This window comes from Lygodium microphyllum, chromosome 9, assembly GCF_053477565.2.
Source record: "Lygodium microphyllum isolate KBCC chromosome 9, Lygodium_microphyllum_v1.1.10, whole genome shotgun sequence".
In the NCBI taxonomy this organism is placed as follows: Eukaryota; Viridiplantae; Streptophyta; class Polypodiopsida; order Schizaeales; family Lygodiaceae; genus Lygodium; species Lygodium microphyllum.
In genome coordinates, this window is record NC_141143.1 from 115,006,920 (window position 1) to 115,079,008 (window position 72,089).

Sequence of the window (72,089 nt, forward strand, 5' to 3'; positions counted from 1 at the left end):
ATTCACAGCAGCAGTCACAAAATATTAGTGGACCTAGAGCGTCCTCTAACAGTGGTTCACATTCTTCGCCATGGACAGGCAGATTGAGATCAGGAGAATCGTCTCAAAGCAATGCAGATAGTGGTATGCAAGTATCACGAAAAGGAAAAGAGAAGGTTGATCAACCCATGTTTGATGTGAATGCAGGTCACTCTTATGTGGATGGTAAATCCAGTGGCTCAGAACAGAGCATTGATGATGAGTTGGGTATTCCTTCTATTGTTACACCTGGAGTAAGGAAGACCAGGGATGTTTTGAGAGCACCTGGGAGTGAACCTACTTTGCGCAGGTCTACGAGAGCTAGGTATCCTGTGGATAGGCTAAAATATGATGGATTTACAGCCATTCACTATGCATATATGGTCAAAGTGATACAGGAACCAGAACCCACATCTTTTGAGCAAGCCATGGGAAAAGAAAAACGGGAGAAATCCATGGATGAAGAAATGGATGCCTTGGAAGAAAATGCTACATGGGAGTTAGTACCTTTGCCTAAAGGTAAGAATGCAATTGGCTGTAAGTGGGTTTATAAGGTGAAGCACAATGCAGATGGTTCAGTGAACAGATACAAGGCAAGATTAGTAGTCAAGGGGTATGCACAAACATATGGCATTGACTATGAAGAAACATTCAGTCCAGTTGCAAGGATGACAACTGTAAGAGCAGTCATTGCTATGGCTACATCAAAGGGATGGTCTTTACATCAGATGGATGTAAAGAATGTCTTCTTGCATGGTGATTTGCAAGAAGAGGTCTATATGGAGCAGCCACCAGGTTATGTGCATGCTGTTCATCCTGAGTTTGTTTGCAGGTTGAAGAAAGCCTTGTATGGCTTGAAGCAAGCACCTAGAGCATGGTCTGACAAGATAGGACAGTACCTTGTCACTATTGGCTTTCAGATTTCCAAGGCAGATTTCTCACTTTATGTGAGAAAAACAAAGAAATATATTATGCTACTTGTCATTTATGTTGATGATTTGATTATGACAGGTGACAGTGATGAAGATATCCTTCATGTGAAAATGCTATTGAAGCAGAAGTTTGAGATGAAGGATTTGGGAGAGCTGCGTTATTTCTTGGGCATTGAGGTGATTAGATCACCAAGTGGGATACAGCTCTTGCAGAGGCAGTATGGATTGGACATGCTGTCCAAATATGGGATGACAGGCTGTAAGCCTATTTCAGTTCCTTTGGAGCAGAATGTGAAGCTGAGCACAGATGTAGGTGAGCTTCTAGAAGACCCTACTATGTACAGACGCATAGTAGGAAGTTTGATTTATATGACCATTACCAGGCCAGATTTGAGCTATGCTGTTGGATTGGTAAGTCAATTTATGCAGGCTCCAAGGAAACCACATTTGGATGTGGCTAGACGCATACTCAGGTATGTGAAGTCCACATTGCAGTATGGACTATTTTATGAGACTGGGGTTCAAATACAGTTGCATGGATACACTGATGCTGATTGGGCTGGTAGTATTTCTGATAGGCGATCTACCAGTGGATATGTGTTCTCTTTTGGGAGTGCTGCAGTCACTTGGAGCAGCAAGAAACAGCCTACAGCTGCCTTGTTGAGCATAGAGGCTGAGTACAGGGGTGCAGCAATGGCTGCATGTGAGGTAGCTTGGTTGCAGAAGCTACTTTATGATATGCATCAGTCTACAGATGGGCCAGTTGTCATTTATTGTGACAACATGAGTAGTATACACTTGGCAAATAACCCAGTCTATCATGCTAGAACAAAGCACATTGAGGTGCATTATCACTATGTGCGAGAGAGGGTTTTACTAGGTCTTATTGATCTAGTTTATGTCAGCACAGAGGATCAGGTAGCTGACATATTCACGAAGGCATTGGGCGCAGAGAAGCTGCGCAAGCTCAGAGACCTTCTTGGTGTGCAGGAATTGGGATTGAGCTCGAGGGGGAGTGTTGAGATATCGAGCTCCACTCGTGATACGCCAGGGTGACCGTTGTGTATTTATGTCACCGACTTGTCAGTTGTAGATGCGGTTGGTACACCGCCCCTGAATAATAGCTACATGATAGCTATCCTTATCTACTCTAGTTCGTGGCTCAGTTAGTATGCCACCTTAGTTAGTTGAGTTTGGTTTGAGACCCATATCTAGGGTTCTTCTATTTCTTTGTACTTGAGTTCTTTTGGCTTCCACAACTAAGAAGAGGAAAACTGTTTTCAGCCTCCACCGTTGTGTGTATTCCCCCATTGTGCAATCAAGAAAGCTACAAGTGAGACTCCTTCCTTCTCTCCCACAATCTTGACACGATATATCGTGGCTAGAACACATAGGAGTCGTGGATTACTAGCAAGCCAGAGTAGCACGACCAAGGGTAATCCCAGTGCTCAAGATGGATGCACCTACTACTGAACTACAACCCCCTGGGGAAACTCCTTCCTTGAGCGAGGGATGCGCGTTTAACTCAGAGTTGGAAGTCAGTACTAAGAGCGATCCCAAGATACCCCAACCCTCTAAGGTCAAACGTACAAAAGGGAACTTGCCAGTCCACCTAAGGCACAGGAGATTAAAGGAGGAGGCCAAGACGCGAGCGAAAGACGCAGAAGCAGAGAGGCAAAAGAAACCGCAGGATCTACCCAAATGGTTTACAAAATTTAAAAAGGGTGACAGAGTAGTGATTTTGATAGGTACGAAGAGGCAGGGCCAAACTAGTGAACCGATTAAAGGACTTGCCAAAGTCAAGGAAGTCAACTTGGCTGGGGAGGGCAAAAAGCCAAGACCTGTATTCATTGCAGAGGATTTGACCAAGGATGAGGAGGCCAAACTTGTTACAGTCTTGCAAGAGTATATTGATGTATTTGCCTGGACATTGGAAGAACTTAAAGGGTTCGACCCTAGGGTTGTGACTCATAATATCCCAATGGTCCCTGATGTAGTGCCAACAAAGCAACGACCTTATCCCATGAATCCCAAACACGCCCATGCAGTGAAAGAGGAGATTGATAAGCTCATGAAGGTGGGATTCATATATGAGATTGAGCACATGGACTGGGTATCACCGATTGTGATCGCGATGAAGAAGAACGGAAAAATCCGAGTGTGCGTTAATTACAAGAAAGTTAATGCCGCTACGAAGAGGGATAACTACCCTTTACCATACACCGAGCACATGCTTGAGAGGGTAGCAGGTAAAGAGGCCTACAGTTTTTTGGACGGCTTCTCGGGCTACAATCAAGTGCAAGTGCACCCCGATGATAGGCACAAGACTGCCTTCGCCACGGAATGGGGTGTATTTGCCTACATTGTCATGCCCTTTGGGCTGATGAATGCGCCTGCGACTTTCCAACGCTTAATGTGCACTATCTTCAAAGATATGCTTAGGTGCGAACTAGAGGTGTTTGTAGACGACTTATGCGTACACTGTAGTTGGGCCGAACACTTAGATAAATCGAGAGCTGTCTTTGAATGGTGTCGGTTATACAACCTCTCGTTGAACCCCTTGAAGTGCCAGTTCTGGGTGAAACACGTATGTATCCTAGGGCACGTGGTGTCAAAGAATGGCATCGCCATGGACTTTTCAAAAGTCAGAGTCATTGTCGACCTTCTGTCACCCAATAACTACAAGGGAGTTTAGTGTTTCTTAGGACATACTGGATACTATCGCCGCTTTGTACTAAATTATGCACTGATTTCTAGACCATTGTACAAGTTGTTGATCGTGTTTGAGTGGACTGAGAAATGCCAGCACGCATATGAAGAGTTGAAGAAGGCTCTTACCACTTCACCGATCTTACAAGCCCCAGACTAGAACATAACGTTTCATGTGCACATAGACGCCTCTAAGTTTGCTATTGGGGCTGTGCTATGCCAGCCTGGTGAACATAACTTAGACTGTCCGATGAGTTTTGCCAATAGGCAGCTCACAGAGACTGAGATGAATTATTCCACCACAGAAAGGGAGGGGTTGGCCATGGTATTTGCAATAAAGAAATTTAGACATTATCTGTTGGCCACTCCCTTTGTCTTCTTTGTTGATCATCAAGCCTTTCTCTATCTTGTGAACAAGCCTTGCGCTACAAGACACATAGCTAGATGGTTACTTCTCCTATTGGAATTTGACTTCTCTGTGGTTGTACGCAAAGGAAAGCAGCATTACATGGCTGACCATATGTCCCGCATACCCACAGGAGAAGCCGCTGGACAAGGCATACCCGACGATTTACCATATGCTCATCTCTTTAACCTGTCTAGTGAGAGAGAATTGTTTAAAGATGATCTGACGCCATATTGGGCCGATGATGTAGTTCAGGTGGTGCTAGAGAATGGATTACCTGAGAGACCAATTGAGAAGGCCAGGCTAAGGAGACTTATTTTGAAAATCCAACCATACCAATTGATAGCCGGCCAACTCTATAGGTTAGGACAAGACGGTTTGTTGCGCAGATGCGTGTGTGAGCACGAGATGCATGACACATTGAAAGAAGCACATGGCGGAATCGCTGGAGGACACTTTAGTGGGGATACAACAGCCCGAAAGGTGCTACAATCCCAACTATGGTGGCCTACCCTATTCCGTGATGCTGCTAAATTTGTGAAGCACTGCGACGAATGCCAAAGGACCAAGGTGCCCGTGTGCAAAGATAAAATGGAGTTGACCCTTGTCATAGTCCGATAACCCTTTGAAAAATGGGGCATCGACTTCATTGGACCTATCAGTCCCATGGCACAGTACTCTCAGGCTTGCTACATCATAGTGGCAACAACTGATTACCTAACGAAGTGGGCAGAGGCAAGAGCTACAAGGAAGAATGATGCTAGAACCACTGCAAAGTTCTTGTGGGAGCAGGTCATTTCACGGTTTGGGTGTCCAATAGAATTAGTCAGTGATCAAGGCACACACTTCATTAATGAGGCGATATCGCATCTGCTCTCTACTTTTCTAATCATTCACAGAAAGTCCTCGCCCTATTACCCTCAGGCTAATGGACAAGAAGAATCCACCAATAAAATCCTAGTCAATGTATGCACAAAAGTGGTATCTACATCTCGGAGTGACTGGGACAACAAGTTAATGGTGGCCTTGTGGGCCTATCGTACGGCTTATAAAACGGCTATAGGGCAGACGCCCTTTAGGCTGACTTATGGAACGGAGGCCATTCTGCCCTTAGAGTTTTTTGTCCCTAGCTTAAGGATAGCAATGCAGGAGCGCTGGGAGGAAAGAGACGCTTGGACAAATCGCTTGGTAGAGCTAGAACGTCTCACAAAAACCCGGCTCTTGGCCACCCATGCGCTGATTTGTGAGAAAGCACGGATGAAAATGTGGTCTGACAAGCATGTCAAACAATGCGACTTTGATCAGGGGGATCTCGTTCTGCTATACTCTGTGAAGGGTCACAAATAGAAAATGAAATTCCATGGACTGGGACCTTTCCGAGTACGTGCAATTAGTTGAACGTGCAACGTTGAACTAGAGACGCTCGAAGGTGAAGGAATCGGCTTTTTCAATGGCAGCCGCATAAAAAAATACTATCCTCCTTCCCACCCATTGCATGAGCCACCTATGTTGGAAGCCCATGTCAATGTCTGCGTGGCTACTATTACAGAAATAATAGATCAAGATGAAGAAGTAGTGGCACCTGCCTACTTACGAATCACCGTCACTGTGGAAAAGACCTATTCTTATGATGCTTTGATTGACGAAGGTGCCGATTACAATATCTTGACGCATGACCATTGGACACACATTGATCAACCTAAACTGCAGCCAATCAACGCCAAACTCACCCCATTTGGGGGCAATGCTTACACGCTCTTAGGGAAGTGCAAAGTGGTCATTTCTATCGAGTCGAACGTATACCAGCTTTCTTTCACGTGTTGCCTAACACGAAAGGGGCCGATAGTATGTCACTATTAGGTCGTACTTTTAAGAAGCAGACGAATTGTAATGTGGATTATAATCTAGATCACATCCATCTTGCTATAGGCAATTTGCGCATAGTGACGACTTTTAGCAAGGGCTGTTCTGACCCTTTCAACATTGTGAAGCCACCGGTAGAAATCACTACGACTGCACTTACGCTCAAGTCTACATAGAAGGACACTAAGGTCTCACGCCAAGCTCTAGACCCTAGACCCAAACCCACCAAGAGTGCTCACAAGGCCAAAGAGTCTAAGATTATATGGGTGCCAAAGCAGCAAAGACCACCTCTGGGTAGCCCACCCAAACGTGCTCCTAAATGCCAAAACAATCAGTCATCACGGCCTAAGAGGCAATTTGGATGCTATCAATGTAGGCACACAACCACGCCGCAATGGATCCCCAAAGATCTCTTGCGAGCACGAGGCTACTATGAAGGCAACCCCTGGATTTGGGTGCCTAAGAATGGCGAGTCTAAAGGCTCATCTCCAAGCAACCTCACTCCAATGAGAGAGGCTTGCAAACATAGCGCCCGGGCCGTAGTTAGCAAACCACTGCCGGCTGTGACTAATAAGTCCCAGCTAATTTATCGACCAAAGAAATCGCTAAAAGCCTCAAGCTTACCTCACTCACAAGAGTTGAATACTTCCGTGACTATGCACTCAAAACCCAACACAACTTCCATGCCACCAGAGCTTCCTCCAGCACTTCAAAGTGCTTCGGAGTGCAAAGCCACACCCGTGACACCTGCAATGGAGTCACTGTTGTCCAGCTCAATTGTACCATCACCACCAGCAGGTCTTAGGTCTTCCTATGCGGTACGATCTTTCCTTTCCTTGGCTAAAGACCTTGCTGAAACTTCAGGAGATGACCTTGTGACCTGCATTAAGGTGTTAGACCACACTTTCACCACATTTGCTAGGAGTTATGAGCGGTTGGACCTAGTTCTTCTTTATGAACCACTTGCTTCCGATGTTCATGCATTACCATGCACTTGGGAGGAATACAAGTTTATGGCAGTCAAATTCCCCAAGATTACTGCTAAACTAATAGCAAATGAAGAAATCTCAAAGGAGCAAGCTGTTCTTAGGTGACTAATCACCTCATACTGTAAGCCTCCTCATTCTCCTCCCGAATAAGAATTACATGAGCTCACGCAACTTGCAAGCTCAACTTCCTCGTTCTTACAGCTATGGTTCACTTTGCGGACCCAATGGGAAAAGAAAGGTTGTCGTATCATGACAAATGCTGAACAAAGGAGGGCAATCAAGACCATTGAGTACGATCCTACTTATGTGGCACCTCTTTCATTTAGAGTTTTGGCCATTACCCGGAACCAACACTTAGATGACCAGGTCCTAGCCCATCCTTACATTGACCAATTCCTTACGAAAGAAGAACTGCACGTTGCAAGCCGCCTTAATACCAGAGATATTTTTCATGATGTCTTGACCTATATCTCCCAAGTTTCTGTACAACCCTGTGAACTCGATCGTCATGCTCAACTTGAGTACAACCCTGCATTTTATGAGTGGCTGTTGGCCAGAACACCCCATCACAATCACCTTTGATATCCTCACCACTTCGTTCAATCCTAGGAAGGATTTTCATCTTTCCGAGGGGGAGGAATAAGGCTAAGAAGGCATAAATAATTGTTGAAAGGTTGAACTCAGTGATAAAAAATAAATAAATAATATATATATATATATAGTTAGTTAGCAAAAGTTTTCAAGTTCTTTACATTCCTGTTTTGCGTATTTTTCATGCTTAGCTTCATTTAGCCATGTTTTTCTTTTCCACTTGTGATTAATGAAAAATATTTTTGCTGGGCAGGAACCCAAGATGGCTCATCAAGATTGCGCTCATAAGCTTCCCTTCATGGAAGAAGAAAAGCAAAAATATATGCTGAATCTGGAAATTCAAGCTTACGGACGACTAAATTTTCGAACTGTCCACAACCTATCCAGGGTTGTGGAAACGAAAAAAGCAGCTAAGCAGGTCATAGAAAAGTGCAATATGACCAAGTATGAGGAGAAGGCAGAGCAAAATGTGGATCATGCAAGGTGTGTTGAGTTCTTACAAACTTTTGACTCTGCCTCCAAGAGTGCCACAGTGACTGTGGGAAGGGGGGATGCTGCCATGCTAGCGAGGTGTTTACTTTACCTTATCACCCATCCAATGTAGCATTGCATGACCACAATCACTACCTGTCAACGCCCCCTCTCAATGCTATATTGGACTGTTTGCATGACTAGACACATCTAGTCTACTATATTCATGTTTTATGTGCGTGTACAATGTTCATTTGAGCGCCACTTGCTCGAGTGAAACTACCCCATCCTTTTTGAACAATCCTAGATGTTTGGGAAAGGTATGACAAACCTCATTGTGCAACAATTCATGTGCACACATGACACACTCGCAAATTCTTTTGGAGAACTTAGTCTCAGCACGCAGAGAACCCAACACAAGTCAATTCTTATGCAACCTTGTCTCAGACACACTTTGTTGAGACACACATGCATATAAATATATTCATTTTGAGCCTCTAGGTGGGCTCAAGCAGAGTACCTTCATACCATGGGTGAGTGCAAACTTCTATTGAGCACTAAGGCTCAGATACAAGTACATAGTTGTGATATTTTTTTTAAAAAAATGATCGGTCACTGTGAAGCCACGTGGGCATTATCTTCTCTTCCATCCACTTCTGCCTGTGCTCATCACAGATTGTAGCGATGGTAGATTCCCTCTACTCCTGAGCGTGTGCGAAAGGAGCTTCCTCATAGCTCTCAATTGAACCCTTATGCTTGTCAAGGGCCTGCTCCCTCTCCTTGACTCGAACTTGGAACTCCTTCTTCTAGAGGAAAGTCGCATGCTTCTTCTTCGTTCTTCTACCATGGAAGCCTTAGCACTTGTAGAAATTTTCCCATCATCTTCCTTTGTCTTAGCTTTGTTCTATGCCATCAACTTGCTTTTGCTACCATGCTTTCTTGGACTCTCTCCCTCAGTTACCTTTTGGCTTAGTGGCTTATCATTCTCTTTCCCTTTGGCTCTTTCCTATTGACTCCTGGCAATAGGCTCCCTTTTCTTGCCAAGAGTGATGATTGATCACAGAGATGTCTCCGTGCTCCGAGAGCGGAGGACATGGCAGGCCCCCACAAGCGATAGGCATGGGGCATCTTCCATGTACACTCTCGGATGGACATGGAAGCTCCCTCCCATCAATGTCCACAGAAGCGCATCTTCAGAGAGGCTGGCTCCCTCCTCTGGTGGAGCGATCCAGAAATGCCTCCTCCAGCATGGAGGCTCTTATCTTTGGTTTTCCATCCTCAAGATGGTGGCGGCATGTCTACCATAGAAGCTTAGCTACAAGATCTCTGCAATGAAGGGCAGGTTGTCAAGGCTTCCGATTACTGGGTTTCACACTGTAACTAGTGACTGTCAGACTATGCTTATCTTGCCCTTCTAAAGATATGTCACAAGAAAAATGTCCTTTTGCTGGTCAAGAAATTGCATGCCCATCTCCTTGCTCACAGGAAGTTCTTCCATGGCGCCCTTGGTTACTACTTGGCTGTTACATTGGCTAAATGCAATGCCCTTGAAGGAGCTTCCCATGTGTTTTTTTTTTTGCACTACCAAGTCGTACTGTTTTTCTCTTGGAAAGCCTTGATTTCTTCTTATACCAAGTGCAGAAAAGGTTCAAAAGCATTGAGAATGCATCAATTGATGTTGGTAGATGGTGTGGAACCTGACAAGTATACCTTTGTCAGCCCTCTTAAAGCTTGTAGCAACATACCGAATCTCAACGAGGCTGGAATTCTTCACTTATTGTTGTTGAAGCCAACCCAACTTCCATTTCTCATGCTCATGTGAGCATCCACAATCCTTTCATGACTTTCATGAGCTTACATGTAGAACCTCCAAACCTACATGGTCTTTTTAGCATGCACCTTCAAGGGTGCTTATCACATGCTTCTAGTTTTGAGAAGTCTATAAGGTGCCAAGTATGTGAAAGCCTTTCTTACTTCCACTCCACATGCTCATACTTGAGCATACACATGAGACATGCCTCAATTGACATGCTCCATCTTGGACTGCAACCAGGCCCAACAATACTTGTTGTTCCAATGACAGTAAGCATATACACCTTCACATGCTCCTTGCTCAAGGTCAAGAGCCAATAGCACAACAATGTCCACAAACAACAACCTTTCTCTTATTTGAGCATTCTTCCATGCTTGAAAATATTAATTAGAGAGGTAAAATGATTAAATACCTTCGACTTTTATCAGCATCTTCTTTGATAATGATGGCACAACTCACTTGTGAAAAACTCCATTTTCAGCCTCCATAATACAAAGCTCCTTCATTTGATGTTGATGGCCTCTTTATAATCCTAAAAAAATTCAACTCCCTCATTTGCAATCATAATAATAATGAGTGTGCAAGATTTTTAAGAAAGGAATGGCTAAGACATACTAAGGGCATATAGTGATATAGGCTACATACATTTAAAAAAAGCACCATGATCAAGAGCCCTAACCACGGCTCTGATACCATGTCAAGAATCAAAATGTGGGGTTGATCATGGTGTGTACAAAATGATTGATACATTATCACGGAGGGTTGTAATAGACAAGGAACTCCATGGCTACAAAGAGAAGGCAAACAATATGCACACTCAACAAATGTTCTCTTCTATATCATTGCATACACAGGTTACAATATAAAGGAGGAGATACTCCATCAATGATCCCTCACACTTTCCATGTGTGTCCCCATGTGACACCATACAACCCACACTTTACATGTGTGCCCTATGTGGCACACTTTACTCCACATCTCTCATCCATATTCATGCACCATACAATCTTAAGCGCCCGCAAATACGAAGCTTACATTTAGGTGCAATGGTCCACTTGGATCAAAAATGAAAATAATTTGACTCTCATCATGATGACCAACAACGAAGATTTTTCAAGTACCTGGATAAAATACAAAAATAATTCCCGTCTCATGAAACTTCCTTATAAATCAAACTTCTTGAACTCTTGGATTAAACACAAAGTAACATCCTCTTCATCCCATGCAAGATACTTCTATAGACCTGAAGATAACATAGAAGAACCATATAGTTCATATGTATATGAAATCTCAAATTTGCTATTCCAATTAATAAGCTCCATAGAAAACATATTTTCATAAACTGCTCCATCAACTCGCTGACTCTGATAACTTTCACCAAGCTCCCCTATTTCCTCTTATATCTTGCCAGCCACCCATGAAAGAACCTATTTACATCCAAATAAGAAAATGAAGAAGTTCTGCACAAACTATTGCATCCCTATAGGCATGTATATGTTGAGATATTTGCAATCACACCTACTTCAATCCCTTTGGGAGGAGCAGTGAGGGCTCAGGACTAGAATCCCATATGCACGGTAGGAGAAAGTACCACCACTCAAATCCTATAAAGCATTGTACTTGCACTCTTTTTCTAATGCAATGATAGTACTCTTCTCTTTTCAGTAAAGTGTCATGTCACTGTCAATACACAAGATTGTGTTTATGAGTCCAAGTCTCAATCTTGGAACCTAATTCACTTGTGTAACAATTTTTCCTAGTCAGGGTCAATGTCTTCATGAGTTTTTTTTTCCTCTTTCAACCTCCATAGCTTCCGTATCTGCCATGCTCTAGATCCTATGTATTTCACATGGTATCAGAGCCCAATTGAGTATGGCCCAACTCTCCTTTCACTCCTTTCAACTCCTTTCCATCTCAGCTCAGCTCAGTTTGAGTACTGGACCCTATCTCCAACTTCATTTGCATTGCTACCTTCAATGAAGCTTGCATGGCAGCCATAGACAGCAGTACCCTGTTAGATTGAAGCTTTCATATCTCTCTCCACAGGCCAAATCTCTCCAAGAAGAAGAAGAAGACCACCAAGAGAAGGACAAACCTCATCAGTCCTTCTATTTAGACAGACTTTTTTAGCTGTGTATTTCCTAGCCCTAATGCCTCAGACATAAACTTATAAACTCCTCAGTTATCCTTGTACTACAGCCTCTGTACACTTTGTGAGGCCCCTGCTACAGCCTTTGGATGTCCATCATGTTTGTGGTACCCACACTTAGCCTTTTCTACGACAGCCTCTGGTGTTTTGCCATGTTTATGGTGTGCCCACACTTTGCAGGTGTTGTTTTCACTAAAGCCTCTACACACTTTGTACTTTTGGTTGTGATTGAGGAGGGGTGTTGAGATATTTGCAATCACACCTACTTCAGTCCCTTTGGGAGGAGCAGTGAGGGCTTAGGACCAGAATCTCATATGCACAGTAGGAGAGAGTACCACCACTCAAATCCTATAAAGCATTGTACTTGCACTCTTTTTCTAATGCAATGATAGTACTCTTTTCTTTTCAGTAAAGTATCATGTCACTGTCAATACACAAGATTGTGTTTATGAGTCCAAGTCTCAATCTTGAAACCTAATTCACTTGTGTAACATTTTTTCCTAGTCAGGGTCAATGTCTTCATGATTTTCTTTTTCCTCTTTCAACCTCCATAGTTTCCGCATCTGCCATGCTCTAGATCCTACATATTTCACAGTATATACCAATAAGCACAATTGCTTCCCTTGACCTAAAGTCCACAAAGCAATAGATTTGACCACACCTCAAAACCTATACTTCTTTCACATCAAGTAGTAATCCAATTAACATTATCATGTCATCATCTTTGTTGCCTTGGACATCACATATTGTTACATACAACCAACAAGTACTTTGCCAAATAATAGGAATAGTCCCCCTCTATTAGCATACCTTGGTTCTCTTTGATAGACACATCCTTCGCTACCTTTTCCAACAAGATTATAGAACTAGCATCTTTCTAAACATACTCATGAGCATACTCCAATAGATGAGAGCCTCCACAAGAAACATCTATGTCAAGTTCTTTACCTGAACTAGTATCTGTATAGTCATCTAAAACCATACCTTGCAAATACAAATCAAAAAACATATCTTCATTAAAAGTAGAGGAAAATATAACAAGTGGAAATTTTGCTCCATGCACATCACTTTGCATTAGCTCTTGGCACACAACAAGCTCATCATCATCATCACTTCCCAAATTATCCAAAAACATCTTCTCAATACTAGAAGCATCATCCAACTTGAAAGAGTACTCATCAAGAATTCCCTCATCCTCTAGCATACAAGATAGGTGTTCTAGTCTACTTCCTTCTGTTCAAATTCAAAGAGGCAGATAGATGTCAGACAGAGTGAAGCAGCTTGCTTCCTCTCTCACACTCTTCATTATTCATTCCACACTCTATATTGAAAGTACAACCTAAGGTCATAAGACCATTCACACCAGAGGCACCGACTTATTTAATGTACCTAACTACTATGGCTAGACTGGCTGTGTCCAGCTCATGTCGGTCAACACACACAAAATGAGCTTGATATTCTAACACTCCCCCTCAAGCTCAAGACAGCATATGCACTCCAAGAAGCTGTCTAAAACCACAGAACTTATCTTTACCCAAGGACTTGGTAAAGATATCTGCTACCTGTTCATCAGTCTTCACATGCATAAGATCAACTCTTCCTGCAAGAACTATCTCTCTGATGAAATGGTAGTGTACCTCAATGTGTTTTGTCCTGGCATGATAGACTGGATTCATAGCTAGGAGTACACTACTCAGATTGTCACATAGTAACTTCACTGGATCATCTACCTGTATGTCCAAATCAGCCATAAGCTTGAGCAGCAATGAAATCTCACATGTTGCCAGTGCAGCACCCCTGTATTCTGCCTCAGTACTCGATAAAGCAACCGTAGGTTGCTTCTTGCTACTCCAGCTAATCATGCCGCTACCAAATCCAAATGCATATCCACTCGTAGATCTACTATCATATGAGCAACATGCCCAATCTGCATCCGTGTATCCAGTCAATATCAAGGGCTTATCTCTGACATAGAACAGCCCATACTCTACAGTGGACTTAACATATCTCATAATGCGTCTAACTGCATCCAAGTGCGGCTTTCTAGGCTTCTGTATAAACTGGCTTATCAGCCCTACTGCATAGCTCAAGTCAGGCCTAGTGATGGTCAAGTAAATCAGACTGTCGACCATCTGCCTGTACATAGTCACATCTTCTACTTCAGTCCCAGTGTTCATGTCTAGCTTTACATTCTGGTCCAGAGGTGTATCCAGTGGTTTGCATTCAGCCATGCCATACTTCTTAAGCATTTCCATGGCATAGTGCTTCTGCATCAGCCATAAGCCATTTTCAGCTGGTACAACCTCAATACCCAAGAAATAATTCAGATCTCCCAGATCTTTCATGTCAAATTCAGATTTTAGCATCTTCATAGCATGCTGAATTCCCATGTCATCATCTCCAGTGATTATCAGGTTATCAACACATATGACCAGCACTACCAAGCCATTGTCAGTCTTCTTTGTAAGGAGGCTGTGATCAGCCCTGCCAACAACAAATCCAAGACTCTGCAAGTAACTGCTGATCCTAGCATGCCAGGCTCTCGGAGCCTGCTTCAGCCCATACAGTGCCTTTTTCAGCCTGCACACATAATGCTGAAAATTAGGGTGCTCATACCCTTCCGGCTGAACCATGTATACATCCTCTGCTAAATCACCATTGAGGAATGCATTCTTAACATCCATCTGCTGCAATTTCCAGCCTTTTGCAGCAGCCAAGGCAATAACAGTTTGTATGGTTGCCATTTTTGCAACCGGGCTGAATGTTTCATCATAATCCAAGCCATACTGCTGAGCATATCCTTTAGCGACCAGCCTTGCTTTGTACCTTTCCACACTGCCATCAGACTTATATTTGATTTTATAAACCCATTTGCAGCCAATAGGCTTTTTCCCTTCAGGCAGTGGTACCAAATCCCAAGTCTGATTTTCAGCCAAGGCTTTCATCTCTTCGTCCATAACCGTGCACCAATTTTCATCCTTTGCTGCTTCAGCATAAGTACCTGGTTCTTTGATCTCCATCACTTTTGTCATGTAGGCATAATGCTTTGCAGAATAACCAGAGTACGTCAACCTGTCAACAGGGTATCTGACCCTCTGCGATCGTCTAGGCTGTGTTGCACTGCTCGATTCACCTCTCTCATGAGGCGGAATGTACCTGTTCTGCCTTGTACCAGGCGTATAGACAGTCGGAATACCAAGTTCGTTGTCTAAAGTATCACTAGACTCATAGCCCGAAGTCATTCTGCCAGGTGTCATCATACCAGAAGCATCCTCAATAACTTTCTCTTTTCCTTTGCTGTCCAAGACATCATGTCTCCCCCTCACTGACATACCCGTATCAGTGGACGGTGAGCTCCTCAATCTCCCTATCCATGGGGATACTGTCTGACTGATAGGTCCTGTCATAGCAGTGCTCTGCTGCAAATCAACTGTAGAGACATGAGTGGAAGGCATATCAGATGGCACTGCAACTGGTGATACATACCAAGAACCCATCTCATCAAAGATAACATCCCTGCTTACCAAAGTCTCCCTGGTAGAGGGATCATAGCATTTGTATGCCTTCTTCTCCTGCGAATATCCAATGAAAACACACTTACGTGCTTTGGGATCCAACTTCTTCCTTTTCTCATCTGGAATATGCACATAAGCAAGACAGCCAAAGACTTTCATGTGACTTACATCTGGCTTATAGCCATACAACCTCTCAAACGGTGTCATATCATGAATGCCTGCAGTGGGAGTCCTGTTCAGAATATATGCAGCTGTCACAACAGTCTCTGCCCAATAGTAAAGCGGCATATGCTTCTCATTCATCATGGCCCTAGTAGCTTCCATCAGAACCCTGTTCTTCCTTTCAGCTACTCCGTTTTGCTATGGAGTGTAGCTGCAGGTTAGCTGCCTACGAATGCCATTTTCAACCAAAAAATCAGCAAATTCATTGGAGACATACTCCCCACCGCTATCAGATCTCAAGCAGGAGATGTAATATTCAAATTCCTTCTCAACCTGTGCTTTAAATTTCTGAAAAACAGCAAAGACCTCATCTTTTGTTTTCATTATGTAAAGCCAGGTATATCGACTGTAGTCATCAATGAAAGATACATAGTATCTGGAACCCCCCATAGATGCATTATGAGCTGGTTCCCAAACATCAGAGTGCACTAACTGCAGTGGTCGTGTACTCTGTCTTACATGCCTGACAAACAGCAATCGTGACTGCTTACCAAACTGGCAAGCCTCGCATACATGACCAATATCTGAATATTGGAATCTAGGTAACCCTGTTACCAGCTGCTTCTTCTGGATGGTCTGCAGCCTCTGCAAATTGACATGCCCCACTCTCTTGTGCCAAATCTCTAAGTCGCTGATAGTGCCAGAACCCTGGGCAAACATGGCGGAGTTCAGCTCTGGCAGTGTAGCATCAAGAGTGAACATTCTTCCATTTCTGTGGCCTTTCGCGATCAACTTGCATCCATTGCCAAACTCTTCAATAAAGTAGCCATGCTTATTAAAGAGAACCTGCAAGTTATGCTCTGCCATCTGGCCCACAGACAATAGGTTCTTCGTAATCGAAGGGACATGCAAAACATCATGAAGATTCTTCTTCCTGGCATCATGTACAACCAAAGGCACTTTGCCTTTATGCTCAATGCTATGCTGCGTGTCATCACCTGTGCATACATAGCCATGCTTTTCAGCCACCATATCGGTGAACCAATCACCATGAGGGGTCATGTGATTCGACGTTCCCGAGTCAATGTACCACACTGCATCATCAGATGATTTTTCAGTAGCCTTATCTTTGACATATTGCATGGCAAACAGTCTATCACCAGAGTCATCTGCCTGACTGGACGTAGCATAATGTCCATGCTGCTTGCCCTTCTGATTTCCCTGCTTCTTCCAGCAATCCTTTGCAATATGTCCATACTTTCCGTAGTAGTGACAATCTTTATCTTTATTTGGATTGTCTGACTGACGCTGCTACTACCATGATCCTCTACCACGGGAGTTAGATCTCCCCCTACCTCGAAAGTTTCCACCACTTCTTGCATTTGATGACTGCTAATTGCTATTACTATAGGATACATTCTGTTGGCCTCCTCTACCAGATCCATAGCCTCTATCATGGCTACCACGACCACGCTGATTCGAATAAAAAACTGCATTCTTATTCTTTGAGCTGCTTGACCCTGTAGCTAAGCCAAGCTTCACCTCTTCATAAATCAATAATGCAACCAGCTCATTAAAATCAGGCATCTCAGCCCGCACAGATATTGAAGTGCCAAAAGACTTGTACTCCGGACCCAAGCCATTTAAGGTCACTGCAACCATATCCTCATCTTCTACCTGTGAGCCAACAGATGCCAGCTGATCTGCTATGGTCTTAACCTCTGTGACATAATCTTGTATGGATCTATTCTTCCTCTCCATGTTATTGAATTTCTGTTTCAGTTGTATCTTCCTTGCACTTGTAGTTGTGCCATAGTATTTGACCAATATATTCCATGCATCTGCTGGGGATTTACAGTTCATGATCTGCATCACCATAGCATCCGAGATACATAATGACAGCCAATGTAAAACTCTGCGAGCTCTTTCCGTCCAAGCTCGATGCGCTCGTCTTTGATCAGCTGTAGGATTCCTATCTGGAACTTCAGGTTCAGCCTCAACACCTGTCACTAAGTCCCAATATCCTTTGCCTATCAGAAAGTTCTCCATGCGGAACTTCCATATTGCATAATTGTTGCTATCCAGCTTTTCTCCCACAATCTGGGTTACATTATCAGTTCTATCAGCATTTGCCATGTTGTAGACCTTGCCTGACTACCTACAAACCAAGATCTTCTTAACAATTCAACTTCAGTCCGGAACTGTTTATGACAGTTTTCTGCAATTAATTGCAGTAAAAAACCAGAGTATTTCAGCCCACTAACAGTCCAAAACAGCTCACACCAAGTGGCTTAACTCGTGAGTAAAGCAGTCAATGCAAAAACTATGTATTCACTTCGGTTTGAACTCCTGCAACCTCACTGCCAGGGTACATATATGCAGTTTGAAAACTGTAAACTGTAAATAATCAACAGCACTTGGTAGTCATGACATGAGCATAGAGTCACAGAGCAGTACATTGCCAGCACATACAAGTGTCAACAAATTCAGTTGCAGGTTACAATCAACCAAAGTTCAGCATATCAAGTTCCAATTAGCCCCAAATTGTCTCCCAATCATGTCATACATTTACTTCGTAATGACAAGGTCAATACATGAGTATCTGGGTATACATAGGCAACCTGTTTTCCCTGACCAAAGCATATAACCTCATGAACCATTTGTACTTGACCAAGACAATATGTCTGCATTTACTTCAGCTCTAGACTTTAGTTTTCAATGATGCTCATTGAATGCTTCAAGCGTCCATACATCCAGCATGTATATGATAGCTCTCATAGGTGGTAGAGCTCTAAAAATGACCTGTATTGCATCAGTAGTATCCAATGCTTGTCACTGACAGTACATGACAGTTTTCAGCAGTGAAACAGTTCTCAGATCTGAATATTTTACTGAGAAAATTCAGCTCAAGTACATATGACTTCTTGACTTGTGTTGTCTACAATGCAATCTTCCCAGCCTATTAGGGAGCTTCAAGTGCTCTTCAGGATCAAAGCAGTGATGTAAATCACTGTATTCAGCAGTGTACATTCAGTTTCAGACCTGTATACCTACATAACAATCCATGCCTCATCACCCAAGCTTCCATTGACATATCAGACCTTCAAGGTCACACCCCAAGGTCAGCATACACTTCATAGACCATGTACAAGATGCTTAATGCCTCATTTAGTAGCTAGAGGACATGAATATGAACCAGGTGCAATAGCGCAGACTGGTAGAAGGGGCAGCACAGCTCACGATTTTATTACCCATGGCAATGAAGCACTCCAGGGTTCTCAACACATCCCTCTCAAGGCTACAAACAAGCCTTTGACACTGCCATTGATCATTAAGCATACCACTATATACTGCATACCTTCCATTGTCCAATGGCTTCAGCCTGTTTAAAGAAGAATGACCTTTTCTCTGACTTCAGCTCTTGCAAGTCCAATGCCACACTCCCAGGCACCTAGTCTTTGCTGATTCATGGCTCTGATACCATGTTCAAATTCAAAGAGGCAGATAGATGTCAGACAGAGTGAAGCAGCTTGCTTCCTCTCTCACACTCTTCATTATTCATTCCACACTCTATATTGAAAGTACAACCTAAGGTCATAAGACCATTCACACCAGAGGCACCGACTTATTTAATGTACCTAACTACTATGGCTAGACTGGCTGTGTCCAGGTCATGTCAGTCAACACACACAAAATGAGCTTGATATTCTAACACCTTCAACAACCAACTCATCTCCATGAAAAATATTAGAAACACCTCCACAATCATCATGGATACCTTTGTCATGATGACCAACAATTTCACTCAACACATCACCAAATCCAGAAGAAACATCAAGATCCTCCTTAGAAACCAAGGAGTTTAAACCAAATTTGGTAGACATAACATCTCATGTATCACCATAAGGTGTGAGGAACTCATGGAAGCCCTCACCCTCTTCTCGATTACTACCAAAGACTGTCACACTTGTAAAAAAAAGATCTTTCTCCAAAGCAAAAGAATAATCCACTAATGTAGATATTTTTCTCTCATCTTCATACATGCATCCTTCCCTGTGTAACATACTGAACACTGCTTTGCTGATATATCCCATATGCCAAATCATGTACTTTTTGCCAAATTAGATCCAATATATCTATTTAATCCTCATAATAACATCCCATCTCTCTAATATCATTGATTAATCCCTAAAACTTTCTATATGTCTAATCACTCATGCAAGAACCTAGAGGGTGAACAAAGAAAAAACTCTATATAAACAATGAGAGACTTCCCCAACTGTTGATAATATCATCTGGTACACACAAGTGATAACTTCCAAAGCATAATCTTCAAATCCCCATTAATTAAAATCCTGGATATATTCATCATTCACAATATGAAACATGTGCATACATTGCTTGTCAAGAATCGTGTTGTGGGGGGATTTGCTCCGAACACACACAGAATGCACAAGGAGAAGCTCACTCAAGAGACAAGAAGAGAGATGGAGGCCAAAACGTTTCTTTGTTGTTGGTTGGGATTTATGCTACCTTGGTTGACATGTTATTTTACCTCTAGTTTGGTTATGCCTATGATCTACGTGTACTCACGACTACTCGGGATGATATGCTGATGTATTTTGATGATGCCACTTTGATGTTTATGCTCCCATATTCTTCTTGAGCAAAGAGTAGAGCTCAATTCTTGGTTCACTGTCATTTTCGTTGTAGTTGGCATTTCATCTGGCAAGATTTATACCCCGTGCTACCCATTATGGGATTGATATCTGATGTGGATGCTTTTGGGTTCGGCTACAGTATGGTAGTTGTAGTATGGTATATGTTTGGGCTTGAATCGAATTGCATTTGATAATTTTGTGGAGCAGTTTGCATTTGGTTGGCTTATTACTTATGCACCTTGGATGCTATTTGGCCCTTAATGCCCTGATTATGGATCTTGGATTTACTTGGATGCAGATACATGTTTTGAGCAGTGCTTACTCCATTGTCTTGGTGCTTGGTTATTGATATTTCATTGCTCATTGATGCTTGGTTCTTTGCGGGTTGCTCCTTGATCACTAGACTTCTTGACAGTGTTTGGGTTTAGTAGTTATGGCTTTGTTGCTTCTGTGTTGCCTAGCTTCTATGCTAGTTGAGTTGCTTTTGCCCATACATGTCAGACAACAGTTGCTCTTGATGCTTACCTGTCTATGCACTTTTTCTATTGTCATGTACTTTACATAGTCACTTATTTGGATGTCGTTGTATAGATACTTAGGCTTCTCCTTGAGCTTGACCATTGCAAGATCTTATGCCACTTACCGATCTTGCATTGACTTGGATGCTACTATGTGGTTTAATGTACTGCAGAGTCATGTTTGCCATTATGGTTATGGGCCGATTCAATGGCTGAATACCATATGCTCTTATGTGACAGATGTCTTATGCTTTACCATACTATGGTTAGTTATGTCATGCAGTTGGCTACGACTCTTCTTCATGTGAGCTTTTGCATCCTTGGTTGATACCTTTATGTCCTCTCATCTGTTGAGGTTTCATGAGCCTTTGCAGCATGCTTCTACCACTGATGTACTTGAAGATGATTGTCTTTATGAGCAAGTTCCCTCCATTGGGATAGCCCTCCACTGCTTGAGCTCCGTGGATGCCATGGATAGCCCTATTCATGATCACTTGGATTCCTTGTTGTCTTCTACAGGTTCTTCTACGTCAGATGTCATTTGCTTCCATTATGGAAAGCTTGGGCATGCTCAAAGAAAATGCTTTAGATGAATTAGAGGGTAGCAAAGACAGAGACGGACTCAACATGAGTAGAGAGTCAAAGATACAACAGATGCAGCAGAGGTGTTACCACTCTTACTAGTGGTGAGGTACATGCGGTTACCATGGTGATGTAGTTGAGCATGTATGCATGTCATCTCGTTTCCCTACAGCTTACTTGCTCAGTGATCAAGCCTATGCATTTGATTGGCTTTGGACTCTATGGAATCTTGTCATGTTACCCCTCATAGAGCATGGTTCTCTTCTTACACGGAGGTTGACGGATGTATTGATTTGGGCCTTGAGCAATCTTATGCTATTGTTGGTACAGGGGATATACATCTGTCTTTGCCTAATGGGACTTCTCTTATACTCATGGATGTTTTATATGTTCCCATGCTTAGTAAGAGCTTGATTTTTGTTAGTCAGTTGCATAATGCAGGATATAATATTTCTCTTCAAGATAGGTCATGGAAGATCTGTCGTGGTTGCTTGGTTTTGGCCAGAGGTTCTAGAGTTGGTTCTCATTACCCAGTGCATGTCTCTCATGTGGGAGATTCTATGGTTGCAGTTATCCGGATACCACATGCATTGTTATGGCATTATCTTGTAGGCCATATGCACCATAGAGAGACGGAGATCTTGTCTCGTTTAAACTCACTGTTGCCTCCTATGTCACTTATAGATCTTGATGCTTGCCCTGATTGTACTCTTGGTCCTTGCAGAGCCCCCTTGGATTATGGCAATCATACAAGGCATGCTCCTCTAGATCTTGTCCATTGTGCAATATATGGACCTATGCCTTCCCAATCACTTGGTGGAGCGTCGTACTTTGTGACCTTTGTTCATTAAGCTACCCATCGTGTTTGGGCTTTTCCCTTGGTGCAGATTGAGGATGATGTAGTTATGCTTGATAAGTTTATGGATTCTTCTTGTTGCAGGCCTAGGTGCTTGTAGATGGATTATGAGAGTCATGCTATCTCTCCCAGCTTTCGGACCTCTTGTTAGTAGTATAGCATTGATTTCTTGTGCCCACGGTATTATGGGATTGCTCATGGCATGTGGCTAACCTTACAGGCAAAGGTTGCTTCTATGCTTACCATAGCTGGGTTGTCTTATGGATTTTGGGCTAAGGCCCTTGACGGCACTCTGTTTGGTTAATAGGACTCCATGCTAGACCTTGGATGGTATTCCACCCCATGAGGCATGGAGTGGCATGAAACCCTCTTATGATTACTTGAGGATGTTTGGTTGCCAGGCATCTATACGTATGCCACATGAGCCTATGTCATGTAGATGTATTCTCCTTGGTTATGGAGATGGTGACTTTAAGGCCTATAGATTATGGGATTTGGATGCCCATCAGGTCATACACAGTCGTCATGCTGTCTTCTATGAGAAGCAAAAACCTCTCATGTCTCTTGATGAGAGTTCAATACACTTTATGGCTGATTTTACAGCAGCTATAGTGCCATTACAACAAGCTATTTATGCTGAAAATGAGGCACTTATTGGCCTAGATGACATAGCTATGCATAGCAGTCAAGGTCAGGATGTTGGTGAACAATTGCTAGACCCCTTTACAGGCTCATGAGAGCTGTTTTCTTGTAGATTTGCAGCCTGGAGAACCAGCCATATGTCAGTCTTCTGCTTCGTTGAGGCCACATGTAGTCTTGAGACCCCGTTGGTCGAGTGTCTGGGATGTTGGATCTCTTTCAGTGATTGACTCTGGAGAGTTTGACTACTCTCCACTGTCTTGTATGCGCCATGGTGATGCTATGCGCGACTCTAATGCTTTACAGCCGTGCACTGATGAGTTGTGCTTGCTTCATGAGAAGAATTCTTGGATTGTTCCATTGTATAGAGATGCGGGATCACTTATCTCCTAGATATCATGGACTCGAGGATGCTTGACTCTTCTTCTGCAGAGGTTCCTGACACTTCTTGCACAGCTCGCTTTCCAAAGGCCTCTAGGATTTTCCATGTACACTGTGACCGCCCATTCTTTATTCATATATAATATGATAGTGCAATAAGGTTGTCAGTTCAATTGGATAGCACCTACACATTGTGTGCTCTTCTCTCCCACATCTTCCTCTTCTCCTTCTCCATTACCAGTTCAATATGATAGTGCAATAAGGCTGTCAGTTCAATTGGACAGCACCTACATTGTGTGTGCTCTTCTCTCCCACATCTTCCTCTTCTCCTTCTCCACTGCCATTGCATCCCCTTCACTAGGAAAGTGCAAGTTAATGGTTCACCCACATCTTCCTACTATAGTCGTTGACAATCAACATAAAATAAGAAGATCCCCCCAAGACTTGTGTAGGCATCTTACCGCACAAGTCAACATGCACCAACTCTAGAGGAGACTGTGCTTTATTCTTGCTTTCCTGTGAAAATGCCTTTCTCTGTTGCTTGCCCATCATACAAGCTTCACATGGTTCCTTCAATTCAATTCACTGTAGGTAGGTGAGCAACCATACATTACTCATGCATCTCCTTCAACACTGCAAATCTAATGTGTCCAAACCTTTCATGCCAAAGCTTACTTGTGCCCACTCTAGTGGTGGCTTTAAAAGCACTCAGCTCATATAGGTTGTTTCTTCTTTCTCCTTTGCCAACAACTTTTCCAAAACTGTCAAGATTTTTTGCACGTCTTCTTGAACCTCACTTCATGACCAAGATCAGTTATGGCAACTGATAACAAAGTTCTCCTAATTTCAAGAACATACAACACATTTGAAAGCTTTTTGAATTCACCATTTGCAGCAACAAAAGAAATAGTACATGTGCTTGCAATAGGGCATTTTGCATCATTTGCAACCGTCATAGTGCTGGATTCTTGTAGAGGTTGCATAGAACTGTATAGACCTTTCTAAAAGAATAAAGAATAAAGTGATGGTGACGGGCGCCCGCCACCTGCAGTGTACAGTGGCAGTGACTGTTAGTGAAGTAATACACGGGTAGCTAGGCAAAGGCGCCTTTACCCCCAACAACCTCCCACTTAAAGGCGAATCTGGTCAGTCGATATCTTGACAAGATCCCACGCCCATCAACCTCCTGAGGAAGGCAAAGCACTCTGTAGAGAGGATTTTCTGAGCAGATCTGTAGGATTCTGGTCAGTCGATATCTTGACAAGATCAACAGACTTGTCCTCAACGACCCCACGTATGAAGTGATACCTCACCTCAATGTGTTTCATCTTCGCATGGAAGACCGGATTCTTGGCTAACTGAATAGCACTCATAGAATCTGAATGTAGTGTAGGGATACCAAGGTCAACAACTAAACGACCCAACCAAATGGCCTCCTTGCAAGCCTCAGTGGCTGCAATATACTCGGCCTCTCTAGTAGAAAGGGCTGTGCATTTTTGTACCCTGGACATCCAAGAAACAGCACCTCCAACATATGTGAATACAAGGTCAACAACTAAACAACCTAGCCAAATGGCCTCCTTGCAAGCCTCAGTGGTTGCAACATACTCGGCCTCTGTAGTAGAAAGGGCCGTGCATTTCTGCACCCTGGACATCCAAGAAACAGCACCTCCAACATATGTGAATACATAGCCAGAAGTGGATTTTCTACTATCTGCATGTCCTGCTTAATCAGAGTCAGTGTACCCCATGACTCTTGTATCCTGGCTACCACAGCATATGTACATATCTGCAATGCTCTTCAGGTACTTCATGATACCCTTCACGGCATCCCAATGCTTCTTGCCAGGTGTAGCCATATAGGGTGCCACAACACCAACTGCAAAAGAAATATCTGGACGAGTGGCTATCATGGCATACATAAGACTACCCACTGCAGATGCATAGGGAATCTTGGCCATCTCGGCCCTCTGCTCATCTTTCTGCAAACAATCAACCTGTGATACCTTCGCATAAGAAGGCAATGGACAGCCAATAGGCTTTATGTCTTGCATACAAAAGCGCTCAAGGACTTTATGAATGTACTCCCTATGTGACAAGTAGAGGAGTCCCTAATGCCTGTCGCATCTAATGTGCATACCAAGTATGTGAGCGGCCTGTCCCAGATCTTTCATCTCAAAGCTCTTCTGAGCCTTAAGAGCATCTAGCTCATCATGAGATTTCCCTGCTATCAGCATATCATCCACATAGAGTACCAAAATCAATAAAGAACCATCACGGGCTTTCTTCGTGTAAAGACACAAATCCATAGCACTTCGGTTGTAGCCCTGTGACTGCATAAAGACATCAAACTTATGATACCACTCCCAAGGTGCCTGTTTCAAGCCATAATGACTTTTCTTCAATTTGCACACTAGGTGCTCCCTACCAAGTTCTGCAAAGCCCTTAGGCTGCTCCATATAAATCTCATCATGCAAGTCCCCATGTAAGAAAGCCGCCTTGACATCCATCTAGTATAAATCCAAGTCAAGCTAAGAAAAAAAAGCCAAGACTAAGCGTAGGGTGGTCATCTTAACCACAGAAGAAAAGACCTCGTCAAAGTCCACACCATGCTCCTACTTAAAACCCTTTGCTACCAATCTAGCCTTGTATGCTAGCTTGGGGTGTCCAGGGGTACTTTTTAGCTTGTACACCCACTTGCATGGCAAAGCCTTCTTGCCCGTAGGCAAGGAAACCAAATCCCAAGTGTCATTCTTATGCAGGGAGTCTATCTCAGACTGCGTAGCCCTCTCCCAGGAGTGACTGTCACCCCTGCGCATAGCCTCATCATAGGTGAAAGGCTCTCCTGCATCTGTAACCAAGACATAATGTATCAAGGGCTAAAATCTATCAAGTGGACGTTTGTCTCTAGTAGACCGTCTCACGGCAGGCTCTACTACCTACCCAACTGCCTGTCCAACACCCTAACCATGAGCATCTGTTGCAGCTGTAGGTTGTCCAACTGGCTGTGCGGGAGCTCTCAACTCCTCCTGAAATATGACCCTACGAATCTCAACAACTCTCTCATGCTACCTATGCATCTTGTCTTCATGAAAGACTACATCATGACTGCGGATGACTTTCCGCGCCTGCGGATCCTAGAGATGGTAACCCATCTCGCCTACATCCCCATAACCAAGCAAAATGCATTTGGCACTCTTGGGATCCAGCTTACTTCTCTTATCCCTGGGCACATGGAAAAATGCCTCACATCCAAAGACGCAGAGATGCGCATAAGAGGGGGGTTTTCCAGTCCATACCTCCTCTGTAACCTAGAAATCCAAACCACTAGAAAGTGATCTATTTATGACATGCACAGCTGTACTAACTGCCTCACCCCAAAAGCTCTGTGGTAGGCCTACATGACTAAGCATACTGCGTACACGCTCCTGAATGGTTCTATTCATTGCTCAGCCAAACCATTCTTGGGGGGGCGTAGGGGGCGGTCAACTGACGCTTAATATCCCTCTCATCACATAATTGCTCAAAAGCATGTGAGACATACTCACCCCCATTATCTGTCCTTAGGCATTTTAGCCTATACCCAGACTGGTTCTCAACCAATGCAAGCCATCTCTGAAACATAGCCAAGACATCAGATTTCAGCTTAATGGGATAAGCCCAAACATTCTATGAAAAATCATCTATGAACGTAAAAAAAATACTTTGCACCACCCATAGACTAACAAGGCATGGACCCACAAACATCCAAATGTACCAATGCCAAGGGCTCACTCATGCATGGCCTACCAGACTTCTTATGCGCAGACCTAGTGTCAAGATTGTGGGAGAGAAGGAAGGAGTCTCGCTTGAAGCTTTCTTGCTTGCACAATGGGGAAAGACACACAAGGGTGGAGGCTGAAAACAGTTTTCCTCTTCTTAGTTGTGTAAGCCAAAAGAACTCAAGTACAAAGAAATAGAAGAACCCTATATATGGGCCTCAAACCAAACTCAACTAACTAAGGTGGCATACTAACTGAGCCACGAACTAGAGTAGATAAGGATAGCTATCATGTAGCTATTATTCATGGGCGGTGTACCAACCGCCTCTGCAACTGACAAGTCGTTGACATAAATACACAACGGTCACCCTGGCGTATCACGAGTGGAGCTCGATATCTCAATACTCCCCCTCGAGATCAATCCCAATTCCTGCACACCAAGCAGGTCTCTGAACTTGCGCAGCTTCTCTGCACCCAATGCCTTCGTGAATATGTCAGCTACCTGATCCTCTATGCTGACATAAACTAGATCAATAAGACCTAGTAAAACCCTCTCTCACACATAGTGATAATGCACCTCAATATGCTTTGTTCTAGCATGATAGACTCGGTTATTTGCCAAGTGTATACTACTCATGTTGTCACAATAAATGACAACTGGTCCATCTGTAGACTGATGCATATCATAAAGTAGCTTATGCAACCAAGCTACCTCACATGCAGCCATTGCTGCACCCCTGTACTCAACCTCTGTGCTCGACAAGGCAACTGTAGGCTGTTTCTTGCTGCTCCAAGTGACTGCAGCACTCCCAAAAGAGAACACATATCCACTAGTAGATCGTCTATCAGAAATACTACCAGCCCAATCAGCATCAGTGTATCCATGCAACTGTATCTGAACCCCAGTCTCATAAAATAGTCCATACTGCAATGTGGACTTCACATACCTGAGTATGCGTCTAGCCGCATCCAAATGTGGTTTCCTTGGAGCCTGCATAAACTGACTTACCAATCCAACAGTATAGCTTAAATCTGGCCTAGTAATAGTCATATAAATCAAACTTCCTACTACGCGTCTGTACATAGTAGGGTCTTCTAGAAGCTCACCTACATCTGTGCTCAGCTTCACATTCTGCTCCAAAGGAACTGAAATAGGCTTACAGCCTGTCATCCCATATTTGGACAGCATGTCCAATCCATACTGCCTCTGCAAGAGCTGTATCCCACTTGGTGATCTAATCACCTCAATGCCCAAGAAATAACGCAGCTCTCCCAAATCCTTCATCTCAAACTTCTGCTTCAATAGCATTTTCACATGAAGGATATCTTCATCACTATCACCTGTCATAATCAAATCATCAACATAAATGACAAGTAGCATAATACCTTTCTCTGTTTTCCTCACATAAAGTGAGAAATCTGCCTTGGAAATCTGAAAGCCAATAGTGACAAGATACTGTCCTATCTTGTCAGACCATGCTCTAGGTGCTTGCTTCAAGCCATACAAGGCTTTCTTCAACCTGCAAACAAACTCAGGATGAACAGCATGCACATAACCTGGTGGCTGCTCCATATATACCTCTTCTTGCAAATCACCATGCAAGAAGGCATTCTTTACATCCATCTGATGTAAAGACCATCCCTTTGATGCAGCCATAGCAATGACTGCTCTTACGGTTTCCATCCTTGCAACCGGACTGAATGTTTCTTCATAGTCAATGCCATATGTTTGTGCATACCCCTTGACTACTAATCTTGCCTTGTATCTGTTCACAGAACCATCTACATTGTGCTTCACCTTATAAACCCACTTACAGCCAATTGCATTTTTACATTTAGGCAAAGGTACCAATTCCCATGTAGCATTTGCTTCCAAGGCATCCATTTCTTCATCCATGGCTTTCTCCCATTTTTCTTTTCCCATGGCTTGCTCAAAAGATGTGGGTTCTGGTTCCTGTATCACTTTGACCATATATGCATAGTGAATGGCTGTAAATCCATCATATTTCAGCCTATCCACAGGATACCTAGCTCTCGTAGACCTGCGCAAAGTAGGTTCACTCCCAGGTGCTCTCAAAACATCCCTGGTCTTCCTTACTCCAGGTGTAACAATAGAAGGAATACCCAACTCATCATCAATGCTCTGTTCTGAGCCACTGGATTCACCATCCACATAAGAGTGACCTGCATTCATATCAAACATGGGCTGATCAACCTTCTCTTTTCCTTTTCGTGATACCTGCATACCACTATCTGCATTGCTTTGAGAAGATTCTCCTGATCTCAATCTGCCTGTCCATGGCGAAGAATGTGAACCACTGCTAGAGAATGCTCCAGGTCCACTAATATTTTGTGACTGCTGCTGTGAATTCTGTGCAGCATTACCATTTTGTGCATCTACATCATCAATCACATTTCCTGGTTTATACCAGCTACTCATCTCATCAAAAACAACATCTCTGCTCACTATAAACTTAGAGTAGAAGGGTTATAGCATCTATACTCTTTTTGCTGCAGAGAGTAACCAATAAAGATGCACTTCTCAGCTTTTGGATCCAACTTGGATCTCAGCTCATTTGGCACATGTACATAGGCAATGTAACCAAAAATTTTCAAATGAGAAATATCTGGTTTCCTACCAGTATACCTCTCCTCTAGAGTCATTCCATGTATTGCTGCAGTGGGAGTCCTGTTCATTATGTAGACTGCTGTAGCAACTGCTTCAGCCCAATAAAAATCTGGCAAGTCTTTTTCATTGAGCATGGCACGAGATACCTCTCCAATATGTCTGTTTTTTCTTTCTGCAATTCCATTTTGCTGTGGGGTATGACTACATGAATATTGATGCTTTATGCCATGCTCCTGCAAGAACCTTGCAAACTCATTTGAGAGGTACTCTCCCCCTCCATCTCACCTTAGGCATTTTATTTGCAGACATGTTTCTTTTTCAGCCATAGCTTTAAGGGTTTTGAAATGCCCAAAAACTTCACTTTTCTTTTTCATAAAATACATCCAAACTTTTCTGATATAGTCATCAATAAAAGTGATAAAATAATGACAGCCTCCAAGAGATGCAGCTTTAGTAGTCCACACATCAGAGTGGATTAATTCCAATGGCTTCTCACTCTCTTGAACATGTCTAGGAAATGGTTTCCTTGCCTGTTTTCCAAACTGACAGGCTTCACATACCTTATGCATTTCTGCAACCTTGAATTTTGGCAATCCTACAACAATATTTTGGGCCTGCATTGATTTAAGTCGTTGTACATTAACATGACCAATGCGTTTATGCCATATATCAATATCTGCAACTACACCGGTCCCATGTGCAAACATTGCTGCACTCAATTCAGACATGTCTGCATCCAACGTAAACATTCTGCCCTTCTTCTTTCCTTTTGCTATCAAGCGACCTTTATTTTTCATATCCTCAACAAAGCATCCATAAGGATTAAATCTGACCTGCAAGCCCTGCTCAACCGACAGAAACCAGATTCTTGGTGATATTCAGGACATGAAATACATCGGACAGGTATTTCTTTTTCCCATCCTACATAGACAAGGGAATTTTTCCAATATGCACAATAGGATGTGCAGTATCATCACCAGTCTCCACAAATCCTGGTTTTTCCATTTTCCTTGCATCCTCCATCCATTCTGCATGACCTGTCATGTGGTTTGATGCACCTGAGTCAACATACCATACATCATTGCTTTCTTCTACACTTGTCACAGAATTGTTCATGTGCTGCACCATGAATAAATGCTCATTTCTGTCATCACCCTGTCTGCTAGAAGATGCATAATTCCCTTGTTGCAGTTTTCCATTCATGATGTCATTCTGCTTTTTATAGCAGTCTTTAGCCATATGACCCATTTTACCACAGTAGTAGCATTCAACATTACTGTTTGCATTTTGGCCTCTTTGCCATCCACCACGACCTCTTTGGCTCCCCCTGCCTCTAGAGTTACCACGTCCTCCTCCATAGGACTGGTTTTCTTGAGTTTGCTGCATATTCTGATTTCTACCACGGCCTCCAAATCGGCCTCCTCTACCTCTGCCTCTACCTCTTCCAGCATTTGAGTAGAAGACAACTTCTTTTGAAGTTCCTCCTGAAGAAGATGCACCACCATTTCTCTACTCCTCAGAAATTAGAAGAGCAATCAACTCCTCAAAGTCAGGAAATCTTTTACGAACTGAAATGGATGTTCGGAACTGTGCATAAACCTTTCCTAGACCATTCAAGGTCACAGAAACTAAATCATCATCTTCCACTGGCGACCCAATGGAAGCAAGTGCATCTGCAATCTTCTTAACCTTCATGTGGTAGTCATTGATGCTCATATTTTCTCTTTGCACATTATGCAACTCTTGCTTGAGCTACATTTTCCTGGCTTGCGTATTTGTGCTATACATTTTTGATAACGTATCCCATGCCTCCTTTGGCGTACTTGCATCCTGAATATGCACAATCATAGAGTCTGAAATACTGATAGACAGCCAGTACATAACTTTCCTGGCTCTCTCATGCCATGCTTTGAATGCCTGCATTTGCTGTTGATTGGGAACATCAGGAAGAACTGGTTCTTCTTGATTTCCTGCAACAAATTCCCAATATCCTTTTTCCATAAGGAAATTCGTCATTCTAAACTTCCATGCTTGGAAGTTGTTCTTGTCAAGCTTTTCAGTGACAATCTGTGAAAGAGAATCAGATGCCATTACAGAACATTGCAAAAATTCTGTCACTACAAAAAACACAGCTTCACCCTCACAAGGGAAAATCTGCAAAACTGGCGAAAGTGGTATTTGACCACATAGTCACTTCCTAGTGACGATTTTGCATCAACAGGCAACAGGGATGATTCTGTAACTCCCAATGTCTCTGCGCACAAGCATACAATGCAATTTTTAAAGTAACTATTCACCGACCTGTAGAACAGTGGCTGTGCAGCATAAAACTGGGCCTTTTCCTGAGTGCGTGCAGAAAACTTTCGCCTCCAAAACAGGCCCTGAAATGGCCTCAAATCAAAAAAACAAGGTTGCCAAGGGCTAAAGGCCTCTCCTGCAGCATATACTGCCTTCTTGCTTCACCGCGAAGGGTGTCTCAACCTGAGACAATGCACTCCTGCACTTTTCGGCTGTGCTACCTGCAGAGATCTGCTCCCAAAACAGAAAATGAAAGCAACACTGCTCCTCTTACCAGAACACCGCGAGCTTGGCTTGCTTTCTTGAGCTCCTTACCACGAACAAGGCTCTGATACCATGTCAAGATTGTGGGAGAGAAGGAAGGAGTCTCGCTTGAAGCTTTCTTGCTTGCACAATGGGGAAAGACACACAAGGGTGGAGGCTGAAAACAGTTTTCATCTTCTTAGTTGTGTAAGCCAAAAGAACTCAAGTACAAAGAAATAGAAGAACCCTATATATGGGTCTCAAACCAAACTCAACTAACTAAGGTGGCATACTAACTGAGCCACGAACTAGAGTAGATAAGGATAGCTATCATGTAGCTATTATTCATGGGCAGTGTACCAACCGCGTCTGCAACTGACAAGTCGGTGACATAAATACACAACGGTCACCCTGGTGTATCACGAGTGGAGCTCGATATCTCAACACCTAGTCTGCCTGCCATAAAGACAATGCTCACATGAACCAAAACATATATAATCAAGGGGCGGTAAGTACTGCAAACTAGAAAGCATTTTCATTCTCTTCAAAGACATATGGCCCAAATGGGCATGCCAAAGAGATACATGTGGGATAGAATCCACAAACAAAACATGATCAAGGGAAGAAGCTGATACAATCAAGGGGTTGAGACTGCCAGCTTTGGCACCTCTCGCAATCACAAGTCTGCCACGAGTGATCTTCCATGCAGAGTCTCCAAAACATACATGATATCTTGCGTCATCAAGCTGTCCAGCTAATATGAGACTGTGTGTCAAAGCAAGTACATGACGTACATCCTATATAACAAAACTGCTGCCAGAAGGAAACTGCAGCCTAACATCACCAATGCCCACAATATCAAGAGAGCTGTCATCACCCAAGCACACAGAACCTGAAACAGTACGGTATGAATGAAACCACTCTCGGTAAGGTGTCACATGAAAGAATGCACCTAAGTCCAAGAGCCAACACTGTGCATACATAGAGTGTATCTCTGTCATCTGCGAAGCACTAGAAGAAGCTGCTAGGATATAATCATCATCATCAACATTCTCAGGCTACATAACATTGATCTCTTCAATTTTAACACTGAACTTTGCAGGTACTATTTTGCGATCAGAAGACTTATCTTGCACTTTGTCTTTCCCATTATCTTTGCCCCTTTCATTGCGCAATTCATGGCATTATGGCCTAATATGGCCCTTTTTCTCACAATGGTAACAAGTAACATCTGCATTCCTGCCACGAGATTTGCTATGTAACTTCCCATGAGACTTGGACCGAGATTTTTGAGAATCCCGTCCACGGCCACTACCACTACCATACTTTCCATATCCATCATTCCTACCTCTAACTATCATAGCATGAGACACACGAGAGGCATCCAAATTCTTACGGTTAACCTCTTCCTGCAGAAGATCACTCTCAACATCAGATAATTTCAAGGTAGTAGTAGAGGCACATATAATGCAGTGCGGAATACATCCCATGACTCATTAAGAGTACCAAGAAAGAAAATAGAAGTGACATCCTCTGCAAAAGTGATATCCTATGAAGTCAAGTTCTTGAGTATAACATGGAACTAGCTCAAGTGAGTAGACATAGTTACATTCTCCTTCATGTGCAGATCCATAAGCTGCTTCAGCCAATACATCTGACTCCCTGGACTTTTCTTGTCATAGAGATTTTTTATCTTTTTTCACAACTGCCATGCACTCTGTTCTTCCTCAAAGACATTGTAGTGAACCTGTTCTGTGAGAGACAATACAATAGTGGACTTGCATAGCTCATCAAGCTCAAGCTATTCCTCATCTGGCATAGTTGCAAGCGGATGCCCGCTTAACCCCAAAGGTTTGATCTGCGATTTTTGCACCAACACCTGCCAAATTTGGCTCTTTCAATAAGAGTATTTCATACAATCAAGCTTAGTGATGTTAAAAATAGCATGATTAGTTGACGAACTCGCCATAATGCAGGCTGGAAGACTGTAGACAGTTCAAAACTACTTGCTGTTTACTGCAGAAAATGACCAAAAAATCACCAAAATCGAGGAAAAATGGCAAAGAAAGTGGAACCAAAGCTACTTCCCACCAAGTACTAGTGAAAGTAGATCATTTCAGAGTGTTTCAACATGAAAAATCCATGTCAATCCATACATATATGCTTGTTGTAATAAATTTCAGATTTCAGTAAAAGAGAGCTAACAGTGCCAAAATCGGATCCCAAGGCAATCAGATACTGCCAAGACCAAAGCCGACATCATGCGGACATAGCATAAGAATATGATAGTCGATAAGCATGAATCCAATACCCAAGTATGTCATGCAAATATCTGCCAGTGAGTAGGCACATCCCCCAAGCAACGAGGCAAAGTGTTCCTGCCACTACCAAAACTTGACACGATTAGGTATCAGTTCATAAAGATACGGATCCAAAACTGGGACTTAGCTCATAAAGAGCTCAAGCCAAGGCAAGACATAGTGCCAATGACATAAGTCCAAGACAATACATCAATAGTACATCTCGAACATGTAGGCGGTAGAGCATCCGTAAGCATGTAAGACATTAAATACATCCCAATCCAAACTCTGACAAGCCAAGTAACATCCAAGAATACTCCAAATAATCCAAAATGCATCCAAGGTGGAGCTTCCATGAGCACTCAATCTCAATGTATGCATAGGGTAATCAACCGTGACATGAGTATCAAGCCGTAGGCAACGGATATGCATAAACCCAAGAAGCATCACTGCCAAGGCATATACCAATGTCAATAAGTGTAGGCTGAAATAAGCTCAAGCTTCCAAAAGCATTCGGATTCAATGACAAGCTCAATTTCATCCCTCGATGATCAATACATCATAGCATAACCCAAGACATACATCCAAAACCAATAGGCATATGTCAAAACATGAAAGATAGCTTCAGTCCAAGAGTATTCAGCATGCATTTACTGTTATAAACTATGTATTTCCAGTCCCAAAATCAGGCCAAAATCATAGCATTACATATAGCTTCAATCCCCCAATCAATCAGGATGTAATAGGCATCAAACCGGTTATGTAGTCATGCCCAAACAAGCATAGACATACAAATACATACTGTCTCAGACATGAAATCTATTGCAGAAGATTTTGTCATCAAAATTTGGCAAATCCAACATCACCATCACATCCAGAGCATGTCAAAACCCCAACTTAGAGTGATTTTTGGGCCAGATTTTGAAACATGCGCAAAAAAAAACGTGAGCTGGCTGGGGGGTCTGCTATCCCACGTGTCAACAATGGGCCCCAAAGAGGGCACAAATGAGGGTCAAAGAAGGCCTACACCAAGCCTCAACAAGCCTTGATAGGCTGGAAGCAAGATCTAGGTGAAGGAAGCTCTAAGAGGTATGAGCTATGACTGTCCACAACTCATTTACAGCCTGTGAGACCTGAGAACTAAAGTAAACCCTGAAGAAAATGATCAAATACCTCTGATCTAATGCCTTGAAGGTGCCCAACAATGCCGGGAAGGTGCTCGAGAAGCCAGGGAGTGACGGGAGCTCGAAGGAGTCGGATATGGCTGTCGGAAAGGAGACCCAATGCAAGTAGAGAGTCGATGGGATGCTGAGAATGCCAGGAACCAAGCTCAAGAGTCGAAAAGCAAAGCTCTGATACCAGTTAAAAGGGAGCGACGGATCGAAGGTTGGACTCGAGAGCTATGGCGGGAGAGAAAGAGCAAGAAAGGGAGAGACTAGAAATGGGAACTCCAACAGTCACAATGTGTGACCGGGCCTTCCTTTATTCAAACTGTCACTAAAAGAATAAATAATAAAGTGACGATGACGGGCGCTCGCCACCTGCAGTGTGTAGTGGCGGTGACTGTCAGTGTAGTAATACACAGGCGGCTAGGCAGAGGCGCCTTACCCCTAACACACTTTATGTGAGGCATATAGAAGATGGTATGGTTGTTGTGGTCATCTATGTTGATGATCTCATTATTACAGGTACACTTGAGAAGGAGATTACTGAAGTCAAGCATGGGTTACATAAAGAGTTTGATATAAAGGACCTCGGTTTGTTGAGATACTTATTGGGTATTGAGGTTATTGACACACCTCATGATATATGGTTGATACAAAGGCAATATGCATTGGAAATGTTGGAAAAATATGGCATGACAGGATGCAAACCGGTTGATACACCATTGGATCAAAATGTTAAGTTAATGGATGATGGATCTTATGTTGAGGATGTCACTATGTTCACAAACATGGTTGGTAGTCTTATCTACTTGACCACTACAAGACCAGACTTGAGTTATGTTGTTGGATTGATAAGTCAGTTTATGCAGAAACCATGCAAATCACATTTGGATGTAGTGAGAAGAGCTCTTAGATATGTGAAGAAGACAGCTGCATTTGGCTTGTTTTATGAAAAAGGAATCAAGCCTACATTGTTTGGATACTCAGATGCAGACTGGCCACGTAGCTCTATGGATAGAAGATCTACTAGTGGCTATGCATTCTCATTTGGATCAGCCATGGTAAGTTGGAGCAGTAAGAAGCAACCTACAGTTGCTCTATCAAGCATTGAAGCAGAGTATAGAGGCATTGCATTGGCAGCTTGTGAGCAGACATGGCTGAGATTGATCTTATATGACATGGGCATAGAGATTGATGGTGGAGTCATTATGCATTGTGACAATGTTAGTAGCATTATGTTGGCAAAGAACCTAGTCTACCATGCAAGGACAAAACACATAGAAGTGCACTATCATTTCATTAGAGAAAAAGTCATTGATGGAGAGATTGACTTGGTCCATGTGAAAACAAATAACCAAGTTGTTAATATCTTTACCAAAGAATTAAGTAAAGATAAGTTTGAGTACTTCACGAGTGCACTTGGAGTATTATGTGTACAAGCTCATTCTGAGCTTAAGGGGGAGTGTTGATAAATATGACATATCCTAAGTTATATCCTATGATTGTATGTATCTAAAGTACAACCGTATGTAAAGTGTCCTTAAGTTTGGGGCATCTATCTTTTGAGGATACCGTTTTTGTGGGTGTGGACCGTTGGAGAAATAGAGAAGAATAATGGAGGAGAAGAAGACATTGAGCTCCTGACTTCTCATCTGATTGACCTCACGGACTCCCTCCACTTCGGTTTTATTAGCAAAGTGATTAAGGTTGCATAATGTGGTCAAGCTATCATCTTGCCAAAAAAAAATTTGAGACATTGCCTTGGATGCAAAGTTTGTAAGTTTTATGTGCTATTATAGTATATAGAGTTTTCTTCAAGAGTTTATTTTGTGTCTTTTGGTTTCGTCTTGATTCTTTCACCTCTCATATCTTGTCCCTTGAATCTTTGTGGTTTTTTTCCACCCCCTCCTTGACAACATAGGGTCTCATGTACAAAGTTTATTCACACTTGGCCTTTGCATTTTAGCTACTTGATCCTTGGACCCTCTCTTCTTAGTATCAACCATAAGACCATTTTAACATCTATAGTGTGAAATGTCTTTGGACTTTGTTGGATTATAGAAATAGATAATGGTAACATTGTGGATGTAGACTAGAGAGGCACTCTATTATGGTAAAGGTGGTACATATATTTCTTTTAATATTCTCTTAAGATATGATAATGATGAAGAAACTAAATGTTTTCAATAAATTCAACTAGACTACTACATGCAATTCTTGACCCATATACTTTTCACTTTACGCAAATACAAAATCTCATCTTCATGATGTGCACACTAGATTTATATGTGTTATATGTAGAAAGAAATTTCAACCACAAGAGTTACTCCTTTATTCTTTGGGCTACATAGTATTATGCATGTAGCCTTGATTGCTACTCAATAGAACTTATTATAGTTGAGGCAATAGCTCGAACAACGGGCCATTTTTCTCATCTTTGCTACTCCCCATTTAGCAACACTAAGTGTTCTCAATCATCAATTATAACCATAAGTAGCCGTTGTCTTGCATCCATGATGTTCAACTTGTGAGGGAGCTTCTGGATGTGGTTTTCAGCATGGAATGTTAGGTGTTGGTTGTGCTTGCCTATAAGACCAAGAAAATCTATTAGACTTAGTCAGAGCCCTTCAGTTTTGAAGCATGAAACAAATTTCATATGCAAAATGAAGCTATTTGCTTTATGTTTCTACCTTGACCCTTTAAGCCGTTGGATAGCCTTATACTGCTTAGGTATCTCCATCAATGCTGCTAGAGCAAATTGCCCTTCTTTTTCGGCTAGAGTACAGCCTCTTGACATGACTTCAGTGAAGTTTACAAACTGGGACAGAAATGTAGAGATACTTTAGGACAATAAAATCTAGTGTGTACTAGAATACCATGTAGCATGTTACTAAAACCTATCATTCCTAGTGCCTCAGCACAAACAATTGGTCTCATTGAGTACTCATGATCATTACATGCATTCCAAATTCTCATTTGTTTTGGCTTACCAATTTCTACATTGAGGAGATCTACATTCACTTAAATGAAACTAGAGATACATTTTCATTTGGTATTTTGATTGTATTTTTGCAATGAGTAATGTGCATCTATTTAGATACACACACACACACTCTCTCTCTCTCTCTCTCTCTCTCTCTCTCTCTCTCTCTCTCTCTCTCCTTTTTTTTGCACCCCTTCCATGTGCTACTCACTCTCTCCCAATAGAGTTGTAAGAAAGCTAAAGCTCTTTTGATGAAAATTGATATGTGAAAACTAGGAAATTAACAAAAACACTTGTTTGAAAAGCACCTGAAAGTTGTCAAACTTGCGTTGTGGAATAGCATCATCGAACCATTTCATCTTGTCCCATGGCCCATCTCCAACCCCCACCAAAATAATTGATAAAGGGTAATTACTGTGAAACTCAAAGATACATATCATCAGCTCATGATCACATAATTTACATTCTGATTAACTTGTATGCTACTAGTGTACCTTGCAGCAACAATGGCATCAATGGTTGCCTTCTCTTGCACACTCAACATCCCTCCTCTCACATTACCTGTTACCTGTCAAAACAATTTCATTTCTTACATTCTACCCAATGCCCCCTTGACTTGTGACTTGGAAACCATATTGATTTACATATTAAATTGTATTGGTTGACATACTTGGCCATCAGCAATAATAACAAGAACATGAAATTGGTCTCCATTTTGTTTCACAACATCTATTGCAGCATGGATGATAGGTGCAAAAGAAGTGGGGCCTGCATACAACATTAACATTGTTTTAAATCTAAAAGGATTAAAATATTTTTCTTATCAGATGTACACAATAGATAATTATAGTATCATCAATTGGGATTGGCCAATACATATTAATCAGTTGTGTAGATGACTAACCAGAGAGGTTGATATTGGGAAGTATTTCTCTATAGCGTTTCAAGACTGCTTCAAAACCAGCACAAGGACTTTTATCTAGGTTGAAGTTGAAGCAACTTCGGTCATGGGTGGTTGCTGCGATTACAAGGAAGGCACATGGGAAACTATTAGAAGGACTTGAGTTGATCAAGGAGCACGCAATCTAGTGCAAATCTTGAGGAGAGCACAAAAAGATGAAACAGTGGCAAACCGTCTCCAAAACCGAAACAAGGGATCAAATTATCTTCATCGAATTTTGAGAGTGTCCTTCCAATGATTGAAATGGCTTGCTCATAAGGATTTTTTCCATTAGGAAGAGGCGCATGAAGGCTAAGTCCATTGAAAGAGTATTGACCTGTAAGAATATTTAAATCCAGTGAGGTATAAACAACACTTATCATTAGCCTTGCATGGTTAATGTGATCTCATATTCCAATAGCGAGTAGTGATGGACGGAGATAAAATGCCATATACAATATAAGGTAAACTATCTCCTCGAGACCTAGCTTAGTGATCGTTGTCTTAATCATACTAATGCCATCTAATAATCAACGTTAGGAGGTTCATAACAATAAGAATAATTTTCGAGTGTGGTCAATATGTAACTGTAATCGAGATCCATATTAATGTTGACTTATGTTCCTTGTTTGTTGTCAACCAGATAGACACTCCAATTGATATTTATCATCTTCTACCAACGTGACAAGATTCGAAACCATGTAAAGACATAATCCCAACAAACATCTGATCAGAGTCTCGACTTGCTAATTTAATGTAACACCTCCTAGCCGCCATGTAAAGACATAATCCCAACAAACATCTGATCAGTGTCTCGACTTGCTAATTTAATGTAACACCTCCTAGCCGCCTGAGGCGGTGTATTGAGGGAGGCCATACAAGCTAGGGATCAGGCAGTGATATTAGACAAATATACAAGATAAGATGATGATCAATAGCAAGTACACTTTGATCGGCCACAATACAACGATATCGAATAACATTGAACTGAAATATTAAGGATGGATGGCCGGCCACGCATACATTGATCGACATGCTATAATTGTAAGTGCATTTCATTTTACCTGTCCACTCGTTACTCTTGGTAAAATCAATACCAACAATTAGGTTCGATGATTTAAGCCCAGCCTTCCTGAGAGCCTCTGTAACCTGTTGTTGCACCAGCAGCAGATGTGCTCTTGCGCTCTCTCTCTCTCTCTCTCCGCGCTCAGAGAAAATGTAATAACCCAAATTACCTGAGTGATGTCTGTGTACTTGTCGCGAATGTGGGAGGCGTACGTCGCTGCCATAGTCTTGTTCTGTGTTATGAACGATACTGGGCAAGATATGGCGCAGAGAAGATTGCGATGTATTGACGAGGAGTTATAAGAATACTAAATAGTTATAAGCTGGCGACAGAAAGTCGAGCTTCCACCTTGGGGCGTTATAATCATGCTCTGTTGCTCACTCCTTATTTATACTGCCTTAAAGCAATCAGAATATTATTTATCATCATCATTATCACTCCTCGATTAGCAATCAGAATATTATTTTACGGCCTTGCGATGATCTCTGATTATGGACCATGTTTAGTACTGCGGTCTCACGTGTGGTGGCGGCGATAAGACTGCTTGGCGAACTATTTAATGAATGAGAGAGAGATGGATGATTCACTCCATCCCATTAAACAATGCTGAAATTATCGACAGCGGATCATCCATCCATCGATCCCGAGCAAATAATTGCTCTACAGATGCTCTGCCCATTAAATAATGCTCGAATTATCGACAGCGAATCATCCATCCATTCAATCCCGCCCCCCGCCCCCCCTCTCTCTCTCTCTCTCTCTCTCTCTCTCTCTCTCAAAAGAATCTCCTTAGCATCGAGATAATTACTCTATAGATGCTCGTCCTGAGGTACGGACATTAATGTTTGTTACACGTGCAGCTTCACAGCCCTTTTTTTAAAATGCTCTATAGATGCTCTTCCTGAAGTACAGACATTAATGTTTGCTACACGTGCAGCTTCAAAGCCCTTTTTTTTTTTAAACGAGTTGTATTACAAATAAAGTAAAGGTAAAAGTATTACAAAATGTGGGCATTAATCTTCTTGTATTGGTTAACATTAATCTTCTTGTGTCTTTTGACACATTCAAAGATCAACTTTCTTACTAAATAAATCTCATATTTAAAGTTGATTCTTTTTTTTTTAAAGGAAGCTTTAAGTATGTATTAAAAGGAAAATTTACAAGATATGTAGAAGTTCAAGCTCCATTACAGGGGAGCAACCTGGATCAAAAAAGACCATATCTCTATCATTGAACAAGTCCAAAAAAGCATGAGCTAGCTTTTCTTCTATTTTCCTAAACTTAGTTCTATTACTGCTATCCCTAGAGAAGGTGTCTTCTCTTCATTCTTCATAATTCTACTCTGCAGGCTTTTTTTAAAATTTCTGCAAGCATGGCTGCCACCTCCATCTCTTGATCTTCTTTCTTGATGTCTTCATATTGTTGGATGATCTTCTTTGCATCATTTTCATCCTGCAAAAACAAATCAGACTTAAAACCCCAGAGAGGATCAGCAAATTGCTTTTCAAGTACCATTTTATTCTTGCATATCCATATGTTCCATAAATAGAGGCTTCTCAGCCAATTCCAGACAGGGGGGTAAAACCATAAATTTTCCCTAACAATAATTCTTTCCAAGTGATCTTAGTAGGGTGCCACTTCAAGATTAAAACCTGTAGTAAACAAAATATGTTAGTATTCTGAGAGCAATTAAGAAACAAATGAGGGATAGATTCTACTTGGATACCACACCTTTGGCATATTCCATTTCCTATGCCAACTTTCAGAGCCCTCTCATTGGTCCAGAGGCCTTTCACCGTGATCAACCACATCAGACAAGAAATTTTATACTGAATAGAGACAGACCACATGTTATTGAATCTGTAGTTCCATTGATCTACATTCCAATTAATATGCCATCTAGCATTAAGTTTGTAGCACAGTTGAGCATTGTTTATCTTAAGATCAGGCAGTGGAAGTAGTGACTCGTCTCCTTGCAAACACACCCCTCTGTGGTTGAATTGTTGGTTGAGATTTATTCCTTTTGCTCTATGTTGGTCCCATAGCGTTTTCCTTCCCCTTAAAAAATCAATTTCATATTGTTTAAGGTTAAACAGTTCACCCATCTTTTCCTCTTGAATCCAGTTTTTGTCTTATAGTCCCATGTGTCACCCCAAGTTTTAATCCCCTTTTTATATAGTTTGTAGGCCAAATTGGCATCTTGGTCTTCTATTGCTCTATGAAAGAAGCTGAACTAGATAGAATCTCTGGAGCTCCAAGGGAGTGTGAGATTGATTTGGGAAGAAGGCCTAAGAAGAGCCTTGTATTTGAACAAGGCTTCCCAAATTCCTTTGGCTAGTTGAGAACAATTTTTGGTTTTTATATTAACAGGGCTTATTGCTACTGTTAGAGGATCAAGTCCCTTCCACTTGGAGCAGATTGACACTTGGAAATGTTTGGTTGCAGCATGCAAAAGGTTTATCCAATCTTCCTCCTCTCTGTTCAGGCTTCTTGCAATCCACTTAGCCGCTAGCTTTTCAGCCAAGCTATGAAGATTAGGAAGACCTATCCCTCCCAACTTTTTGGGTGTTGTACATATCTTCCAAGACACTTTAGGTACCTTGAATTTATTCACATTCCCACTCCATAAGGAATTTCTACCCAACCTCTCAAGTTGTTTCATCCCTATCTTTGAGGGTTTCCAACATGCAAGAAAATATATTGTTGAAGGGATAAGAATGTGTTTCAGCACAAGCACTCTTCCTGCCATATTGAGCTGATACCCCTTCCATTTCTCAAATTTTTTTCTTATTTTATGTATCACCCAGTTCCACCTTTGCTTCATAGTCACATCAAAGCCCATAGGAATACCTAGCAACCTGAAAACTTTACCAAATTCTATTTCTTTGCAACCAGCTTCTATCAGCCACCTGGGAGAGGGACTTATCAGGGTTTTAATTCTTGTCTTTTGAGGATTTATGGCTGACCCTAAAGCTCAACAGAAAATTTGTAGGCATTGCCAAAATGCAACAAGGGAAACAGGATCGTTGTTGACTGTGATATTTGTATCATCAGCAAACTGATTAAGTACCATATCCTTTTTATTTGGAAGTTTGATTCCTTGAATATTTCCTTTATCAACTCCATCTTGTATTAACCACCCTAGAGAGTCTGCAGCAATGGCAAACAAGAGTGGAGCCAGGGGGCAACCTTGCCTAATGGATCTTCTAAGAGGAAAAGAGTCTGTCATTTGTCCATTGACTACAATCCTTGTGGATGCATTGCCAAACAGGGTGCTAACAAATTTAATAAACCTCTTACCAAGTCCCATATCTTGAAGGGACTGTAGTATGAAATCCCATTCTAACCTGTCATATGCCTTATCAAAATCAAATTTGAAGAAGACAAAATCCTGGTTTTCTTTCTGAGCATGCTCAATGCCTTCCCAAAGGGCAATGATAGCATCAAGTATAAATCTTCCTTTTATAAAACCTTTTTGCTCCTTTCTGATCCACTTATCCAGATGGTTTGATAATCTTCTAGCTAGAGTTTTTGCAAATACTTTATAAGCTGAGGTCAAGCAAGTAATGGGTCTCCAATTAGTTAGGCTTTCCTTCTCATCTCTTTTATGTATTAGTTTTACTACTCCTTCATTTATAACATGCGGCAAAGCCCCATACTTGAGAGACTCTCTCCAGACTTTTAGTAAAGATTGAATAAGGAGGTTTTTGAATTCTTTAAAGAATTCATTGGGTAGACCATCAAGCCCTGGGCTCTTTCCATTTGCTAAAGAATCTATGGTGTCTTTTAGTTCAATTTCTGTGATGTCCCCTTCTAGGATGCTAGCTAAGCTAGAAGGTACTACCTTCTTCCTTACCCTTGCTATCTTGGCTTTAGCTGCAGTGTCATCCAAACTGCTCTCCCTAGGAGTACTAAACATTTTGGAGAAGAACTACTTGGCAATAAGGAGGTTCTTCCCATTGTTCTGGGCATAAATTCCACCCTCTCTTCTAAGCAAGGGGATTGTATCTTTGTCTTTTTTCTTTTTAAGGATCTGAAACATTTCTTTAGTGGGTCTGTCAGCCTTTCCAGCCCACCAATGCCTAGTAAAGAGTTGAATACTAGAGGCCTCTTTCTCTTCAGCTAACCTTAGTTCATGTTTAGCCCTTAGCAGCTGAGGCTAAAGGCATGTTTCCCCTTGGTCAACCCTTATTTCAAGTGTTTGACATTTAGCATATTTTATTGCTCTACTAATCCTTGTACTTTTAACTTGTTGTAACTTAACCTCTTTAAGGTACTGTTGGGTGTCTCTAATGGCTCTAGTCCAAGCTTGGGCAGATGACCACTCTTGTTGAAAGGATAGAGACCATATCATGCAAAGAGTGTCTCTTACATTCTGGTTCTTGAAAAGCCTAGTCTGTATGAAACCACCCAGCCTTAATGGTATGCCCAGAATTTGAGAGGACAAGTTGAATGGGTTTATGGTCTGACAACACAATATTATCTAGGACTTTGGACCTACAATTGACATATGAGGTCAGCAGTCCTGCTGAAACATAAAACCTATCAAGCCTTGCCTTTCTTAAGTGACAGCCACTTTAATTATTTCCCCAAGTGAACCCCAAATCCTCAGACTGACATCAGTAAGACCATGAAATGCTTTAGTAATTAACCATTTATCTTTTTCCTTACCTGAAATACTGTGTCATTTTTCCAAATACCTATCTTTCGAGGTTTCCACCATGTTGAAATCTCCAGTCAAAATGATGGGATAGCTGATTACCTATAAGGTATCCCAAACTCTAGCTCTCTCCATAGAGGAATTAGGTGCATAAATAGACACAATTGCAAACTCATCTTTATTCTTGAAGTGCACTGCAACCCAGTTAGCATTATCATCATGAGTGACTTTGAGCAATTTTTCATTCAGCTTTGATGAGATTCCTATGCAGGCTCTATTAAGATTGTGGGAGAGAAGGAAGGAGTCTCACTTGTAGCTTTCTTGCTTGCACAATGGGGGAATATACACAAGGGTGGAGGCTGAAAACAGTTTTCCTCTTCTTAGTTGTGTAAGCCAAAAGAAGTCTCATACAAAGAAATAGAAGAACCCTATATATGGGTCTCAAACCAAACTCAACTAACTAAGGTGGCATACTAGCTGAGCCACGAACTAGAGTAGATAAGGATATTTGTCATGTAGCTATTATTCATGGGCGGTGTACCAACCGCATCTGCAACTGACACGTTGGTGACATAAATGCACAACGGTCACCCTGGCATATCACGAGTGGAGCTCGATATCTCAACACTCCCCCTCGAGCTCAATCCCAATTCCTACACACCAAGCAGGTCTCTGAACTTGCGCAGCTTCTCTGCACCCAATGCCTTCGTGAATATGTCAGCTACCTGATCCTCTGTGCTGACATAAACTAGATCAATAAGACCTAGTAAAACCCTCTCCCGCACATAGTGATAATGCACCTCAATGTGCTTTGTTCTAGCATGATAAGCTGGGTTATTTGCCAAGTGTATACTACTCATGTTGTCACAATAAATGACAACTGGCCCATCTGTAGGCTGATGCATATCATAAAGTAGCTTATGCAACCAAGCTACCTCACATGCAGTCATTGATGCGCCCCTGTACTCAGCCTATGTGCTCGACAAGGCAACAGTAGGCTGTTTCTTGCTGCTCCAAGTGACTGTAGCACTCCCAAAAGAGAACACATATCCACTGGTAGATCGTCTATCAGAAATACTACCAGCCCAATCAGCATCAATGTATCCATGCAACTGTATCTGAACCCCAATCTCATAAAGTAGTCCATACTGCAATGTGGACTTTACATACCTGAGTATGCATCTAGCCGCATCCAAATGTGGTTTCCTTGGAGCCTGCATAAACTGACTTACCAGTCCAACAGCATAGCTCAAATCTAGCCTGGTAATAGTCATATAAATCAAGCTTCCTACTATGCGTCTGTACATAGTAGGGTCTTCTAGAAGCTCACCTGCATCTGCGCTCAGCTTCACATTCTGCTCCAAAGGAACTGAAATAGGCTTACAGCCTGTCATCCCATATTTGGACAGCATGTCCAATCCATACTGCCTCTGCAAGAGCTGTATCCCACTTGGTGATCTAATCACCTCAACGCCCAAGAAATAACGCAGCTCTCCCAAATCCTTCATCTTAAACTTCTGCTTCAATAGCATTTTCACATGAAAGATATATTCATCACTGTCACCTGTCATAATCAAATCATCAACATAAATAACAAGTAGCATAATACCTTTCTCTGTTTTTCTCACATAAAGTGAGAAGTCTGCCTTGGAAATCTGAAAGCCAATAGTGACAAGATATTGTCCTATCTTGTCAGACCATGCTCTAGGTGCTTGCTTCAAGCCATACAATGCTTTCTTCAACCTGCAAACAAACTTAGGATGAACAGCATGCACATAACCTGGTGGCTACTCCATATAGACCTCTTCTTGCAAATCACCATGCAAGAAGGCATTCTTTACATCCATCTGATGTAAAGACCATTCCTTTGATGCAGCCATAGCAATGACTGCTCTTACAGTTGCCATCCTTACAACCGGACTGAATGTTTCTTCATAGTCAATGCCATATGTTTGTGCATACCCCTTGACTACTAATCTTGCCTTGTATCTGTTCACAGAACCATCTGCATTGTGCTTCACCTTATAAACCCACTTACAACCAATTGCATTCTTACCTTTAGGCAAAGGTACCAATTCCCATGTAGCATTTGCTTCCAAGGCATCCATTTCTTCATCCATGGCTTTCTCCCATTTTTGTTTTCCCATGGCTTGCTCAAAAGAAGTGGGTTCTGGTTCCTGTATCACTTTGACCATATAGGCATAGTGAATGGCTGTAAATCCATCATATTTTAGCCTATCCACAGGATACCTAGCTCTGGTAGACCTGCGCAAAGTAGGTTCACTCCCAGGTGCTCTCAAAACATCCCTGGTCTTCCTTACTCCAGGTGTAACAATAGAAGGAATACCCAACTCATCATCAATGCTCTGTTCTGAGCCACTGGATTCACCATCCACATAAGAGTGACCTGCATTCACATCAAACATGGGCTGATCTACCTTCTCTTTTCCTTTTCATGATACCTGCATACCACTATCTACATTGCTTTGAGAAGATTCTCCTGATCTCAATATGCCTGTCCATGGCGAAGAATGTGAACCACTGCTAGAGGACACTCCAGGTCCACTAATATTTTGTGACTGCTGCTGTGAATTCTGTGCAGCATTACCACTTTGTGCATCTACATCATCAATCACATTTACTGGTTTATACCAGCTACTCATCTCATCAAAAACAACATCTCTGCTCACTGTAAACTTACGAGTAGAAGGGTTATAGCATCTATACCCTTTTGCTGTAGAGAGTAACCAATAAAGATGCACTTCTCAGCTTTTGGATCCAACTTGGATCTCAACGCATCTCGCACATGAACATAGGCAATGCAACCAAAAATTTTCAAATGAGAAATATCTGATTTCCTACCAGTATACCTCTCCTCTGGAGTCATCCTATGTATTGCTGCAATGGGAGTCCTGTTCATTATGTAGACTGCTGTAGCAACTGCTTCAGTCCAATAAAAATCTGGCAAGTCTTTTTCGTTGAGCATGGCACGAGATACCTCTCCAATATGCCTGTTTTTCCTTTCTGCAATTCCATTTTGCTGTGGGATATGACTACATGAATATTGCTGCTTTATGCCATGCTCTTGCAGGAACCTTGCAAACTCATTTGAGAGGTACTCTCCCTCTCCATCTGACCTTAGGCATTTTATTTGCAGGCCTGTTTCTTTTTCAACCATAGCTTTAAGAGTTTTGAAATTCCCAAAAACTTCACTTTTCTTTTTCATAAAATACACCCAAACTTTTCTGATATAGTCATCAATACAAGTGAAAAAATAATGACAGCCTCCAAGAGATGCAGTTTTAGTAGTCCACACATCAGAGTGGATTAATTCCAATGGCTTCTTACTCTCTTGAACATGTCTAGGAAATGGTTTCCTTGCCTGTTTTCCAAACTGACAGGCTTCACATACCTTATGCATTTTTGCAACCTTGAATTTAGGCAATCCTGCAACAATATTTTGGGCCTGCATTGATTTAAGTCGTTGTACATTAACATGACCAATGTGTTTATGCTAGATATCAATATCTGCAACTACGCCGGTCCCATGTGCAAACATTGCTGCACTCAATTCAGACATGTCTGCATCCAACGTAAACATTCTGCCCTTCTTCTTTCCTTTTGCTATCAAGCGACCTTTATTTTTCATATCCTCAACAAAGCATCCATGAGGATTAAATCTGACCTGCAAGCCCTGCTCAACCATTTGACCAATAGAAACCAGATTCTTGGTGATATTCGGGACATGAAATACATCGAACATGTATTTCTTTTTCCCATCCTGCATAGACAAAGGAATTTTTCCAATCTGCACAATAGGATGTGCAGTATCATCACCAGTCTCCACAAATCCTGGTTTTTTCATTTTCCTTACATCCTCCATCCATTCTGCATGACCTGTCATGTGGTTTGATGCATCTGAGTTAGCATACCACACATCGTTGCTTTCTTCTGCACTTATCACAGAATTGTTCATGTGCTGCACCATAAACAAATGCTCATTTCTCTCATCACCCTGTCTACTAGAAGATGCATAATTCCCTTGTTGCAATTTCCCATTCATGATGTCATTCTGCTTTTTATAGCAGTCTTTAGCCATATGACCCATTTTACCACAGTAGTAGCATTCAACATTTATGTTTGCATTTTGGCCTCTTTGCCATCCACCACGACCTCTTTGGCTCCCCCTGCCTCTAGAGTTACCACGTCCTCCATAGGACTGGTTTTCTTGAGTTTGTTGCATATTCTGATTTCTACCACGGCTTCCAGATCGGCCTCCTCTACCTCTGCCTCTACCTCTTCCAGCATTTGAGTAGAAGACAGCTTCTTTTGAAGTTCCTCCTGAAGAAGATGCATCACCATTTCTCTACTCCTCAGAAATTAGAAGAGCAATCAACTCCTCAAAATCAAAAGATCTTTCACGGACGGAAATGGATGTTCGGAACTGTGTATAATCCTTTCCTAGACCATTCAAGGTCATAGAAACTAAACCATCATCTTCCACTGGCGACCCAATGGAAGCAAGTGCATCTGCAATCTTCTTCACCTTCATGTGGTAGTCATTGATGCTCATATTTTCTCTTTGCACATTATGCAACTCTTGCTTGAGCTGCATTTTCCTGGCTTGCGTATTTGTGCTATACATTTTTGACAAAGTATCCCATGCCTCCTTTGGCACACTTGCATCCTGAATATGCACAATCATAGAGTCTGAAATGCTAATAGACAGCCAATACATAACTTTCCTGGCTCTCTCATGCCATGCTTTAAATGCCTGCATTTGCTGTTGATTGGGAACATCAGGAAGAACTGGTTCTTCTTCATTTCCTGCAACAAATTCCCAATATCCTTTTCCCATAAGGAAATTCATCATTCTAAATTTCCATGCTTGGAAGTTGTTCTTGTCAAGCTTTTCAGTGACAATCTGTGAGAGAGAATCAGACGCCATTACAGAACACTGCAAAAAATTATGTCAGTGCAAAGAACACAGCTTCAGCCTCACAAGGGCAAATCTGCAAAACTGACGAAAGTGGTATTTGACCACACAGTCACTTCCTAGTGACGATTTTGCATCAACAGGCAACAAGGATGATTCTGTAACTCCCAATGTCTCTGCGCACAGGCATACGATACAATTTCTACAGTAACTTTTCACCAACCTGTAGAACAGTGGTTGCACAGCATAAAACTAGGCCTTTTCTTGAGTGTGTGTAGAAAACTTCCGCCTCCAAAACAGGCCCCGAAATGGCCTCAAATAAAAAAAACAGAGTCTCTTGCTTCACCACGAAGGGCGTCTCAACCTGAGACAATGCACTCTTGCAATTTTGGGCTGTGCTACCTACAGAGATCTGCTCCCAAAACAGAAAAAATGAAAGCAACACTGCTCCTCTTACCAGAACACCGCGAGCTTGGCTCGCTTTCTTGAGCTCCTTACCACGAACAAGGCTCTGATACCATGTCAAGATTGTGGGAGAGAAGGAAGGAGTCTCACTTGTAGCTTTCTTGCTTGCACAATGGGGGAATACACACAAGGGTGGAAGCTGAAAACAGTTTTCCTCTTCTTAATTGTGTAAGCCAAAAGAACTCTCATACAAAGAAATAGAAGAACCCTATATATGGGTCTCAAACCAAACTCAACTAACTAAGGTGGCATACTAACTGAGCCACGAACTAGAGTAGATAAGGATAGTTGTCATGTAGCTATTATTCATGGGCAGTGTACCAACCGCATATGCAACTGACACGTCGGTGACATAAATGCACAACGGTCACCCTGGCATATCACGAGTGGAGCTCGATATCTCAACAGGCTCCCCCTCTCCTATTTGTGTGTTTGGTTGTGAACCATATGTGTTCTCTTAATACTCTATCTAAGTTCTTAAGTAGGGGGGTTTCAGTGACTTTAATCTCTTGTAGGCATATTATATCAGGGGCAGTGGCATTAGTTTTAAGCCATTCCCTGATGATTAATGCCCTTTTAGGGTCTGTCATCCCTTTTGTGTTATAAGAAATAATTTTCAGTTTGTCCATCATCATAATAAATCTAGTTCTTTTTAGATTTTCCCTTCTTACTAGCTTCTTTACCCTGACCAAATGGATTACTAGCACTCTGCCTACTCTAGAGTATCTTCTTTTAGAGTTTTGTGCCCCAGTTCCATCTTTTCTTGGGCTTTCCCCTAAAGGGGGACTTAGGGGAATGTCTCCCCCATCTGGTAGCTCCTCCTCTTCAGCCCTAGTCAGTTCAGTGTCATCCTGAGTGTTGAGGTCTATGATGGGGTTCTCCCTATTTTTCTCTTCATCATTGGCCTCCATTTGAGTCTCTTCAATAATCACATCATCATTATCAGATTCCGTGGGTTTACCCTCCTTATCTTTACTAGATTCTCCTTTCTCAAATGTACTAGTGGGCTCCTCCTCTATATTCATTAGAAGTGCTGAAAATCTATTGGCATTATTGTTTTTACTCTTAGTTGGGTTACTGTTTTTATGGGCTAACTGATTCTTGTTTTTCCCCTTCCTATTTACTTTCTGAAAGCCATCATCTTGGGATTTCTCAGTTTGAGGAGGGGTTGGTTCCTTTTAGGGATCTAACTTTTCCTTATTTTTCCATTCTGGGCAATTTCTAATAAAATGCCCTGTTTTGAGACATTTAAAACATGCGTTGGGAAGATTTTTATAGAGGACTGGCTGGTCCTTTATAAAATTTCCCTCCGAGTCAAAGATTAACAAAGATTCTACAAGTTTTTTACTGATATCTACTTCTATCAACAACTGGGGGTGCCATCTAGGATTGATGTCCGTGTACGGTCTTTGTCCCAAAAGTCTGCCTATTGGGGATGATAACATCTTAAGGAATGGGTACAAATTCAGTGGGAGATTGGGAAACTCTACTCACACAGGTATACAAGTAGGCTTTGGGCTTGTAGGGTCGAATTCCGGGGCCCATTTGAACAGAGATAACGGTGAGCTTTTGAGCATCCACTGCCCATAGCTCAAGATGGTCATGGCAGCTTGTTCATTCTCAAAAAAGAAGAAGAAATAACTATTTGGGAGATAATGCATGACTATTGGTTTAGCCCCAATTGGTTCCCACTTGGTTCGTACCCATGTCCTTAGAAATTCCATTGGGGGTCGGGCACCATGACATAATCATATTAGAGCCCTAGATTGATACAACAAATTGCATTTTTTTAACTCACCTGCTGGAACCAAAAGAGGTACTTTGTTACCTGCTGTGGTGGTGGAGTCTATTTTTGAGTTACTGGGAGTTTGGCCCGCTTTGGGGATGCCGTTGGTGTCAGATTGCCCTTTTTGTGGTCCACCCTCAGCCTGATGTTCGCTTCATTGAGGAAAGCTCTGCTAACCTCTAGAAGCTGCATGGTTGTCAGACCTCTCAACTTCTTTGAGGCTCTCCCTTTGGAGGTAGGGGCTGCCTCCACCGCTTCTTCCTAGTGGGTCCAAAGGGCCTCCCATGTTGATTGGTCCATTTCCCAAGGCCCATTCGCCTCCTCCACCTCCGAAACCTCCACTTTGACTCCTTCCCCAGACGCCATGGTGATTTTGATGTGTGTATTGAGCTAATAAACCATTGAATAATGGGTTGCCAACGATGTTCCCAAAAGATTTATGTAGTGACCCCTCCACTGCTGTCTCGTGTAGGAAGGCAGTGGGATGAGTTTGGTGGATGAAGGGTGACGGGACCGATCCAACATGTGGCATAGTGGTATGCAGATTCATTGTAGATGTTCCAAATGCTGACGAGACTACTAGCATACCTAGAGGTGCCTCCATGTGAGAGGCCTGTGGTAACGGGTTCCCTAGGGGGGAAAGGGGTGCAGGCTTCCAACGTGAGATCTACACGGCAGAGAGAGAGAGAGAGCAGTTGTTTGATTGGAGGCCATGCCGCAGAGAGACAATTCTTTTTGTGCTTGATAGATAAAATAGAATACGAAAGAGAACTGGCTCTATGAGATCGGAAAACAGAGTTGCTGTAGGGAATCCCTCGCCGGGGAAGGAGGAGAGAGCTGGCTCTGTGAGATCCTTCAGAGTTCTCCCTCTCTCTCTTTTTCTCTCTCAGAGTCTCTCTCCTAAAGTTGATTCTTGGTCATGCCAATGACAAACAAGAAGTTCTTAATGTGGAAGCTCCTCAACTTGAAGAAAAAGAATAACATAACACTTCTTACTCATTTACACTACATGGAAGAACTGGTTGTTCCACTTGTTTGCAGGGAGCAGGGATGGATAGATTTACTTGTTCTAAAGTCCAATCAATGATTTCATTTGAAGATTTTGAAGATGTTCTAGCTACCTTGGTCATCATGCAAATCTCAAAGATGATGATACCTTTGCTTGAGGGGGACATGAACATGAAGATTAATACAAGTAAAGTCAATGAAGAAGAAGACCAAAAAAGCCAATAAAAATATTGCCAAGAAAAAGAAGATCATGAAGACAAAAGGAGAATCAAAGAAAGCAAAGTGGACTACATCAAATAAGTAGACAAAGAAAAGAAGATCTACTATGCCTACCATGACATATTTGATGAAGAAAACCACAAAGGCCTGTCGTACTTGTCTCCACTTTTTCACTAGACATTTTTATTGTGTGTACTTTCCATTAATGCTCCTGTCATATGCCTTGTAAAAATCCTCATGTGGCCTATGCATAATAGCCTCTACACACTTAGTGAGGCCTTGTAACAACCCTTGGATGTTAGCCATGTTTTTGGTACCCATGGTTAGCCTCTCGATGATTACCATGTTTGTGGCATACGCACACTTAGCAAGGTTTTACTCATGAAAGCCTCTATACACTTAGTGCTTTCTTTATAGTTGTGATTGAGGAGGGGTATTGAGAGTTATGCAATCACACCCATGTGACTGCTGCTTTGTATGGAGGAATAGGGCAAGACTCAAATAGTTTACTAGAGAGGATGCTTGAAATATAGGATGTCTGAATCCCATAAGCACAGTGGAGAAACAAGGAACCATCATGAGCCTATAAAGTGATGTACCTTCTTATCATTCAATGATGAAATACTATTGTACTTTTTCCTTTCAGTCATAGTCGGTGTCATACTCAAGATTGTATTTATGAGTCCAAGCTTCCATCTTGGAATCTAGTTCACTTGAGTAATAGTTGGTTTCTCTAATCTATGTCATCATGAACATTGTCTTTGTTTTCCATCCACCATAGCCATGCTCTAGATCCATGCATTTCAACAATGGCCACATCCCAAGAGTAGGAATCCCATATACACCTTTGTTAGAGGTTCCAAGAGTGGTGATCACATAGTAATATGCTCAATAGGGCCTTGAGTCCTATAAATAAGATTTAGCTACTCTAACCTCAAAGTGTCCTTAGTGTATTTACACCAAGTCACTTAGCGTACATCTACATGTCCAAGGATGTAACACCCATGAAACATGTTGGGATTGCATCCAAATCCATTAGAATTGTTTTTTAGCTTTCATAACCAATAGAGAAAAGATATTATGTTACCTTGGCATGCCATGCTCTTAGTGTCTATCTTAGCCCACATAACACTTTGTATAGCCTACACACATAATTGGAGTGAACGATGCTCTTATAAACCTATGGCTACTCCATCCAAACTATGAAGTTGGGACGAATTACCTTTCAAAAATCCAAGAAGCATGTGATTCTTTCCTCTTTAGTAGACTGCGCATAACATGAAGCCATGTCAAAGCATGAAAGGTAGAAGTTCTCCCCTTCCTTCCCTCTTAGCAAGTGCACATGTAAATAAATCACATGACAAACCATAGATCTCCATCTGCATGTTCCCTTGATTGCAAGCAAATACAAAAAATTTAAAATAGAACAAAGCAATCAAATTTTCAAACTGATAGTTCAAAATTGAATGGCAAACATCCTCTGTATGGGCCACAACTACCCATCCTCATCACTACCAAGCTCAATGGTTGATGTGATCTCCTCATCTTCTACAAAATCATCTGCAATATCCATATCCTCATCTACATTGTCTCTTACCTCAAATCCATTATAAAACTCATCATCCAACTTGTGAAGTGCATAGGCTGCATCTCTCTCCTCTTCAACAGTTTGATTCTCTTCCCTGCAATTGGTATCTGCAAGGCCGTACCATCAAGCTTTGCTAAGGAATACATTATAAAACTCATCATCCAACTCGTGAAGTGCATAGACTGCATCATCTCTCCTCTTTGATAGTTTGATTCTCTTCCCTGGAATTGGTATCCGCAAGGCTGTACCATCAAGCTTTGCTAAGGAATACGTAGCATTGAAATGGACATGTTGCACCAAATAAGGCCCAAACCATCATCCAAAAGCCTTGCACTGTACTAGTCATCTAGACTGGTGTCGTAGACAAAGACCCAATCTCCCCCCTCAATCTCTCTAGGTCTTAATTTGTGTCTACTATCAAATTGGCCTTTGCTATGAATTTTGGCCTCTTTGATCTTCTGAATAGCTCTCTCACTATCCTCATATCTATTAAAATATTGGGGATTCATGCTAAGGAGGATTAGTGACAAGCTAATAGACAATCATAATGAGGCATAAGCATTGACAAAGAAGAAAAACCGATATTATCCAAGTATAATGCAAGTACAAGTGAATGATAATGACTGATAGAATGAGTGTGGGGATGAGCACCTTTATAGGCTTACAGTAGGTGGTATTGGTAGGTGAGGAAAGGTGGAAAGTTACTATGGTATTCACCAACTGTGCTTTTAATAAACCATGCATACATGACGTAGTCTAAGGATTTATTTGCAATGTGTTTCTTTGCCTTGTTTGTTACTTACAAAGAGGCTATGGTGGATGTGATTGCACATTTATCAACACCCCTCCTCAATCACAACCAAGAAAGATGTTGAGTATACAAAGGCTATCATGAGTAGAACCTTGCTAAGTGTAGACATGGAAAGAACCATTGATCCATCACCCTTCCCCCCCCACCCCAAGATCAAAATCTCCACTCCATCTACTCATGGGCACTCCTTTCTTAGCACCAAAGTGGTGCTATTGTCAAGGCTTGCTAGTTAAATAGCAATTATGGCCAAGTTGAATGAGTAGAACCTTGCTAAGTGTAAACATGGAAAGAACCATTGATCCATCACCCTCCCCCCCTGAGAGCAGAATCTCCACTCCATCTACTCATGGGCACTCCTTTCATAGCACCAAAGCGGTGCTATAGTCAAGGCTTGCTAGATAAACAACAACTATGGCCAAGTTGAAGAATCACACCACACATAATCAGTCTTACAAGGTGCCTAAAAATGGTATCAAGAAGCCAAAGAAGCACAAGTACACATCAAGGAGGGGGATGGATCCTAATTTTCTCCGCCAACCAAAGGCATACAAAGAAGCACAACAGGGTAGAAAAGGAGTGTGAGTCAAAGGAATAGAAGCTAAGATGACCTACAATATTGCAGTCCAACTGTGAAGGACGTGCTACCCCCTAGCATGCAATGCCATCATCTTAGAATGAAAAATCAATACCATGTCATCGAAGCACTGCCACCCTCGACTTTTAGCTTGTCCTACTCTACAGTAAGGCTCTGTCTACACTTTCCACATAAGAAATTTCTACATACCATGGCGTGTACTTCTGTTGAATAAGTTTCTTCGGTGATGAAACAATCAAAGGAGTGTGATGAAGGAAAAACTAAAAATCAATATGCTCCTCCCAAAAAGCATGAAGTCTTGATGATCCTTCCTTCTATAATAATCATGATTTTCCCATAATCGTCTTCTAAGGCTAATTGTAGCCTTCACTCACAAAAACCTGGCATTATGTCGATGATGTAATCAAGGGGAGGGGATTCCCTCGTACTAGCACCCTCCTCCACTTCAACACCTAGCTCTATTGTGATAGAAGTGATTTTCTTCACAATCTCAGAAGAACCATGCAAATCAATCACTTCCTTATGGAAAGGTAGTTCAAACCTATCCCATGTGTTTGTACCTTCACCTCATGGAGACTTGCGGGTAGAAATGTGCAAGACCTTAGTTGGCATCCTTACAGGACCTTTGACTTTTAGCCTCTTATCCTTTTCTCCTCACACCAAGTTAGCACACACTTTTTCTATGTTCTTAACGTTCTTGGAAGAGACAATGATTCAGATTCAGTGAATGGTCTCCTGCACTTCCTCAAACCCAACCTTTTGAGGTTTCATAGGGGCTTAGTCATTGCCATGGTTTCTCTGTGTGTGGCCTTGCATTCCTCCGAGACAGACACCGGCTCCAGAAGTTGGTCACTTGTTGCTGAGGGGAATTTGAAGGCACATGACTATGGAAGCTTAGGCATATTAGCAAGAAGTTCCATGAGTGATCATAATTATGAAGTTGGGATGACTTACCTTTCAAAAATGCAAGAAGTATGTGATTCTTTCCTCTTTAGTAGACTGCACATAACATGAAGCCATCTCAAAGCATGAAAGGTAGAATTTCTCCCCTTCCTTCCCTCTTAGCTAATGCACATGTGAATAAATCACATGACAAACCATAGATCTCTATCTGCATGTTCTCTTGATTGCAAGCAAATACAAAAAATTTAAAATAGAACAAAGCAATCAAATTTTCAAACTGATAGTTCAAAACTAAATGGCAAACAAAAAGACACACACAATAGAAAACAAATTTCTAATGATGCTAACTAATGAGTTCAAATTTCGAGAAAAAAACTCCACCCTTAGGTTCGCAATGGTGGATGCGCAGCATCACAACATCTACCCCCTCCAAACCTGCACATCCTCCGTATGGGCCATAGCTACCCATCCTCATCACTACCAAGCTCGATGGTTAATGTAATCTCCTCATCTTCTACAAAATCATCTACAATATCCATATCCTCATTTACATTGTCTCCTACCTCAAGTCCATCATAAAACTCATCATCCAACTCGTGAAGTGCATAGGCTGCATCATCTCTTCTCTTCAACAATTTGATTCTCTTCCGTGCAATTGGTATCTACAAGTCCGTACCATCAAGCTTTGCTAAGGAATACGTACCATTGACATGTACATGTTGCACCAAATAAGGCCCAAACCATCATCCAAAAACCTTGCAGATAGCACTGTACTAGTCGTCTAGACTACTGATGTAGACAAACACCCAATCTCCCCCCTCAATCTCTCTAGGTCTTAATCTATGTCTACTATCAAATTGGTCTTTGCTACGAATGTTGGTCTCTTTGTGCTTATGAATAGCTCTCTCACTATCCTCATATCTGTTAAAATATTGAGGATGCCTGCTAAGGAGGAACAGTGATGAGCTAATAGACAATCATAATGAGGCATAAGCATTGACAAAGAAGAACAACTGATATTATCCAAGCATAATGCAAGTACAATTGAATGATAATGACTGATAGAATGAGTGTGGGGATGAGCACCTTTATAGGCTTACAGTAGGTGGTATTGGTAGGTGAGGAAAGGTGGAAAGTGACTGTGGTATTCACCAACTGTGCTTTTAATAAACCATGCATACATGACCTATTCCAAGGCTTTATTTGCAATGTGTTTCTTTGCCTTGTTTGTTCCTTACAAAGAGGCTATGGTGGATGTGTTTGCACATTTATCAACACCCCTCCTCAATCACAACCAAGAAAGACACTGAGTATATAGAGGCTATCATGAGTAGAACCTTGCTAAGTGTAGACATGGAAAGAACCAACCATACAAAGCTAGAGGCTATTACAAGGCCTCACAAAGTGTGTAGAGGTTGTAGTGTGCAGAGGTTACATGAGGAGTATAGGAGCTTATGGTGGGAACATTAGGCAAGTCCACATTTTAAACTTGAAAAAGTCTATTAGAAAATGAGCTATAAAAGAGGGACTGGTGAGTCCTATCAGTTTGTTATGGGGTTTCTTCTTCTTCTTCTTCATTGTTTTCCTCATCTTCTTTGACTATAGCAAGATATGCTCTTTGAGACCTTTTCTTAGCACAGCAAAACTTCTCAAGATGCCCAATTTTCTTACAAAAGTCATAGACTATGCTCTTCTTCCCTTTCACATAGAGGAGTTGTTGGTCTCCTCTTGGAATGCTTGTTTCTCCCTTGATCTTGATCTTCTTTTCCTCTTCTAGGAGAGAGGCTTTGATACCCACAAGCTTCGACTTTGGCATGTTGATTAATGTGGTAGACACATTATCAAACTTGGGTGGAAGACTCTTGAGAAGCACTCCAATGCAAATGTCTTCATCAATCTTCAAGTTGATTCATGCAAGTTGTGTCAACAAGCTTTCCATATAATTCAAATGAGTTGCAAGTGAGGTACTAATTTTCATGTCAAGCCTAAAAAATTCAATCAATAAGCCATATTGGGAGGATTTTGAATGAGCTCCAAACAAGATTTCTACTCGATCCCATGTGATAATAGCTTGAGCCTTATCATCATTTTTATCCCATACGAATGAAAGTGCAGCTTCCCTTGGTTTCTTCTCTTGACCACTTGTGATTGACCACAAGCCTTTCTTCATTAGAATCAAATTGATCCTAGTTTGCCATGTATGGAATCCAACACCGTTGAATCGAGCTATCAGTGAGTCCTTGCCCATGTTGAGGTTGCAAGATTAGTAGCAAGTCAACTACAAAAATTTCAAATTTTAGTTGAGCACACGTGACAAGAAGCACTAGGTGATTAGTATCAAGAGATACTAGGTGATTAGGTAACTAGTATGCCCTTTGAACTTGGGATCTTCAAGGTCTTGCAAGTCTGAGTCTTCCCATCCTTGATTTGCCTAATGAAATAAAACCATAACACCTCGCAAAACGGGCCCTCTTGGTCTAATGAGATCAAACAGAATAACACCTACACATCCTTCCCTGGAATAGCAAGAGTGTCAATGGACACTGTGCTTGTATCTTCTTGGATTGAACTTGAATCTTCCACAATGTCCCCTTCTTGCTAGTTTGATGCCTCAAGTACTACTGAAAACTAAGTGAGAATTCTAACCCAAGGTTGAAAAACTCCAATTGATTGAAAAGAGTGAGAAAATGAAGTGAAATAGAGCTTGAAGTTTGATGTGGCTATGGAGTCTGCATTAGGGTTCTTGGGGGCAACCTAGTTTTTCAACTCGTGTAAATTGAATAGTTGATCATTTTCAAAACTTTTTTTATAAAAATGAAGCTTGGTAGATAGGCTACCAAAGTCCCATAATTATCATCAGCATCGTGGCGTGTGCAAGTGGATTGAGCAGTATGAACGGAAATGGCACAAATCTGGGCAGTGACTGAGAAACAGCGAAATGTTGGAGCTTAGAGTCAATAATGTTGAGCTTTGAAGTGATAGGGAGGAGTGCTAGAGTCAATGAAGATTTTCCCAGAAGGAAGCACGAGCTAAAATGGCTTAGAAAGAGAGATTCAAGTCCTCCACTAAGGGTGGGTAGCTATGGAGGTAGGTGAGAGATTCATGGAAAAGTGGAGGGAACCGAAATGTCAAACTAAAGTGACCCAATCAGTGGCCTAATGACTCATTACCTTGAAACCAGCTCTGATATCATGTTAAAATATTGAGGATGCATACTAAGGAGGATCAATGACAAGAAAATAGGCAATGATAATGAAACATAAGCATTGACAAAAAAGAACAACTAACATTATCCAAGCATAATGCAAGTATAACTGAATGATAATGACTAATAGAATGAGTGTGGGGATGGGTGCCTTTTATAGGCTTACAATAGGTGGTATTGGTAGGTGAGGAAAGGTGGAAAGTGACTGTGGTATTCATCAACTGTGGTTTTAATAAACCATGCATAAATGACCCAGTCTAAGGATTTATTTGCAATGTGTTTTTTTGCCTCGTTTGTTCCTTATAAAGAGGATATGGTGGATGTCATTGCACATTTCTCAACAATATCTCCTCTCCAATTGATGAATATGAGGAGATAAAATATTTTCTCTAGTCATCTCATCGTGTTACCATGGTAAAGCACTGGAAGTGAGTGTACAAGTATTTGTAGGCATGATTGGTTTCTATCCATACATCAACTCAGTTGACATCTTACGTGTGGTCACACTCTAGGTAGTGCGATCAGCCCATAAGACATAAGTCAACAATCTAGGCCACTGCTTGACCCATCCACTGCATGCTTTGGCCAAGGCTTTCACAATTGGTAGATGGCCTCTCTCACTCTTCCCGTTGCCTTTTGGATTATATGTTGAATTCAAAGCAATCTTAATGCCAAGGCAATCGGTACATGCATTGTAATTAAATCAAGAACCCACTTGTAATGAATACATAGCAGGTAAGTAGGGTGAAGATCATCTCTATGCCTCACTAAAGAAAAAAACTGATAATCAGTGCATGTCTCAACAAACTATGAGATATCTCTGTACATGCCTCTCCACTAGTAGCACTCTCTAATATTCTCATAGGTTTGCCAAACAACTCTTTGTCCTGCCCAAAGAATTTCATGGAACTCCCTCATGATTTGCACTTGTGAAGCTTTGTCACATACTACTCTCTGGTTGTCCTCGCTTTTGTGGATGTTTCCAAAGAAGCACACTCCACAAGAACAAACCATGAACTTTCCTCCTGATCTTCTTGAAGTACGTATCAATTCATGCATCATGTCTAGACATGGTACTCAAATAACGGCCAATCTGCAACTACTCTCCTATATTGTAATATTTCCATTGATAATATTTCTAACCCACGTGATACTCATGCAAGGGAATTCCAGTATCCAAAATACTGACAGTGCGATTTTCAAATTATACATAACGTATCCTGATCTCCACTTGCATAAAAGAGACAAAAGAAAAAAACCCGTTTAGTTACATGGGAACTTCCTCTTGGTAGGAGGCCAAAAAGATAATATTGGAATTATGGTAATTTTTTTATAAAGATTATCCCCTCTCTTCCCCCCAGCCGACTGTCGTGCTGGAGGAGAGGGGTATAGCAAGGATGATTAAGCTCCTTGATGGAGCTCGCGGATGGGATATAACCATGCATAAGGCCGCATGGGGGAGGGAGGTTCCCCTCCCTTCACCTATAAATACCCTACGTGGAGGGGAGTAATGGAGGGCCATCACGTTGCAATTTGAGGGTTGGAAGAGAGGGTGTAAGGGCTGCCAGACGAGAGGAAGGTGAGAGTCGTGTGTTGCTGGGAGGAGGGAGGAGTCGTTGAAATAGCCGCCGTTGCCAGGCAGAGCGCCGCCTCTTGCCATCGTAAGGCTGAAGGAGATCGTGGAGAGGGCCATAACACCGCCACTGCCATTAGTCCGCCAACAAGGCCGCCACTAAGCATCTCCTCTCTTCCCCTTCTTGTGGGCTTCCACAAGCCGTTTCAAGTGGGTTTTATAAAACACCCCCCCTAGGATTTTTGCATCCATTCCCTTACAATTTCCACCTAACCCTCTTTCCGTGAGGTTTCCACCCAAGTCCCCTTTCTCCTCGACATTTCCACCTTAGTCCCTTTGAAGGATGGATTTTAGGCCCCAGAACATGCCTAAAAATAGGAGAAAAATATGGAAATGCGGGGGAAAATGCTCAACCACGAAGGCGGCAGCTCGAGCGAGCACGATTTTAAGCGTCAAGTACTTGACGGGCGCCCGTACGACACTCCGAGAATTTTCATAATTTTTCCGTGCGCCCATGCCAGTCAGTGAAGCTGCAGGCCTGTCCGGAATGTTGAGACGAGCTCACAGAAATTTTCAGAACGCAGTTCGGAGTTCGCACGCGAGAGTTGGCCCGAAACCGGTCGGGGTGCCCAAGAGGGGGCCCAAAATTGAAATTTCAAAAGGTGCAAGTGGGGGGGGTGACCTTTGGCACCCCCCCATAAAAAAAAATCGTGGATATGGAGGGGGGGCGGCGGCTGAAAACAGCCGCCGAAAAAAACGCGACCCCCCCCCCCCAATCGATTGCAGGGCTTGCAAAGAAGCCATAGTAATGAACCTCCAGGCTTGGTCAGAGCATCATGCCGAGTGAATCGCCGGTCTCCGCTCCCGCAATGGTGGACTGGTTGGAGAGAGAGAAAATCAGTCTTTCTCTCTCCTCTCTCTCTCTCCTCTTAGCCCCCGTTCGTGCTTGAAGGAATAGGATGGAGATGGACGGCCGGATGGATGCCGATTCTTGACGGGATGAAAGAGCAATGCAAAACCATTGTAGATTGCTGATTCCAAGCAGAATTCATGGCTGGAAATCAATCGTGGGACGTGCCAAATTTAATGAAAAAACCCGCAAGACACGGTAATAATTGTTTTTACAAAGAAAATGGTCTTTTGATGCAAATTTGGTTGATAAAAATGTGTTCATATGGATTGAGTTTTGAGTATGTCGTGCTTTGAGTTGGTTTCTAGCTGTTCATCATTTAAAAATCAGGAAAACATGTGTGGGATAGCAGAAAATAGGGAACCGAGACACGAAAAACCATAAAAATGAAGGAAAACAAGGGTTTTGGGCATATAAATGGGGAAAACCGTCGATACACATCAACTAATCTTTCAATTTTGTTGCAAATGAACTAAGGGCCACAGCCCACAAACTGGTTTTCATTTTCAGCAATTTAAAAAATACAAGAAAATGAAGAAAATGGGGAAAAATGATAAAAACACCATGAAAAATAGGGGAAAAATACATTTGGGGCTACGAAAAATATAGAAAAATAGGATTTATGTTTGTTGATGTATAGCAAGGCTGGGGCATGAAGTTATGCTTCAGTTCAGCCTTGTTTATATGTTGTAGCGTGTGTTTCCTTCCTTTCTCCATATAAAATGACAAGGAAACCCTAAAAGAAATGAATATAATGATGCACTATCAACGGGGAAGGGTAGAGTTGTGGAAAAAAAAATGGTTAAATGCCGTTGAGCATGAGGAATAATTTGCTGATTTTATATGCATTGCATCTAGGACGGAATAATAATGATAAAAATTAAAACCTAGTAGCACGAAGATCACTTCGGTGCTAGGTGTTGCAACGAAGCACAAAGCGGTTAGAAAGAAAAGCATGAAAGAGATGATTTGCACTTGCACGCTGCTGGTTTTTAAAATGTTTGAGCACTAGGCATCCACCTCTTTGCATGATCATTTAGAGGAAATTAAAAGTATCAGAGTTAGCTCCTGGATATGCATAGCAATTGTCTTCAGTAGGCCCTTGACCCACCGTTGAGAGTATGAGGTTCCTATGCTATAGGATAGTCGTGGGATCATAAAGGGGAAGTCAAGTAAGGACAATGGTACATTCCTGGATACGTTTATTTGGTACCTTGAGCGACGTTTGTGCGAAATGCCTAAATGTTGAGCGGCGCATCGAGGGGCCAATCCCCAAGGTGTAGGAGAGTCGCAGAGGGTTGACGGCATTCAGCCGTAGGAGGAACCCCATGTGTATGTGATTCGAGCCTCTTGGCCATGTGAAAGGGACTCCCTCTGGGGAGCAATATTGGGTTAGGATCAGTTGGACTACAACGTATTACAAACGCAATGTTTAGGAAGGCAGAGATTTTGATAGACGCTCCTGGCCGCGAGGCCGAGGGGTTGTCTTGTGCATAGTGACGAGGTCCGGCTAGTGCATGAGCCAGTGCCGGCCCGTTTTTAGGTCCATCAGTGGTGCGTCTGCCGGGAGCTGCTTAAAAGTGGCGGTTCTCGAATCCTGGTTGTTTAAGGACCAACTAGTAGTGTATGCCAAAGGATACTGAGATTGATCCGTTATTTATTGATAAGCATCGTCTAGCAGAAATCCAAAAGCAAGAAAGAGACGAAAGAGCTAGGCGACGTGCTGAAATTTTTAGGAGATATTCCCCTAAGCGTAGCGGTGCTGAACCCTTACGAGGGAGTGGATCTAGTGGTCTTAGGACCACAAGCAGTAAGTTAGGAGAAGGTGGAAGCTCTAGTGCTCCCCTTTCTGCCATAAGCCAGTCCATATTAATTGTGGGAGGTGTAACCCCACCGTCCCCTATTCCTAGTGCAAATCCAATCCTTGTCATGGCGCAGCCTATTGCAATTCCAGCAGGAACGACGGATTTGCCGGCTCTAGGTTACCCGCTACCCATTTTTAATGGGCTAGTTGAGGAAGATGCGGAACTCCACATTAGGGAGTTTCAAAAGTTGATGTTCAACTGTCGCATTCAAGAGGAAGGACATTTAATGATGTTCTTCAACATGACTCTCAAAGGAAGAGCCGCTATATGGTATCATGGTTTAGAAGCCGGAACCATATTGAACATTGATGCATTTTATGGAGCTTTTCGAAGGGAGTTTGCCCCTGAAAGGGGTGGGCAATACTGGCTGCGTGTACTCAACGTGACCCGCCAAGATCCACACGAGGATATTCGTGCTTATGCGAAGAAGATCAAAGAGGTTTTTTGTAAGTTGGACACCTCCATTCCTATCCCCGCAGCTGCCCAATTGCAATATTTCCTACATGGGTTGGACTTCAATATCCAATTGCAGTTGAGTAGTGTCCCCTTGGGGGATATAGATACTGCCATTACACGAGCACAAGAGGTGGAATCCCGACTACAAGCAGCCTATGCTTCTCGAGGCAATTCGAACATGGGTTTAGTATTGGGAAACAATATGGCAATAGCCAATGGCAGTAGTGGCCAAGGGATAGCGATGGCTAACCCTAATGGGAGAGGGAACATGATACAGAATGTCCCTTTATTACCAGCTTCCCCTAGCATGTCGATGCCTACGGGCAGTCAAATGGCTCCGAGTAGTGGAGGCCAGGCGGTCAATCCTAATACCATGCCTGCAGCTCAACAGCCTGTGCCTAATCGAATTGTTAGGCCGATTGAACGACATGGTAATGACCAAGGCTATGAGTCGAGTTCTTCCAATGTTCTTGGCGAGGTTAAGGACATGATGAAGCATTATACCGACATGATTACGGAGCAGTATCGACAAATAGCTGTTGATGTCAACTTCCTTAAAAAACAACAAAATTTGATAGGAAGTAGATACCCGGAGGAGGGTGCACCGTCGAGGTTTAGTTGCAAATGGTGTGGCGGGCAGCACTATCCAAGAAATTGCCCAAATGTTAAGTGCGACATTTGTGGAAAATCTGGCCATTTAGCAGCTACTTGCTGGAGTAAGATTAGTTCCCTCCAGCGAGGTAGTCGGCAACCCGGGCCTGTTAATCATCGTGCCCAAGGAAATGATTCCCAGCCAGAAAATGGGCCTAAACAAATACTTCAACGACCAAAGACTACAGTGGAAGAGCTACCAAGTGGTAGTGGGGTTAGTTTGATTGAGGCTGTACGCGTTAATGATGCTGAAACCTCTAATTTGCGTGCTGTTCTTACAAGAGGTCAAAAGGGTAGAGAAGCCGACAAGGATAAGCCTGTCGACGGAAACCCTAAGCAAGGCGACAAAGGGACGCAAGTTTTGGATCCTGCCCTAGAAGGGGGACCTTTGAAGCCCGTAGAGAGTAAAGCCGATAAGGAACCACCAAAGAAGAAGGTGAAAGTTAAGAAAGAGGCAATAAAGCCAGTTCAGCGACCTAAAGAGCGGATGGTTTGGCGTGAAAAGCGAGCTCTATCGAACTATCATGAATTCGATTTGGCAAGCTCTCTTTGCGAAGTCAAGCCGGATGTGAATCTTTTGCAGCTTATTAAGCTTTCCCCAGGAGTACGCAAGGAATTTAGAAAGATTCTACGTACCGGGTATATCGTAGAACCTTTGGGTATTGCGCGAGTTGGTGATGACTGGTTCGAGCATGCTGAGAAGCATTGCCCAAGGGTTGCAGCCTATGTCGATGGGATATTAGTAGATTATGCCATTGTCGACACGGGATCATCTGTTAACATTATGAGTTCTGAACTGATGGAAAGGTTGGGTCTTGCGATTCAGAAAGATACTTCCACAATTCTTAGAATGGCAGATGATAGTTTGAGACAGCCAGAAGGCTGCATTACTAAGGTCCATGTTACTGTTGCAAATGTAGAATGCCTGTTGGACTTTAGGGTGATTCGTTTTGCAGGCCGTCCAAGTTACCAAGTATTACTCGGACGACCTTGGATCTTGCAAGCGGATTGCCAAGTAGATATACCCGCCGGTCGATTGATATTCGGCAGAGGTGCCCAGCGTGTGGTGGTTGATGCTTATCCTGAGTCCCCGCAGAGTGAGAGAGCTCCTCTATCTTCTACAGAATTGGAGACATTAGAAGATTTATCTGCCAGTGAGACATCCTCGAGTGATGAGTCCAAAGAGGGATCCACCACAGAGGACATCTATCAGATCACTTTGAACGAGCCGATAGAGGCCCAAGATCGTATAAGGGATGCAGATGTTATCAAGCTAGACCTTGGTACGCTTGATGATTCGCGGCCAATCAAATTAGGGTCCATGCTCAGTACAGCAGAAAGGGAGGACTATGTGGCCTTGATCCAGGAATTCCGTGATATCTTTGCCTGGAGTTATGATGAGTTGAGAGGCGTCCCTCCTAGTCTTGCTGTTCATACAATTCCGTTGAAAGAGGGCAGTCGTTCTGTACGGCAGAAAGTAAGGCGTATGCCTTTCGAATTGAGGGACGGGCTGTTTGAAGAGTTAGAGAAGCTTCGAAAAGCGGGTTTGATTTTTCCTGTGCAACACACGGAATGGTGTTTGCCAGTTGTGATTAGAAAGAAGAAGAATAATCAGATCCGTTTATGTGTAGACTTTAGGGAGCTGAATAAGCAGACAGTTAAGGACTACTACCCATTGCCATTTATTGACCAGATTTTGGATCAATTAGCGAGTAGGGAGATATATTCGTTTATGGATTGCTTTGCAGGATACAACCAAATGGCAATTGCAGAAGAGGACAAGTTGAAAACAACTTTTATCACTGTATTTGGTACTTTTGCGTACCATGTGATGGCCTTTGGTTTATGCAATGCGCCTGGTTCGTGGCAACGAACAGCAGATAAGACATTCGGTGACATATCCCCTGAAGAGTTGAGGGTGTTTATTGATGACTTAGGGGCCGCCACCGTGAGAGAAAGGCAGTTGATCATTTTGAGAAAATGCTTTGAGCGCTGTAGACAATTTTGCATCGCCCTAAACCCACGTAAGTGTGCTTTTGGAGTACCTTATGGGCTATTCCTGGGCCATGTGGTCAGTTCGGTAGGAATTGTGACAGACCCCGAGAAGGTGAAAGTTATAGTTGCCATGGGTCCACCACGCACTCCGAAAGAAGTTCATAGCTTTCTGTCTTCGGTTGGTTACTACCGTAGATTCATTAACGCCTTAGCAGAAAGAACGTTGCCTCTTACAAATTTATTGTCCTTTACCTGTTCGTTTGTGTGGGGTGACCCTTGTAAGGTAGCATTCGAGGATGTGAAACAAGAGCTAGCAAGAGCGCCCATTTTAAAAGCACCTAAAAGAGGTGAGGTGTTCTATATATTCTCAGCAGCCACCATGTATAGTATCAGCTGCTGTTTAGCCCAAATTTGGGAAGAGAAGTGGTACCACCCGATTGCTTTTGCTAGTCGGAAGCTGGGGGTATCCGAAATCAATTACACCTATATGGAGAAGCTGTGTCTAGCGATGGTCTTTGGGACCAAGAAATTCAGGCATTACATTCTCTATGAGAAAGTCGTGCTTTATACGAAGGCGGAGGGACTTCGACTATTGATGAATAAGTTACAGCCGCCTGATCGTTTAGCGAAGTGGTTGATCACTTTGCAGGAATTTGATTATGAAATCAAGAGTAAGCCACCAAGGTTGCAAGGCATCGTGGAATGTCTAGTGGACTTTGGGGAGCCGAAATAATCTGTGGCTGAAGGTAGTGACATAGAGATGATATTTAAAATAGATACGGCATCTATTCCCTCCTGGTATGCTGCAATAACGCATTATTTATCAACGGGAGAGGCGGGATCCGAATTATCTAAGGCTGAGAAAAGGAAAATTAAGCAGCAAGCGTTAAAGTTTGCCTTGATCGCAGGTACATTATATCGGCAAGGGGTTGATGATATCTATCGCCGATGTGTGACGCCTGACGAGGTGCCATTCATTTTGGAAGAGTGCCATGATTCTGCTTGCGGTGGCCATTTTGCTGGACGGCTTACAGCACAAAAGGCTTTAAGAGCAGGTTATTGGTGGCCTGCCATCTTCCAGGATGCGTTTGCGTATGTTAAGAGATGCGATATTTGTCAACGGCATGATAGTCGAGAGAATAGGAAACGACCACTCAACCCTATTATGGCGATACTTCCATTTGAAAAGTGGGGAATAGACTTTGTGGGTCCTATTACTCCGTCGTCGACTACACAAAAGAGGTACATCATTGTAGCAACTGACTACTTCACAAAGTGGTCAGAAGCACGGGCAACAAGGAAAGATGATGCTAAAGAAACTGCTAGTTTCCTTTTAGAGCAGATAATATGCCGGTTTGGTCCACCGAAAGAATTAGTGTCGGACCGCGGAACTCATTTCCTGAATAAGGTGATCAAAGGTTTGACAGAGTTGTGGAACATCAAGCATAACAAGACAACCCCATATAATCCGCAAGCCAATGGGCAAGTCGAAAGTACCAACAAGCAGCTTGTGGGCATCCTGTCCAAAACTGTGTCGGAAAAGAAACGGGATTGGGATAAAAAGTTATACGTGGCAGTGTGGGCCTATAATACGACTTTCAAACGAGCCACTGGCCATACCCCGTTCAAGTTAGTATATGGGGAGGAGTGTGTCTTGCCTTTAGAGATTGAGCTGCCGACTATTCGGTTTGCCATCAATCATTCTTTGAGCGATGAAGACGCTCTTTTTGAGCGCTTGACGACACTGGCACATTTAGATGAGCTTAAGTTGCAGAGCTTATTGCACCAAGAAGTGGCGAAGCGCCGAATGAAGCAGCTACACGACCTCAAAGCCAAGAAATACACCTTCAAGAAAGGACAGCTTGTTCTGTATTATGACGCACGACGTGAATTATTCCCAGGCAAGCTAGAACCCAAATGGGATGGGCCCTATAAGATCATTAGAATAGGAAAGAATAAATCCACAGTTTTGTTAGCTGACCTTGAGGGGATAGAATTTAAAAATAAGGTTAATCTTAATAAGATTAAACCTTATTACTTCTGATTTTTCTAATGCTATGACTGCCTTGCAGGTCTAGGCAAGATTGATCAAACATCTGCAAGGAGATCGTGATAGAGGTTGATGGGTCGTCTGATCCCTTATTTAGAACACCCATATTTGGAACAGAGATATCATCAGGGAAAGCTCATTTGGTGGAGCAAAGGATACCAGGTGATTGAGCAAGAAGGCGGGACATTTATTTGGGAAATCAAGGTCTTCTGCCATCACTGCCTACAAATTTTGACGAGCATCCTTGTTGAATTCAATGATGATGGAGGGATGGAGCCTACAGTCCACCCGTTGAATATGCTGAATTTTGATTACCATAATTACGAGTAGAGTTCCGGATGGCGGGATGTGTAAACCCTTTATGGACGTACACCTTGTACTTTGATGGGGCGTCCAGGGGTCCATGCAAAAAAGGAAGTGTAGGAGTTGTCATCCGAGACCCCCGCCGACACATTGTCATGAAGTTAGCTATTTATCTCGGGGCGAATTTTACCAATAATATGGCAGAATACAAAGCCCTGATCATGGGTTTGAATATTGCAAAGAAGGGTGGTATCCGCCAGTTGTTGGTGAAAGGGGACTCTCAGTTGGTTTTAAATCAACTCAATGGGACGTACATGGTGCGGAACCCGATCCTTTGTATGTACCATCACACTGCTATAGCCCTACTAGACGAATTTGATAGAGTGTCTTTTCAGCTGATTCCACGGAATTGGAATCAGTTTGCCGATTCATTGGCTAATCTTGCGTATGAAGAGGACCTCTTCTTTAATTGTGGCCCTTGTCCCGATATATCTATTGATGGTGAGACAGGACCTGGTCGTTTGTGGGGTATGCTTTCTGAACATGCCCTCTTTGGCAGACGATGGTTGATTTGGGTGATGCAGAGGGTAAGCGAGACTCATCTACCTTTATTATCGGGGACCCACAGACTGATTAGACGACATGTGATGCGAACACCTCTTGCGATATACGCAGGAGGGATAGGTCATAATTTAATGCACCTAGTTTAGGGCTACAAGCCCTGTTCCCCTGGGAATAGTATGCTTTGATGTCTATCATGGTTGTTTCCAGGTGGATGTTCTGCATAGTATTGTTTGATTTCATTAGGCCAAGAGGGCCGATTCAGTTTTGTGGCAAAGTCATGTCTGATTTCATTAGGCCAAGAGGGCCATTTCCCTATCTAGTGCGGGTGCGTTTAATTGGGTTTTTGTTTTAGTGTTGTGCTGGACAGGTTTCGTGGTTCGTGGAATTTGGTGGAGCCTGGAGGAGCCTTTGCTGCGATGGAAGCTTCTTGTGGCCACTCCAGGTGATATTTTTCCTTTACGAGTACCTTTCTTTCCTGTTATATGTGTATTTGTACTTGTTGAGGGGATACTTTTTGTTGGGGACCGGCAACCAAGGCATGAAGTCCCAGGTTTGGGCTAAGTATGTTTGAGGGAGGTCGGAGTAGTCATTGCCTCCTGTAAAGACATTGTTCGACATTGAAAGACCTGTTTTAGACGAAAGTCCTCGTGGCTCTGTTCTACTAACCTGCTCGGCAGCCGTTCTAGGAGTTCTTGTTAGTAGTGAGGCAGTTAGAGAAGCCTGCTAGAAGATCATAATGCTGATGCCAAGAAATCCTGAATCTCCCAAAAGATGAATATAAATGCGAAGGTGTGTAAAAAGGGGTTCTAACCCCTATCAAAGAAAAGAAATGAAATGAAAATAGATGAGCAGTTGATCATTGCCTTGCGAAGGCCTGGTAGGTTCCTGGGGACGAGTCAGACCCG

General features: G+C 42.4%; 1 protein-coding gene across 1 annotated transcript; it reads right to left on the minus strand.

Moving 5' to 3' along the window:
- Positions 1–37,933: 37,933 nt before the first annotated feature.
- LOC148031450 (E3 ubiquitin-protein ligase RGLG3-like) lies at positions 37,934–40,984 on the minus strand. The gene is made up of 9 exons (XM_087685758.1): positions 40,811–40,984; positions 40,640–40,724; positions 39,769–39,912; positions 39,540–39,653; positions 39,306–39,403; positions 39,130–39,203; positions 38,944–39,049; positions 38,343–38,470; positions 37,934–38,238 (listed from the first exon to the last, which is right to left on the minus strand). Exons 1-9 carry the CDS (start codon positions 40,862–40,864, stop codon positions 38,205–38,207), a joined length of 837 nt encoding a protein of 278 aa, XP_087541884.1. The 5' UTR covers positions 40,865–40,984; the 3' UTR covers positions 37,934–38,204.
- Between the last annotated feature and the right edge of the window lie 31,105 nt (positions 40,985–72,089).

What these genes read in the sequence shown, in the direction of transcription:
- LOC148031450 (XM_087685758.1), bottom strand. Translation starts at nt 40,864, where the DNA reads ATGGCAGCGACGTACGCCTCCCACATTCGCGACAAGTACACAGACATC. An exon ending in AGTACACAGACATCACTCAG is followed by an intron (nt 40,725 to 40,810) that starts GTAATTTGGGTT and finishes GTGCAACAACAG; the next exon opens with GTTACAGAGGCTCTCAGGAA. An exon ending in TTGTTTCGGTTTTGGAGACG is followed by an intron (nt 39,654 to 39,768) that starts GTTTGCCACTGT and finishes TTGTAATCGCAG; the next exon opens with CAACCACCCATGACCGAAGT.